The sequence below is a fragment of the Ammodytes marinus genome, assembly GCF_949987685.1.
Source record: "Ammodytes marinus genome assembly, chromosome: 17".
In the NCBI taxonomy this organism is placed as follows: domain Eukaryota; kingdom Metazoa; phylum Chordata; class Actinopteri; order Uranoscopiformes; family Ammodytidae; genus Ammodytes; species Ammodytes marinus.
In genome coordinates, this window is record NC_137221.1 from 20,883,560 (window position 1) to 20,955,648 (window position 72,089).

At 43.4% G+C, this 72,089-nt stretch overlaps 1 protein-coding gene across 1 annotated transcript; it reads left to right on the forward strand.

The window, feature by feature from the left end:
- Positions 1-25,637: 25,637 nt before the first annotated feature.
- trim71 (tripartite motif containing 71, E3 ubiquitin protein ligase) lies at positions 25,638-59,559 on the forward strand. The gene is made up of 7 exons (XM_080045143.1): positions 25,638-26,424; positions 42,215-42,382; positions 50,223-50,357; positions 55,914-56,156; positions 56,575-57,072; positions 57,492-57,632; positions 57,767-59,559. The coding sequence occupies exons 1-7, from the start codon at positions 25,669-25,671 to the stop codon at positions 58,337-58,339; spliced, it is 2,514 nt and encodes an 837-aa protein (XP_079901269.1). The 5' UTR covers positions 25,638-25,668; the 3' UTR covers positions 58,340-59,559.
- Positions 59,560-72,089: the final 12,530 nt, after the last annotated feature.

The window sequence follows — 72,089 nt, forward strand, 5'->3', positions numbered from 1 at the left end:
TCTATCTATCTATCTATCTATCTATCTATCTATCTATCTATCTATCTATCAGAATAGTTTAATGCGCATGCGCAGTGAGGCCAGCACACCTTAGTTCCCATGTCAACTTGTAGTTGATCAATCTCAGCAGCAGGGAAAGATGAGCGCTAAGGTCGAAGCTAACTAATATGTTGGTTTAATTGTAGCAAGTTCACGATTTAGCCGAAGTCAATTTTGATAGCAACCAGGTAACGAATTTAGTAGTTTCTGGTAGTTTTAATTTCCAGCATGTTCCCATCTTCTAGCAGGTTGAAACTCAACCGAGTTGCGTTAAAAGACGTTATTGGTCAGAAACCAGTGCCGCGGCGGAGACGGGTCCTGAAGTCTCCGGATAACTTTACAGCTGACTCCAGTGAACGAGAGGACAACAAGCTAGTTCCTGGGCCAGATTCGGCGAAAGGCCTTGTATGCGACCCTGCCAGCGATGGACCCGTCCAAAGCTTGTTTAAAGACCGAGTGGGCCCGGGAACTGTTACTGATACAGCCGATGAAGGAGAGCCAGAGGAGCAAAAGTACGTTTTTCCGCAGAAAGACGAGATGAGGGGTGATGTTGAGTCACGCAGAGGGATCGAGAGTATGGAATTTAAACGAGAGGGGCCGCCGTGCACTGGAGGCAAGTATAAACCATAGACTGTATAAAGGTAGCCTATATAAACAGAGAAAACCCAAACAGGAGTCGGAGCAGGGTTAGACACTGAAGTTTTACTTGGTGCACCTCCAAAATGTCTTGTCACATTGAGTTAAGCAGCGAGCCCTCTGCTAAAAAGAGCCAAGCATGGTCGGATCTAAAGTTTAGTGTGGGCAGATTGCAAGGAATAAATGCATAGGTGGGCATGTCAACCGTAGAGTTCGTGTGAACCACGTTGCTGAAAGCGGCAGGGGCATAGAGGGCGAGAGCAGGGCTTCACACACAGGACGAGGGCGACCAGGAGCGAGGTCGATATCCGCCGGAGCGTCAAGTAAGCTGCACGTTAGCTTTAATACGCTTCGCCGCCGGTAAGCTTTCTAATTTACGGACATTGCCCTAAAGCTCTTAAACGAACCTTTATTTATTTACATTTTAAAATAAGCGTTTAGCTAACTTTTGGCTAACTAGCATGTGTTTGCTCAGTGTGTCGGAGCGTGTCATAGGCTATGCTAAGCTAACGGCTCAGCTACTGCCCAACTCCACCGACCTAGCTTGTTTTCTTCGTCTACCCTTTTTAAAAGTAATGTTATTTAACCGCTCCCTATCAAATGTATGCTCAATTAAATCACACGCTAACTGGCAGCTAATAGCAATGAGAGGGCCCCCTGCAGGTCAACTGGCATAGCTGCCATCTTTCCTGCACACTACAAGTCTGAACCCTTCTCTTTATTCTATTGCTTTTAGAAAGCCACCGTGTTGTGATAGTTAGACAGAGGTGAATTTACCAGTTGGACTATTTGGTTGATAATGAGGCTTTTACAAAAACAAAACAAAGTTGATGCATTTCCATTTGGGTAGGGGAAATAAATACTGTATACTGTACTCACATGCAGGCCATGGTTACAGTGGATGTTTCCTGCAATGGAGGGGGAAAAAACAGTAATGTAAAGCCACAAAACACAAGGATGAGAAGTTCCTAGTTGGTTTGGAAAATGCATGTCTGGGTTATGTCCCTAACTGATAAAAGCAGCGGACAGTGCTCCCCTTAGCGTTTTGCTGTCATCTACTGTCTCCCACCCAGTTGGTGAGACACTTGACCTTGGTGGGAACCCCTACTGTTAAGTCAACAGAAATCACCTCAGGGCTTATGTGCTTTCTTTGGGAGGTGGTTTTGGCATTTGAAATTATTCAAAAGAAAATTTGACGTCAAGTTGTTTGTTTCCACCATTCTCTTTACCATATGTGATGAAGATAGCTCTGAACAAGTCAAAAGTACTTTTAATTTCCCCGAATAACATGTTTGAGATTTAATGAGACTAGATTTGTGATGTACCTTGACGGACACACAGGAAGAATAAACATGTTCAAATTGTTATTATTTTTGAAAATACAACTACAAAGACATGTACATGAGATGGAGAATTTCCTGATTTATTTCAAATTCAAAAATGGCAGCCCTCTTGTTTTGAACACACTTTTTGAAACCTCGCCCAATCACAAGAGAGGAGCAGCGTCTGGTCATGTCCCATAAGATTAGTCCCAGTTAAATTCATTTGTAGATTAAGGCTGGACAGGTCTTAAGAGTTTCTGGTTGGTGTTTGAACACCTAACACATAACTATTAGGGGTGGGAATCTCTTGGCACCTCACGATTCGATTCCGATTCAGAGGTCAACGATTCGATTCAAAATCGATTTTCAATGAATCTCAATGCAAAACATTTTTTATGTACCCAATTTCAAAAATATATTTATATGCACATCTGAGTTTGCTACTCAGAGTTTGCTAATCACTTCCTACTTTTGTGATGATCATTAAAGACAATCAACAGATGAATTGCCTTCTCTATTATTGTATTAAGAGAAAAGCTTTTCTTGTCACAAATATGACTTTCTATGAACAGTGCAATAATCAATGCAGCTTTCAACACAATATGGAAGTATGTAAAAACTAAACCGATTCAGTTTTATTTTATTTCTAATCTCGTAAATCATGTTTCTATAGGATTTCTATTCTATTATCTATTTTCTATGTCATTTCAACACATTGTACAAAAAGTATGGCTTGGAATTCAGCTCTCACACAAAAACGTAAACAGAGATAAAGCCGGTGCAGGTCATGGGTTTGCTGCTCTCAGCCCTTTTGAAGCCACTTTGGAAACAACTCGCACATGTGTGGTGTGCATGCGCAATGGCGCAGGAAGTATTGGTATTTACAAAAAAAATAAAAAAATAAAAAATAAATTATATAAATAAATAAAAAATCGATTATTAACTTTTCTGAATCGATTCAGAATCGTTCGAGAGAGAATCGATATTAATCGGAAAATCGATTAATTTTTTCCCACCCCTAATAACTATACCTCGGAGACAACTGTTACATTTGCGTTTGCAGTTTCTGACAAGTTTTTGTTTTCCACTTTCAGACATTGATAGAAATACTCCCCCGAGCTCCACTGGACGCACTGCTTCGGAGGCGCCTTTGAGAAGAGCAGTCAGGGCGTCGGGCTGCGGTATCTGCGGTTGCTGTAAATACGTTTCCCCTCTGCGGAAGAGATTGGGTAAGCACGGGCAAAGGAAAAGTAACCCAGAGCCAGAGCGCCCCATGGTTAAGGGCAAACTCAAGGAAGAAAAACGAGTCACAGAGAAGATTATCGTGTGGATAAACCAGTACCCGCAGGTGGAGCTTTGTGACATCAAAAAGTGTCTCCCAAACGGAGACACTTTTACTAAAGAGTGCGGCTATGTGCTAACGGATGTTCTCGAGACCAAGGTCGTGCGTTGCTTCAAACAGGACATGAGAGCTGGATTTCAGTTTGGGCCCGCTTGTTTCGGGCATGACACACAAGAAAGTGAGAAGGATGCTCTGGCTAAAAATACAGAGTTTTGTCCCAAAAATAAGTCTGAGGAAAGCATCTGTCAGTCTCAGAGTTTGACTGATCATCAGCAACACCAAAAAGAATGCACAGACGCACCAAGGTTAAGTCACACCACATGTCGTTCCCTCAAGAGCCGGACAAGCGAGGACGCTGCAACTTGTTCTGCTTCTTTCTTACCAGGTAAACGTACAAAAGCAGTGAGCGAGTGCAGGACTGGCATGTGGGACAGAGATGTTGAGGAGGACCCTGGGCCAGGATCTCCCCTTGTATCATCAAAGATCCACACTGACAAAAGAATAAAGCTTGGGGATAGTGTTGAAGGTGGGATGTTGCCATCCACTCCAGATTTGGACAGCATTGGCTGCAGTGACCAAGCAAAAATGGACTCTAGTTACAGAGAGAAAACATGCTCTCGCATATCTGATGACAGTCAGTCATGTTTGGAGCATGGAGTTGGGGGGCCTAGCACTATTGGCTCAGCTGTGACAGAAAACTGTGTCCACAAGGAACCTTGTGGTGAGGTGGACAATCTCACAGAAACTGATGCAGCACACATGTCATCAGAGCTGTGCAGTCAGAGGGAGGAGGTGGAAACAGACGACCCGTCGGAGGAGTCTTTCACCTGCCAAAGAGTGAGGCCCTATTTCAGAAGAATCCTTTTTTCTTGTGCACGCACATACATGCCCTTCTCTCAGAGGAGCTCCACACGTCCAGCTGAGCCTTTTGATCCGTCAACTGGAGATAACTGTGACTTTCCAATAGAACACAAGCAGCAAGGTTTATCCAGCGAACAAACCAATGGCGTGCTCCCAGGTGCACCCACCGACCCCTCTGCAGACACAACCCACCATCCAAATGAAGCCAAGCAAACCGAGGACGGAGATATAATTTTAGCAGAGAGAAAAATACCTGATAATATGCCTCCACACTCTTCTGACAGCAAAGACATGGAGGCTGAAGAATCACTAGTCAGTCTCCCTTCCCCTTCTAACCTTAGTCTGCGTGGTGGAGAGCTCAATGCTGACACAGTGTCACAGTGTCAGCCTTTGCCAATTAATGAACCTAAAACCGACAGCTCGGCATCCACTCCTTCCCCCACAGCACTTCACCTGACTGACTGGGAAACCACCACTACACTCTCTACCATGTCATCTCCGTTAACACACGGTGGTTTGAGCAGCCTCCCTGCCACACCCTCCTTTGTCCCACCATCACCGTTCCTTGTGAAGACACCTAAAGACGTTCAGTCGGCCGATACCCACTCTGCCGGCGCGTCACCAACCACGTCGTCCCCCAACAACACGCTCAAAGCTCTAGAAAAGGCTTTTTTCTACTGCCAAGAAACCCAAGTGACTCTGTGTCACAACTCTGACTCCTTTCAGTCGTGTGAATCCTCATTCCTCCTCCCCCAAGACGAGCAAGAGAGCGATGAAGAGTGTCTTGCGGCCAGGTGCCCTCCAACACTGGAGCCCTTTTACAATACAAGCCCCGTTAACCACAATCAAGTTGTTGTAAATAAGAGCTCGTGGCACGACGACCTCCCGGCAAAGGGTTTAGAAACTGACCCAATCGAGTTTATGCTTCCTCCAGTGCTCTCCCCTGTCGCTTCGCCACAAGGGTGCTCACAGACAAACTTCCTGCCCCCAAGCCTGGAGGACGGCGAACGCCAGATGTTGCCCCAAGGGGTTAACAGCAGTGATGAAAACTCCAAGGATTATCTGGGAAATAGTAGTGACGATTCAGAAAGCGTCTCAACCAATGTGTCTCCTCTAAGGGAGCTACAGTCTCCTCCCCATAGTGACAGTGATTACCAAGAGGACGTTGAACGGGTCGGCAACAAATCTGATTGTGAACCTGTCCCCTCAGACCCTCATATAAAGGCAGGCCTCCCCTCAGCGGCCCTCACACCCTGCTCTTCTTCCAGCAGTAATGAAGGTGATGGTGGAGCCCTCAGTGATGAAGGGTCACGTCCCGATGAAGAAAAAGAAGAAGAAGACGGGTCAGATCTATCAGACAGTGAAATGGATCAAACTGAAGCGGAGGTTCAGAAGGACATTTTGGACGAGTTCAGCGCTTATGTACAGGACATCTTGCTAGTGGACGTGAACAACGAGGACCCAGAGCTGTTTGAAAGCCTGCCGGGAGAGAGCGCACTGAAACTGGGTCCTACAAGGGTTACCGAGGCCCCTAAAGCCAGACCTAATGCAGTGGTGAAAACACTGTCGCCTATCGCATACGGAGCATCACAGGAGTTTAAACAAAGGTACGGTCTCCTATTTGATAGCATCTCCTTACAGTTGAATAGTGTAGTGCTGTACTACATTATTGTGTTATGTGTGTTGCAGGTTGACCCCGGTTTATATTGATTTCAATGGCGACAGTCCGGATTTCACAGGTATGAGTCTTATTTTATGTCGTATTTAAAAAAAATGTGTGACTAGTTGCTAACTGGTTATAGCATTGACGTGTAGACGTACTGTAAGCTGATGCTACAAATATGCAAACTGTGGATTCTTTAGTCCACCACTGGACTGCTGATGCTAAATTGAGCATGTTAGACCAAGCTAGCATCCGCACACCAATGTCACAGCTGATGTGAGACTACTTATGATAGAAAATATGATCAGTTCCTTTTAGATACATGGTTCAAATGAGTTTTTGTTTTGTTCCAAAGGTTCATCCCGTGGTTAAATTGTTTGGGTGTGTATTTTGCAGACGAGATGAACAGCAGGCCATGGAGACCTCGGTGTAGGAGCCCACGTCCCAAAACGCAAAGCAACGCGTGGCCCGCCACAGAAAAGCAAACCAAACACATGGTAATGTAGTGGACAAGGAGCACCCTATCCCAGGACTGCCTTTCAGCACTTTCAGCAAACGCACGTCTGCCTCGCAATTGTGGAGAAGCACAAACATTACCAGGGTTTTCTCTTGCACAAATGCCCTCTGTGCCTCCCTGAGTAACCTTTCAGGAAAAACACTCAGATAAATTCCACATAGCATTTTGCAGGAATGCATAACGCCACCAAAAATGCACTACTACAACATAATTGAGTCAATTCTATTACGATGAGATATAATGGACACTGCATGCTGCCAGGAGAGGTCAGCTTTATAATGTCAGATGTGCTCTGTGTTTTTGAACAGGGTCAGCCTGACGCCAACAACAATAATGTAAAGGAAGACCTGAAAAGGTAGCTGTTAGCACACATCACACCATCAACAATTTCTTCAGTCCAGTTAATCCTTCATTGTTTTTGATAATCACTGTTTTTATCTCCTGTAATAGGGACCAGCCCATCCAGACAGTGAACTCCCAGAACAATAGCATTCCTCAACTTATGACCATTAAAAATGGTGAGGGACAAATGAGAACCGCATAGTCGATGACTGAATGTTTAACTGGTGTTTAACCACTGTGTATGACTGTTCATCTGCTCTTTACACAGGGCCAAGGGTCATAAACACGGTGAACGTGGCAGAGGTTAGGCACCCTAAATGTACTCCTGTAAGTCTTCCATTAAATACAAAACAGTCCCCGTCTTCCTATAAATTAATTTATATATCATCTTTAATGACTTAAGCGTAGGTTGTATTTTGTAGCTATTCCATAGAATCTGAGGAAAAGTCATTGGCGCCAATAACTCGATGTTGGTGGTTTTGTATGGTATTAACCGTGGGTGCTAATGATCGAAGCCATAAATTGTGTTGAGTTAAAGAAAATGTGAAAGGAAGGCTCTACCTTAACACAAGTGGTAAAAGGCAAATGTAAGAAAAGAATAGGAAAGTAAATGATTACTGTGGAAAAGGTTAGGCCACCAAATGTCATTTTAAAGTACATAAAAACGCAGTTTGACTGCATGTTATTGATATGCATCAATACGATATGAAATAATTCTCTAACGTGAGACTTTTTCAAGTGTAAGAAAAACTCCATAACTACAGGACAAGAATGTATGATGGTTTCCTTCAGCATAAATAATGTAGCACTGCATATAAACTAAAACTGATGAGCTTAGAGTATGAGTGTGGTTTGAGCGCGTAGGAAAGAATGAATAATGGCAATTATTTTACAAAGTAAGTGAACATTTACTAAACTCATTGGATTCACATCTTGTAAATGACAGAAATTAAGTTTTTACCATAATGAATAAAATTACTTCAATAACTTTACTCTAGGCCCAAGATTTTGTATCAAGAGACATTTTTCAAACATTATAATAATGATGTGGGTTTGGTTTCGAGGCATTATTAGTGCGTGGCTATTTATAACAATGATTCTCCGTTTGTTAATGATATTTCATTTGACTTCTCTCCTCTTCTGTACCCTCAGTACTGCAGGCAGTACTTCAGTGAGTCACTGTCCTGTGGCTTCAAGATGTGCTGGTTCCAGCATGTGCCCGTGGAGGGAGACGAGAAGGTACGCATAAAAAGAGAAATTAATGTTTCATGAGCTCGCCGGCATCAAGTAAAGTAGATTAGGGAGACAATAGACTTCTGATTTGATAAGTCAGTCTAACCCTGCGTTCCAAATCGCATACTCTTTCTTTTTACTACACACTAAAGTACAGAAGAGTTGTAGGGCCACAGGAGAGAAAAAAATCAGATAAGGAAGATTTTTTTTTTTCATTATGTTGAGAAATAAAGGCAAATACTCCAAAATGCTATTGGAGTTAGTGGGGCATTAATATATTTTCAGCATACTACAATTGATGTGCATGTATATGGACATCCTAAATCTTTTTTTTGCAAACTAAATAGTAGGGAAGTATGGGAATTGGAACTGCTGATAGTAAAGTGGAGTGGCTTCAAGCTGTAGCTTTCTAATGGGTGCAACATCGCCCTCTGCTGTGCCACGGCTGTTATTCCACACTGCATCTCAGAGTTTGGGAGCCTCTTAACGTTTTATCCTTCCTTTTCAGTTCTGCGTTGAAACTGTGATGCGCTTCACCAAAAATCCAAAGTGCTTTCGAAAAGCAGGTAAGCTTTCAAATTGATCCAATACGTTTTTTTTTTTTTTTTAAGATTATTTTTTGGCATTTTCAAGCTTTATTAGATAGTACAGAGTTGAAATGGGGAGAGAGAGGGGGGATGACCTGCAGTAAAGGTCCACGGGTTGGATTTGAACCCGCGAGCACTGCAACGAAGGCAGGACCCAATATGGTACGTGCTTTACCCACTACACCACCGGAGCGTCCCAGATCCAATCATTTTAACTCCTAAAGGACACAGTTTATACAGAGATTGTGGGCGATTATGGACTGTGATATATGTTACTCCCAGAGCCACTGCCTCTGTCTGACCTGTATTTAACGTCACTGTGCTCATTTCTCATTGGTTATGCTGGTCTCTCGCCCTTCTCCTTTTGTCTTCCAGGAGAGGTGTTCACAGGTTACTACCAGAACAACCCACCGGGAGTCTACTTCTCCATGCACATGCTTCTAACACTCTGCTGGGCTCTGCTCAAGGCCGGCATGGTGTCTGATGTCTTCTCAGTCCTCAATGTCAGCTTGGCCCACGAGATAGTGGTCCGTGTGTTTTTTTTTTCTTCCATCCATATATGAACAATAATGTCATGCAGCAGTAGCCTGGTGCTACCAGACCATCGTACTTCATTTCATTTGTACAGAAGGTCTGGCAGTGCTGTAATTGGCAAACGTTCACTCATGGAGGCGGGTGTCTGTTAAAGTTTAAAACTATTGGATCTGCCCAGTGCCACTCTGGATTAGCCAACCAATCGCATAACGTTTGGTCGTCACGTGTGTCATGAGCCGGCTTCTGGCAACTGAAACTGGAGCGCGACTTCGACGTCATCGTTCTCAGCCACTCGCTCTGTTCGCTGATTGGACCGGCTGTCGAATCTCCGGCAAAACTGGGAAATGGGCTGTACACCCAGACTGACTACTGAAGGGAAAATAAAATTTGGCCGGAAGTAGGCGGGCGGGCGGAGCCAGGCTAATGCAGCAGTACACCATGTTGTAAAAAATAAGCATATAAATCCATGTTAAATGTATTTCCCTTTTTTTTTCCTTCTCTCGCTAGCCCGACCACGAGTTCCTATTGGCCCTCTTTAACTTTGTGAGGGAAAAGGGTCTGATTGGTTGTGTGCCTGAACTCTTACAGCTCACATTCAAGGTAACCTGATGCCTACTTAACTTAACTCACGTATAGCAGTAAGATTGTTGTATGTGTGTATGAGTAAGAAGTCCATTGTGCATGTTGTGTTGACAGATGGCCAGTGCTGGTCTGGTGCTGAGTTTGGACTGCCTTGACTGTGTCAAAAACACCCCAGAGTTCCAGCTGATACTCCATCCAAACTCTCTGGTTTCACTGTCTGGAAACCCCAAGTGAGTGGACACTTCTTGAGCCAAAACATATCAACCACTTTCAATCACAGCATGTATGACTCAGTGGTGAAGTTGTTGTTGTTTTAGTATAAATGCAGGGTTTTTCCTGCATTCAAAAAATGTTGGCGCCCGCCAAAGGAATTTTAGCGCCCGCCAAAGGAAAATCCTCAGCGCCAAAGTGTTTTTTTTTTATATATATATAGATAAATAAATAAAAATCTACTTAAAACGGCTCCAAATGTGTTTCCATTTCCGCGCCATTCCAGTCATATTACTTGCAATCTCAGTTGTAAAAAAATAAATCAGGTCGGGGATAATCGTTATTAAACTATCATTGTTCCGCTCGCCGGGGCATGCAGGCTTTTAAATGCAGCGCACCCTTTCAGCCGTGAGCTCCGCTCGGCCCCTCCCTCACCTGAGTGTAGCTATCGGCTCGTCCAGAGTATGAGGGAGATGTTGCGCATTGCCGGGTGTTTTGAAAAACTTCTAGATGACGAGAATAAAGGTAACTAATTGTGTTGTCTGAAAACACTTCAGACTCACAACAGACTAAAATAATGTGCAAGATTTGTCACACGCGAGTAACGTGACATACGCGACCGAGAGAGAGAGACAGAGAGAGAGAAAGAAAAGTGATATAGCCTACGACCTGATCTGCACCTCTAAACATCCCGACCAATTTGTTTATTCACTTTAAGTCGAATCATAGTGGTCTATGACCAAGCAATCAATGAATACAAACACAGGAAGTTTAAAGCTCCTTGACTCCTGCCACCACAACTGTAAACACTACAATGCAACAGCCTATCCAGCCAGCTCCATGACATAAATAAATCATGCCCTTACATTCAATGCTAGCAAAAGACGTGCCCTATCAACACCATTTACAACTGGTTATTTTTATTTTGACATATTTTTTTTTAAATTATTAAAAATATGTTTCACTTATTTAGCCTATTTCTATTCTCTGTTTTCAGTTCAATTAGGCCTTTGTTTAAAGTCCAAAGTCATGGTGTTATTAGAAAAAAACCTTGTTAAAAGTAAAATAAATGCATAATGTTCTTAAATCAATGATTAACTGTCACAATGTGATTACTCAAAATAATCATGATTATGATTTTTTCATAATCGAGCAGCCCTACCTTCTTCCATGGTTTAGATCAATTAGAAACAATTAAAGTATTAGGCCTAAATAGGTAGGCCTAGTCATTATTAGTATTTTGACTTCATATATAGGTTGTTTATTGTGATTTCATAAGCGTCAGTGAGCTCCATGGTAACACAGTGATTGACAGGCTGACTGAAATGCTCTTGAGCTGGACAGAAACTCCCCTCTCCCAACCCAACACCCCTCTTAAAATACACAAACCGTTTGCCTTTACTGTCGCGACCCCAAAAAAAGTCGGTCGCGTACTGACCCCCCAAAGGCCCATTCTGAGCCAGGAAAAACCCTGTAAATGTCTCTATTACTCTCTGCATATTCATATCAAAGGTTATCCACCGCTGCACCAGAGTTGTACCTGTACCTGAATTTGGCCCATGCCATTGTGGAAATAGAGGTCAGTTCCCCGTCTTCAGTAGATAACTTTTGTCAACTTCTCAAAGGATGAAATGTTCTAGTGTTCAGTGTCTCATTGTTTCTCATGTTCTGTGTCCGTCAGCTTTGCAGCAAACAAGAAGACTGGAGGCGGATGGGTGAGGTATTCAGGTCTATCTGCCAATCCAGCCAGCGTTCCAACCAACTGGAGCGAATCAGCGGTCGCATGGCCATAGCACTGCTGTCTGAGAGCAAAGACAAGCTGTCACTGCCCTTTGCTGCCTTCATGGAGACGGGTAAAAAAAAAAAAAAAAGCTGTTACTTTAGGTTTAAAAAATATCCTGAGCTGCATTTGTTTTCTCTCATTTGTGTCATTACCAATCTCCCATTACTATACATAACAGTTCCTGATCCGTTTGATTGTTCTGATTTTCTTTTTAGTGTGTCCGAATGAAGTGGAGGACAGCCTCATCAGGAGCTTTTTAGGCCGAATTGGAGTCTCTCTCATGTTAAGATACCACAAAACGCATCAATGGGCCAAGGTAAATATTCAAATCATTTACATTTAAATCTGTATCACTGCCTGCCAGCCATGTTTTGTCAGGATAGCTCTGGAAGTGATGCTCACACATAATAGCCATACATTCATTTAGCAATGTCCTGGGCTGTCTTGACTTAAGTGAGCTCATGGAAGCAGCTATAAGCTACACTCAACAAAAATATAAACGCAACACTTTTGTTTTTGCTCCCATTTTTCATGAGATGGACTTAAAGATCTAAAATTCATTCCAGATACACAATTGTACCATTTCTCTCAAACATTGTTCACAAATCTGTCTAAATGTGTGATAGTGAGCACTTCTGCTTTGCTGAGATAATCCATCCCACCTCACAGGTGTGCCACATCAAGATGCTGATCTGACATCATGATTAGTGCACAGGTGTGCCTTAGACTGTCCACAATAAAAGGCCACCCTGAAATGTGCAGTTTTGTCTCACAGCAAAATGCCACAGATGCCACAAGCATTGAGGGAGCGTGCAATTGGCATGCTGACAGCAGGAATGTCAACCAGATCTGTTGCTCGTGCATTGAATGTTCATTTCTCCACCATAAGCCGTCTCCAGCAACTTCGCACAGCCATTGAAGAGGAGTGGACCAACATTCCACAGGCCACAATTGACAATCTGATAAACTCTATGCGAAGAAGATGCGTTGCACTGCATGAGGCAAATGGTGGTCACACCAGATACTGACTGGTTCTGAGTCCCCAGACCCCCAATAAAGCAAAAAAATGCACATTTCAGAGTGGCCTTTTATTGTGGACAGTCTAAGGCACACCTGTGCACTAATCATGATGTCAGATCAGCATCTTGATGTGGCACACCTGTGAGGTGGGATGGATTATCTCAGCAAAGCAGAAGTGCTCACTATCACACATTTAGACAGATTTGTGAACAATGTTTGAGAGAAATGGTACAATTGTGTATCTGGAATGAATTTTAGATCTTTAAGTCCATCTCATGAAAAATGGGAGCAAAAACAAAAGTGTTGCGTTTATATTTTTGTTGAGTGTACTAATTAATTTGTTTGTGTTAAAATAGTATTTCAACTGTCATTTGAACTACCATACTTCCTAGGTGCTAAGACAGACATTTTAATGTATCAAATTGTCTTTAAAATTATTTATTTTTTTACTGTAAATAAACAAAGATAGTATCCATATTTGCTTCACATTTGTGTATAACTTCAGATGCCGGTATATTAGCAAGTTGGTATTGCCTTGTGTTGTCACATAGGGTCGGAGGGTTGTGGAGGTGCTGTCCTTTTCAAAGATCAACTACCCGACTCTCAAGGGTTTGTTTGGGAATGAGGATGGAGCCTCTCGCTGCTACCTGGTCACCGTGGCTACCGAGCTCTTCCTCCTGAGCGGCAGCCTGGAGGGAGCCCTGAACACACTCAGAGGTGACTGCTCTCACCCTGGACCCTCATCTGATCTGATGACTAGAATCCTCTCAAGGCTTTTCTACTGCTTCTGTTGGCAGGCATTTTATATTTGCAAAACACAACGGCATTACACACAACACAACAGCACATAGCCCCAGTTACTTTCCACTTCACTGCCGATGAAGGAACTGAAAGTTAACTTTAGCATTGTAAATGCAGACTGACTCCACAGTAGGGCCGAGATCGTTTATCGGCCTGTGGCATATGCCACAGCGACCACTGACGTACCATGGCATGTGTCGCTCAGTAACGGTAAATGCTGGTTCCAAAAATGGTAAATGCCGGTCCCAACAATGGTATCCTGCCTGTTCCGCTCCCTACATCACCCCAGCACGCCTGCCTCCCCCCTATAATTTCACGACACAAGTATTGCCGTAAATGGATAGCTACAGTGCCTTGCAAAAGTATTCATACCCCCTGAACTTTTCCACATTTTGTTAAATTACAACCACACAGGTTAGTTTATTATATTGGGATTTTATGTGATAGACCAACACAAAGTGACGCACAATTGTGAAGTGGAATGAAAATGAAATATGTTTTACAATATATTTTATAAATGAAAAACTGAAAAGTGTAGCGTGCAAAAGTATTCAGCCCCCCTGAGTCAATACGTTGTAGAACCACATATATCGCTGCAATTACAGCTCCAAGTCTATTGGGGTATGTCCCTACCAGTTTGACACTTCTACAGACTGACATTTTTGCCCATTCTTATTGCAAAATAGCTTGAGCTTCAGATTCAGCATCAGATTGGATGGAAAGCATTTGTGAACAGCAATTTTCAAGTCTTTCCAGATATTCTCGATTGTATTTAGGTCTGGACTTTGACTGGGCCATTCTAACACATGACTATGCTTTGATCTAAACCATTCCATTGTAGATCTGGCTGTATGTTTAGGGTCATTGTCCTGCTGGAAGGTGAACCTCCACCCCACTCTCAAGTCTGTTGCAGACTCTAACAGGTTTTCTGCTCTGTATTCGGCTCCATCCATCTTCCAATCAACTCTGACCAGTTTTCCTGTCCCTGAGACCAACATTTTAGTTTTTGGCTTAATGCAAAATGCAATGTGTGGTGGAAAACTAACACTGCACATCCCCCTGAACGTACCATCCCCACCGTGAAACATGGTGGTGGCAGCGTCATGCTGTGGGGGTCCTTTTCTGCAGCAGGGACAGGGAAGCTGGTCAGAGTTGATGGGAAGATGGATTGAGCCAAATACAGGGCAGAACACCTGTTAGAGTCTGCAAAAAAACTTGAGGCTGGGGCGGAGGTTCACCTTCCAGCAGGACAACTACCCTAAACATACTGTCATATCTATAATGGAATGGTTTAGATCTAAGCATAGTCATGTGTTATAATGGCCCAGTCAATGTTCAGACCTAAATACAATTGAGAATATCTGGAAAGACTTGAAAATTGCTGTTCACAGACGCTTTCCACCAACCTGACGCAGAATCTGAAGCTTGAGCTATTTTGCAAAGAAGAATGGGCAAAAATGTCAGTCTGTAGCTGTACAAAGCTGGTAGAGACATACCCCAATAGATTTGGAGCTGTAATTGCAGAGATAGGTGGTTCTACAACGTAATGACTCAGGGGGGCTGAATACTTATGCACGCCACATTTTTCAGTTTTTTATTTATAAAAAAAATAAAAACCATGTTTCATTTTCATTCCACTTCACAATTATGCACCACTTTATGTTGGTCTATCACATAAAATCCCAATAAAATAAATGTACGTGTGAGGTTGTAATGTAACAAAATGTGGAAAAGTTCAGGGGGTATGAATACTTTTGCAAGGCACTGTATATATATTTGGTCTTTATTGACACTATATCACAACATACTGCTGTAAATAAAGTGATGAATATGTTGTTGGGACCAGCACATGCTACAGGCCGATAAACGATCTCGGCCTCTCTCTCCAATCAGGGCGAGGGTCAGTGCAGTGTTTCCCCTAAAAAATTTTTTAGGCCCGGTGGTAAGAGCTAATAAAGAGTGCGCGCCGCGTGCGTACCAAATTTCTAGAAGAAATTGACCAAAACGAACCCCATTTGGGATGAGCCTCTTTTGACAGCCCGTTAAAAATGAGGGCATAGGGTTATACTTTCACATTCATCAGTACGTTTGTACATGTGGTGTTTCTCGCAGGATTTAGATCAGGATAGATCCTGCTGGGTGAGAATGGACCTTCTAGGGGGGTCTGGGGGCATCCCCCTGCAGAAGAAACCTTATCCTTTTAAAGTTAAATACATCAATCTGGTGCACTTTGAGAGGCGAAATCTGTTTAATTATGTGCTCTGTAAACAAATGTAATATGTCCTGCCTATAACTATTTTCTGTAATAATTTGGAGATACAAGCCACGTAAACTATTGAAGAAAAACACGTGGATTTCAATAAAAAAACAATAAACACTAAGATCTAATATAGACAGGTCCTGTTTAGTACTCATTTCTGGAATAATATGAATCACCTCACCTTGAAGCTAGCCTACTGAAACATTGTTTTTATTTATTTTTTATGCAAATAGCCTTGTTGAAAATTAATTAATTAACATAGGCTACACATCATGATTAGCCTATCAACATGTGTGCTACATAAGGCAACTTCCCTATTCCGACCATTATATTTCATCTAGCCTATTTCTCAATTTAAAACATAAAAATAAAGTAGGCCTAGCATTGAAAATACAAAAAAATAAAGCTTGTAGGCCTACTATGGCCTGCTGTTTTCAAGATAACTTAACAGTTAAAACAATAAATTAATTAATTTGTCCCCTGAAAATAAATGAATGCTTTTCTGAGAAGAATGCCAAAGGCAGTAGCAGTGTGGCACTTCTGTAAACTTACTGAAACGAGAGCATGCCGTTTTTTTCTGCGCTGTCTCTGCTGTTGATACAGATGGGTTGTGTTGCCACGGCGACGTAGCGATTTTAACTTCCTAAGTTTTGCTCAGCACTTTTTCCTGTTCAACGTCCCTGTTACTGAGTCCTTAATATCTCCATAGATCAGGCGCTGGTTTTATTTTCACCACTAGTTCAACGTTTGCTTGCTAGTCATGCTTCTTCTCATTGACTTCCGTGTCTAACAAGTGCGCACCGAATGCACACGCGCATCGCTCGCAAATGATTATTACGGAATCAATGATTTTTTATTTATTTTTATTTTTAAAGTCAGGCTGCTGTTGGCCTGGCGGGGGGTCCCGTTGGCCTGGCGGGCCCGCCAGGACTGTATAATGGTAGGGGAAACACTGGGTCAGTGACAATAATACACACCTACCCTTTCAGTTTCAGTCTGGCCAATCTTTTGTGTTGTGGCAAATGTATTTTTTTTTTGTGTGAATTGCTGCTCTGTGGCAAATTGCTGTTGTGTTGGGTGTATTGCTGTAGTATTTTGCACCTCGGGGCCAGTCCTTGACACAATTATTAATTAACACCTCATTGGACAGAATCTTCTTTTGGCCGTCTTGTAGATAACTCTTTGAAAATCTGTAAAAAATGTGTGCCCTGCAAATAATTAGTTTTATGCGCCTTTTAATTCAGAAAACAAATGGTTCCTGAGTTCGTGCTCGTGGCCGTGTGAGCCTGCAGATATGGAAAGCAGGACTCGTGTGTTGATTCGTCTGGCTGAGAAAACCTCTCACAGAGACACACTGGAAGTCCTCAGTAACCTCCCCGGACTCAAGGAGCCCAACGGTGAGAGAAGAAAACATATATTAATGGCCTGTGTTGTCGATAAGAATCCCACCGGTTCATTGAAGAATATTGTCTCCAAGCACAATTGTATCATGTACGTGGAACTCTTTATGGTTTCTTGATATGCTGTGTGGAATTAAAACTACACAGCCAGTGTCAGTAGAGTAGTTCTGGCTACACAGAGCTCAAACATGACTCCTCAGTTATGTCTGGCTATAACTCTGAACGGGTTTGCGATGTAATTGTTTGCAATTGTTTGTAATTGTATGTTTTCGTTTTCTCTCAGCCTTGGTCAATATATCCAGCTACCGTCCTCTGTTTACCTCTCACCTGAAAGTGTGCGTGGACAGACAGACATTACCCGTAGCTTCAGACACAGTGGACTTCATGCTCTCTAAAAAGCTGTCAGTGGACTACGCTATGCTGCAGGTACTCTTACACAAACTGGGCAAGCAAAACCTCTGGCTCCGGGCACGAGAAGTATTCAAACGTGAGTATCACTTCCTGGTTTATTGGCTGCTCCCAATCATAAAGACAGTTTAAAAGAAAAGCAGAAAGATTAAGACTAAATGAAGCACGTTGTCTTCATCAGACTGCCTGAGCGTGGGCTACTACCCAGGAGTGTCTGCTCCTCCTGGGCTGATGACTCTGCTGGTTCCCTGTCGACTGGGGGAGGTGGAGCTGGCTCTCACCTTTGAGATGTTCCTCACTGTCAACGCAACAGCCATTGTACACCTTTCAGAGGCCACCGCTCTCTCTCTCAGCATCACTCTCAGGAGGTAACGTGTGCGTGCGTGTGTGTGTGTGTGTGTGTGTGTGTGTGTGTGTGTGTGTGTGTGTGTGTGTGTGTGTGTACGCTGGTTGCATTATATGATCTGTGTGTACATGATGGTCTTGCTTCCTCCCCTACAGAACTCAAAGCTGTGAGAGCGAGTACTTGTCAGCTGGTAGCCGCCTCCTCTCTGCAGCTTGTATCCCTCAGCCTAAACTAATCATTCACTACAAAGCTGTTAACTCTGCACAGGAGCAAGTGTTCTCACTTGACATTCCCTCTGCTCGATTCTGGCTCCGCCATAATCATCTGTGGGCCAAGGAGGTGTGGACACACTGAACCAAAACGGTTACTCCCCCTTCCCACGCCCCTGACGTACCTTGGAACTGCTTCTGTTACAGAGACCACGGGAAAAACGACAGATGAAATCAGGAAAACGAACGCATGTGCATTTCTGATGGCTGTACGTTTGTAACACTAATTGTAATTTTTCAATTAAGCCTTCGACTAAGAAGCAGAACATCAGAAAATCTCAAAGACTGACTGCCAGAACTTTATTAATTTCTCATTTTTGTTCCAAATTCTTTTAAAATAAGTTAAAGGAGTTTTTTGTTAATTCCTTGTTGTTTCTTGAGAAGTTATTTTAATCTCTTTGATTTGTGTCACGCAGTCTTTACCATCAGTACAAAAAAAAAGGTCTGTTGGAGACAAGAGTCCAACATCATTTTGTAGCGTTAACCAGATATTGTTTATAACAACAATGTAAAGTGAGTGTGTATAGGTGTGTATTTATAATGGTTTTGAGTCTTTGACAGTATTATGTTACTGTATTATATTACTGATTGTCAAAACCTCGATTGTTGCTCGTTCAGGAGCTGGGATTTACATTTTCTTTGTATGAAGTTTTTATGAGAGAATTTTTCTGCCCCCAAAAAGTTTGACTGTAGTTTTCCATCAAAAAAAGGAAAATGGATATTCTCTGGAATAAAGAGTCGACAAAATTACTGCCATTGCTTTTGTTTTTATCGAGGGAATTACCACTGATGTTGGTTCTCCTTGATGTTTATCCTTTCAAAAAATCAAACTAGCATTAATTAGCTTGGTTGGTTTAGTCACTCGTGGTGAGGGAAGTGAACTACATTTCCCTAACAGTCCAGAAGTGGGAATTGGTTATAAACAATGGTAAGGGTAGTTCACACTGCTTATGGGACGTCAGTCAAAGTTAAAAGGGTCAATCTTTTTTGGCTCAATGTCCTGCTGGTTACAAGTGTTACACTGACTAACCTGATGGTACATTACTTTACATTTAAAAGCATATTTGTGGTTCCTTGCAGCCACTGTTACTTTTGACCATTGATGGAGCTCTATTTAAAGACAACCTTTTGCTTTCCTGTCCAGCTCACAATTTAAGCCCCCTAGCATTTATTCCAAATGATGGTAGCTGTAATTAAACGGAGCCCTTTTTCTTCTTCATAGAATAATTCATCCAAAAGCCAATTAACCCTAATTGGTACCCATGCCTACAGGAATGAATGGATATCTCAAACAGAAAACAGAATCAGTTTGACTTAATGTTAATAGGACTGTCATTGAGATTAAAGGTGGAGTCTGACTCTGGAGAAGGCCTGTCGTCAAATCAACTTTATTTCAAAATCAGTATCTCCTCACGATACTTAAAAAAATCCAGTGTCAATACACAGACTAAGCTCTGTAAACGGGTATTTTGCTAGCTACAGTGGGCCCCCTTTTAATTACATATTTGTTTACATGCCAGTGTTCCATTTTTTTTCTTCCAGTTCACGATCGATACGGACAGGCACCGGATCGTGAGGAGATGTTCACTAATTTTGAGAAAAAGTGATATTGACAAGAATTCTCCAGAATAGCTGACTCCACCTTTAAGGCCTTAATTATTCATTCATACACTCAACGCCAATACAACACAAACGGCCAATGTCATGTGAAAAAAGACCAATTTTTATCTTCAATTAATTTTCCAATTTCAAATAGACATACAGTATCTCACAAAAGTGAGTACACCCCTCACATTTCTTCAAATTTTTCTTTATATCTTTCCATGGGACAACACTGAAGAAATGACACTTTGATACAATGTAAAGTAGTCAGTGTACAGCTTGTATAACAGTGTAAATTTACTGTCCCCTCAAAATAACTCGACACACAGCCATTAATGTCTAAACTGCTGGCAACAAAAGTGAGTACACCCCTTAGAAAAAATGTACAAATTGGGCCCAAAGTGTAAATATTTTGTGTGGCCACCATTATTTTCCAGCACTGCCTTAACCCTCTTGGGCATGTAGTTCACTAGAGCTTCACAGGTTGCAACTGGAACCCTTTTCCACCCATTTATGACAGCATCACAGAGCTGGTGGATATTAAAGACCTTGCGCTCCTCCACCTTCTGTTTGAGGATGCCCCAAAGATGCTCAATAGGGGTTAGGTCTGGAGACATGCTTGGCCAGGCCATAACCTTTACCCTCAGCTTTTTTAGCAAGCCACTGGTCGTCTTGGAGGTGTGTTTGGGGTCGTTATCATGTTGCAATACCACCCTGCGGCCCAGTTTACGAAGGTTGAGTGCACGTGGTCAGCGTCGTACACAGAGGTTGGCTTTGGAAAATAGACGTATGAGTGCTGCCAGCATTGCTGAAGGGCTTGAAGGGGTGGGGGGTCAACCTGTCAGTGCTCAGACCATACGCCGCACTCTGCATCATACTGGTCTGCATGGCTGTCATCCCAGAAGGAAGCCTATTCTAAAGATGATGCACAAGAAACCCCACAAAAAGTTTGCTGAAGACAAACAGACTACGGACATGGATTACTGCAACCATGTCCTGTGGTCTGATGAGACCAAAATACATTTATTTGGTTCAGATGGTGTTAAGAGTGTGGAGCGGCAACCAGGTGAGGAGTACAAAGACAAGTGTGTCTTGCCTAGAGTCAAGCATGGTGGTTAGAGTGTCATGGTCTGGGGCTGCATGAGTGCTGCCAGCACTGGGGATCTACAGTTCATTGAATTCTAACATGTACTGTGACATACTGAAGCAGAGCATGATCCCCTCCCTTCATAAACTGGGCCGCAGGGTAGTACTGCAACATGATAACGACCCCAAACACACCTCCGAACGACCACTGGCTTGCTAAAGAAGCTGAGGGTAAAGGTTATGGACTGGCCAAGCATGTCACCAGTCTTAAACCCTATTGAGCATCTTTGGGGCATCCTCAAACGGGAGATGGAGGAGCGCAAGGACTCTAATATCCACCAGCTCCTTGATGTCGTCATGAATGGGTAGAAGAGGGTTCCAGTTGCAACCTGTGAAGCTCTAGTGAACTACATGCCCAAGAGGGTTAAGGCAGCGCTAGAAAATAATGATGGCAAAACAAAAAATTTACACTTTGGGGCCAATTTGGAAATTTTTTCTTAGGGGTGTACTCACTTTTGTTGCCAACAGTTTAGACATTAATGGCTGAGTGTCGAGTTATTTTGAGGGGACAGTAAATTTACACTGTTATACAAGCTGTACACTGACTACTTGACATTGTATCAAAGTGTCATTTATTCAGTGTTGTCGCATGGAAAGATATAATGAAATATTTGAAGAAATGTTAGGGGTGTACTCACTTTTGTGAGATACTGTATATCAAAGTCAACGAGCTGTATTAGGTTTTCCCTCTGTCTCTGTGCATAAAGTTGTTATGAAGCATCTTAACCACCAGGGGGCGGTACTGCACTGTGGTGAGATGAACAGTAATGTAAAGCATGATTATCCAGAGATTTGCAAGTGATGATAGACAATAAAAACATTAAGGAAAAGAAAAGATGGCTGGCGGAATTGGAATGGAAATATAAAATTGCCTTGCCTTGATAAGAGAGGCTAACCTGGACATCTTATTTCTCATATGTTCCAGTAAGGTCTCCGAGGAGGTTTTCTCCAACTGATTGTGAAATCACTTAACAACACAACAATCTCCCAGAGGCTGCCGTTTGATTTTATGTGGCGGCATCTGAGGTGACCACAGGGAAATGACACTTAACGATGTGTTATTTCAATTTGCCCTTTACCGTATGCGTATGCCCATTCAGACCTGCAGCCAGTCAGAGCCTATAGCAACGGCATGCTGTTGAGCAAAAACACTGCAGAGCCCTATTTCCTATTCCTGAACAGTTGTACCGTAGGTATAGCCTACTTATTACATGCCGTTATTCAGATGACAAGACAGCCCTTTTATCATGCATAATATAGTAGCTGGGACAAACAAAGCCACGTCTTCAAGAGTGAACTAATGATGAAAATAAATAATGCCGGAGACTGTAGCTAAATCTATTGCCATCTATTGTGTGTAACAAAATACTGCTAATGAATGCAAAATAGGATGACTTTAAGTAAAGTGTGACCCCCTACATACACACTTACCGTTCACATTCAGTCAGATGATGGCTGTAAAATGGAAAATGAGCCCTCGGAGCAAACAGGAAACGGAGGATGTGTCATCCAGGGATAACTGAGATGATGGAACACAGAGCTGCTTGTGCTGTCCTAATCATGTTAAGAGCACCACCGCCTCGAGTCCCTCTGTGTGACCCCGACTGCCCTCCGAGGCTGATGTTGCCTGTGTCATATGAAACTCTTCATTTAAACGTAAAGAGAAGCATTCATCACACCGTGGACTCACTACTGGCCTGCAGGGGCCTGTGTCAAGCATACTATATGTCATGGGTTATTCCTGCGGTAACGCTTTCTCACTTTTTGACACATCAGCCTAACCTCTCTCATGTTTTCAGACGATTCCTCCTTTCATCTTGCCCTGGCATGTTTTGATCATCTTTGAGAAGTTGCTGTAAATCAACCAACTAGAGGAGTAGGAGACATTATGTAAAATGAAGTTGGGTAAGTGTCCCATATATACCTTGCTTCATAAATAATAAGCAATGTCCAATCATTTGTGCTCCTCTTTGGACTTCCCTGCCAATCTTTGTTTGTGATCTGGAGTCAGTGATTCTGGAAAAAGCTGGTTGTCAAAATCCCTTTTGGTCTAAATCAGTCAGAATCTCCTCACGATCTGCTACCTGTCCATACTGTGTGTGTGTGTGTGTCTGCGCACGCACACTGGAAAAAAATTCAGATGTTAATTCACAGCCTATGGGTATGTATGTGTAAACTAATAGGTCAACTGACAGAAAATTATGGGAATCAACTCTTTGTTTCAGTCACTTTTCAAGCCAAACACAAATGTTAAAATGAGCCACTCTTCTTTGTCATGAGATGATTGAACATCTTTGGGGTTTCCAGACTTTTCTACCAACAAAGGAAGCCATTTAAAAAAAACACCACCATGGTTTGTGAGAAACTCACTGTATTGTAAAGTAAAAGTGGTATTGGATTGAAAATATTCACTACTGCAAGAAGATACAAGGGAGATATTTTGCCCTACTGCTGCAATGACGCACAGCTCATGAACAGTTGTACCGTGTATTTATTACGAGCTATTGTTCAGATGACAAGACAGCGCCCTTTTATCATGCATAATAGCTGTGACAAACAAAGCCATGTCTTCCAAAGTGAACTAACGATGAAAATAAATAACAGGATGCCATGCTCATGAGATGTGAGAAGGCTGGATGATAAATATGGAGAAGCAACTTGTTAGTGGCCATGTTTTTGTGTCTCCTCCCACCTATACGTATGTTACAGAAGGAGCGAGGGAGGAAAGAGAAGGAACGACTACAGCAGACCAATACTGCTACATATCTCACGGCTCCAACCACTCTGTGCTTAACAGACCACTGCACTCACCATACTGTGTGAGTGGAGAGTCATAGAAATGATTTATATCCTATTTGGCCATATGTACTTCCAACAGCTGAAGAGTGATTTTTGTTGGATTAGAACCCCAAAATTGAGCAAATCAGATATAGCCTACCAAACTTGATGAGTCAAAATGCATACACACGTGTAATACTCTGTTAAACATGTTTTTAAATGCGGAAATGTTGTAGGCTATGTATGTTGTCTGTTTTTATTGGTTATTTTACTTAACTTTTTGCGGTTTTTTTTCAGAGGAAAGGCTAGGCTACTGAAGTGGATAGCCAAAGTTACCGTAACCTCCACTACACCCGTCCAACAGCTGAAAGCCAGTAGACTAAAATCTAAGTTTAATGCAGGCTACAGCATTTGTATAGCCATGTAAAGAACTTCGAATTGCCTTATGTCTGAATTTAATTGTGCTAAGCCTATATAGCCTATAAATAAACTTAGGCTACCTTACCTTTCCTTAATAGGCCTACTGTAGGCCTATCAATAATTAACTAGGCCTACGCGCTATGTAGCCTATCCTGGGGTCAGTACATTGAACTAAACAAATGACCCAAGCTTTTATCCCATTTAATTTCCCCTTACGTCTCCCACTCAAATGGTAAAACAATTATAACTCATTTTAACTGGGGGCAAAACCGTGTGCACACCTTGTCACTCATGCCTGACTGACGCCTGTGAGCATTGCACGATAGCACGCGCACATGACCACACTCCCCTCCGTGTCGGCCTGTCGGGAACGAGCGTTTGGCTCACACCCCTCTCCCTGCTCCTCCCTAGGGCGGAAGTGGGTCCATTTTTTTTTTATCTCTGTAGGCTAAGAGCAGCTCGAGGAGCTGCAGCCCGAGCAACACGCGCCCGCCTCACGTTTATGTTAATGTTTATTCGCCCGGGAGTAAACAACGGCAAAAACATCGAGGCGAGGGACGAAACTGAGGTTCGCACGGTCGTTCGGCCGAGTTTTTTTTCCTCCCAATGGTTGCGGGGCGCCGTTTTTCAACGCTGCTGCGGGAGGAAAACCCCTGCGCATTCCTCCACGCATAGAGCCAGGGAGAGGGAAAGAGCCAACTGGGGAGGAGAGCTGGAAGCGGCCTCTTCATTCCGTGGTGGACCGGTGAATTCACTCACACGGGCTCGTGGTATACGTCCTGTCTGATGGTGGGGCATTTCGTGGACTCACTGTGTTTGTTTTTGATGCCCTGCTGACCCGAGGCACGCTATGAGATCGTTGCTTTGATGAATAATTTACTGTGTCGCGGTCCGAGGCTCGCGCAGCGACCGTTGGCTGCGCCCGACGCCGCCTGAAAGGGCCCCGATGGTGGACTAGAGAGGACCGCCACAACGACAACGAAGGCGAGCCTAATTGAAAGAGCAGAAAATAAAGCAACATTGTTAGTTCTTTGCTACTCGTCTGTGCTGTAAGCGCACAGCCCCGTAGTCATGTTGGCGAGTCGGTGGGGGAGGAGAGAAGGAGCCCCCAGTGTTTCGACGCCGACCCAGTGTCACTCCAGCTTCGGGTTTATTTTATGAGCCTCACCGCGAAGCACCATCGGGAGACTTTCTCTATCACAGAAGCGCCAACATTGTCCATTGGCATCTCGTTGGTCTTACTTGGATGCTTCTTGCAAAACGCCTTACACAACTGAACTGAAATTATATTAACAACATAAGTGTTTTTCTTTTTTGTTACTTCAGAAGCAATCTTTAAACTGTTCTGAAATACTGGCTACCTCTTTGTTTTGGAGTTGTATAATACAGAGCAACATCTGTAACTCCATGAGCACCGTGACTTTAATACCTCATATGAATCTACCTCAAGTACAACTTTATCTTTTACGCAGCTCAACGGCCGATGTGTCCTCCAATGAATACCTCAACCTCCTCATTGTTGCACATCTTGTAAACTTTTAAGCCTGTGTTTTCGGTGAAGCTGCAGATGGCTTCGTTTCAAGACTCAGACCTGCAGACGTGCCCGCTCTGCAAGGAGCTGTGCGGCTCCTCTGCACCCATTTCCTCCAGCTCTTCTACCTCCTCATCTTCCTCGCATACCTCATGCTCCTCCAGCCAGACCACCAGGAGGCTCCACGTCCTGCCCTGCCTCCACGCCTTCTGCAGGCAGTGTCTGGAGGGCCAGCGGAGTCCCGGGGAGCCGCTCAAGCTGCGCTGCCCCACCTGTGACCAGAAGGTGTCCATCTCTGAGGCCGGCGTGGACTCCCTGCCTTCCTCCAACTTCTTCAGCAGCCTGCTTGATGTGGTGGTGAGCTCCGAGGAGCAGATTCAGAACAAGAACGGCCACCACCACCAGCACCACCACCCCCCCCAGCGGACAGGCCTAGGCGGAGGCTCCTTGGGCGGCTTCCATCTCCCTCACGGAGGCCTGCTACACCCCCACCACCTTGGAGAGCCTCAGTGCAGCTCCTGTGATGAGGAGAACCCCTCCACCTCCCACTGCCTGGACTGCCAGGAGTACCTGTGCGACAACTGCGTGCGGGCGCACCACAGGGTGCGGCTGACCAAGGACCACTTCATCGAGCGCCTGGGAGACAGCCTCCACCTGGGCCGGCTCAACACCAACAGCAACGCGGGCCAGCCGGGCGTATCGGTGTCCCTGGCCCAGTCCCTGCAGAACAACTTTGCCCTCCTGTCGCTGTTCCAGGATCGCATGAGCTTCTGCCAACACCATGATAATGAGGTGAGTAGAGCATACAACTACAGCCACTGCACCTGGGAATAACAGACATATAAGGTGGAGTCAGCAATTCTGGAGAGTGCTTGTCAAAAATCACTTTGTCAAAATCAGTGACTATCTCTTCACGATCTGCTTGACCAGATTGCCATTTCTTAAAGCGTCTTTTTTCTAAGTGGCAATTGGAACTGCCTCTTGGACACAGAGACGTATACACATATGCATCCATACCTATGATCCATACCCACATTCCCCCCTTTCAGCTGCTACAACATGAATGCTGAAACATTCCATACTGTGTGTGCGCTGAAAATCTGGTGTTAATACACAGACTAGGCTCTGTAAACTGGTGTTAAATCAAAGGTAATCATAGACTATGCCCGTCTACAGAGCCTAGGCTGTATACTAACACGGTTGTTTTTTTCCAAGACATACATAGTATGGACAGGTAGAGGATCATGAGGAGATATTCACTGATTGTAGAGCTGCAACGATTAATCGACGAATCGATTATTAATCGATTATTAAAATAATCGTAAACTATTTTGATAATCGTTTGGAGCAATTTTTTTATAAAAAATTTCCAAATTCTCTGATTTCAGTTTCTATAATGTGAATATTTTCTGGTTTCTTTAATCCTATAATGACAGTAAACTGAAATATCGGTGTGTTTTGGACATAACAATACATTTGAGGACGTCAACATGGGCTTTGGAAAATGTATCAACATTTCTGACATTTTACGGACAAACACTAATCGATCAATAATCGATTAATCGAGAAAATAATCAACAGATTAATCGATTATCAAAATAATCGTTAGTTTCAGCCCTAACTGATTGTGACACTAAGCATTCTCCACAATAACTCCGCTTTTAATGAACGCATGTCACACACAAATAACTCATCCATTTTTGACAAATCTTGGGAGTGTTTTGGCAAATATACACCCACCCAATTGGTCTTGTGGTGTTGGTAGTGCAATAACATTATACTTCATGCACACACACACAACAACATCCACACAGACACACTCCTAATAGTATTATGAGTATAGTATAGAACCATACTGGGGGCCATATGGCCTTAGGTTCAAAGGGAGCTGAGTGGCTCTTCACCTAGTTCCCTGGAGACGAACAGGCACGTGTGCTGAGCTGGATTTATACACGCACACACTCACACACAGTCCCTGTGTGCACACACACACACTTATAAGCATAGACACATGCAGAGTCTGGTTAATCTGTACCACACCATCCATTCAGGGCAGAGAGAGGCCCCGGCAGTAACTGCACACATGTTTCTATGACTGTTAGAAGTCCTATGCATGGACATTTTATGGAGATTTACCCTTTGTCTGATAACGGGAAAGACAAGTTGGAACCCAGGGCCCAAAGTTGTGTTCAGGGCAAAGTAAACTACAAAGGCCCGTCAAACAGGAAACCAGCTTTTCCATGGTTTAGTCATATGGGTCAGGAAGAATAACAAATAGCACTAGTAGGGGGTCTTGGAATGTCATTTTTGCACTACTTCTGGTTTCTGTTGAGGAGCTCACTCTGGATAATTCACTCTTTGGCCACAGGAGCTTGAATAAAACATATTTAGTCCAAGTAGATCTAAAAGGTCCGGCCGAATGACTTTAAGCGTGGTCAGGTAAGTCAGCAAATATTGAGTGCAGAGATAATGCGGTATGTGTACTGTGCACTCTAATAATTCAGTTAATCCAGTAGCAATTCAGTTGTAAAAGTTGTGTTCTCACCAAAACACATCGTGTGTCGTTTTGTGGCTGAAAATATAGACATATTTATTTAGATATTTGAAATTACAATAGTTATATACAGCGAGCATGCAGACTTCTTCATTGCTTATGCAGATGGATTGCTGTTAAGTTAAACCTGCAGCAGGAATGTGTATTGCGTTGCCCACATGCTATCCTGTGAATCCTATTGTGTTTGAATGATCCGTTCAATAAGGGCATCCACTACTAAATGGTCCAAAATCTCCAGTGGGCTAGCTGGAGGCATGTAAGAGGCAATAGGTGGGCCGCTACTTCCACTTTGTTTGTGTGAATTCTAATAAAAAATAATTCCATGCCCCCCCCCCCCCACACACACACACACACCCCCCTCCGGCCCACTGCCAGTAAATAGGTGGCTTCAGTTTTCCAGTAACAGCTTCCTTTCCCAGTAAGGCCCCACTCACTCACTGTGCTTGAGCCCGGGGGGAGGAAATGACACAGGAGAAGGCTACTCTTTCTGAACCTATGAGCAATGCGCAAGCACAGTCATTGTCCGCTACCCAGCTCCACATCCATCACCTGTTAAAATGGTTCCTCATGTAGCCTGTACCAGCATGTCAGAAAGACCACTTTTGATCTTTTCAGAATTTTCATATTGGGTAAAAATGACGTGCCGAGTGAACATCCACTTGATCTCTTTATTCTTTAGTTTTTTTTATTAATTCCCAGTTTGCTTATCCAATGCACATTTTCCAAATGCTCAAATTGCCATTTCTTAAAGCGTCTTTTTTCTAAGTGGCAATTGGAACTGCCTCTTGGACACAGAGACGTATACACATACATCCATACCCACATCCCCCCTTTCAGCTACTACAACATGAATGCTGAAACATGTTGTTTTAGCCGTTGTGTGAGCGGTAAGAAAGAAACTTGTTGCTATTTTGAACGCTATTGTCCAGCAAAGCTCCTACCAGATATTTCTGTCCTTTGCTTGTGTGGGCTTTGGGAACTGGCTATTGAAGAGGAAGACAAAGAGATTGATTGCGAGGAGATGTTGTGTAGCATGCAGCAACCGATCTGCTCAAAATGATCTGATTACAGTGAAGTTGGGGCGCAATTGGCCATTTTATAATTTTGGTCATCATTTTTGCTATGATGTCATCCTGTTTTAGTCCAGTTTGCAGCAGTGTGTGAAAACAGTTGGCAGGTTTCCTCTTCTCTGTTTTGTTTTTCTGTCTTTGAATATAGACTCCTCCTGACTAATTATTTCCTCTCACGCAAGCCCAGAACATGCATGTATGTTTCAGTCGGCTGGCCATCAGCTGTATGCCTTTGCTGTGTATTGAGGCACAACTCTGAAGAGAACGTAAGACTCTGCATCCGCTTTTTTCTGTCCACTCCTTTTGAGGTGTGCATGGTTGTATCTGGCCTGGCACCGCCCGCCTACCTACTTCTGCTCAATTTTCATTTCATTAGTCAGTCTGTATCAGCGGAATATTTGCGTGTTTTCTCCGGCAGATGTTTACCTGTCCAATCAGCGAACAGAGGGAGTGGCTGAGAACCATGACGTTAAGGGTCGTGCACCATGCTAGGTTGTATCTGGCCCCTCATACCAATAAGAGACCACTGCGTCTGAGTTATGGAGAGTGTTCTCCCCTCAGGAGCTGGAGTGTGTCCCCTCTGCAGTGTTATGTAATCATGCCGAGGTATTTCTTCTCACCCAAGAGATTGTTCCTGACAGTGATTACTACTCACCACTCAAACACCTGTCCTGAACCATGGAAAAATGTCCTTTGTAAGGTTATTGTGAGGGTGTGCAGTCCCTTGTGTCTGAAAGGGGCACTGGAATATTTAAACGTATTTTAAATGGCCAATCACTTAGCCTTTTCCGCTGGATTTTGTTGGCTCACACACAAGCATGGTCTGAGGCAATGGTCGTGAGTTTGAAAAAAGGTGTGACTAAAAGGAGTGTAGCGCAGGTGTAATTAATGACATAACCTATGCTGCATCATGTGTTTCAGTTTAAGGACCCTGCTAAAGCTCTACATTTGATCAGCCTTAGCAAAAGTTAGCTTCACATACAGACATGAGGAGCTGCCTAACAGCTCTGTAAAACTCTTATTTTAAGACCAGAGATTTGGATAAGAAAAAAACCACAAAAATAAAAATAACTGTTATGAAAAACAACAGAAAACGGATCTCTCTTCCGGTCCTATATATGCAAAGTAAACAGATATCAATGATAGTAAGATTTGATTATTTAACGAAGGGACAGTACTGCATCTACTAAAATAAACAGACAGCAATCTGCATTTCAACTGGCAACATTATCTCTTTGTGGCTAGAATTGGGAACCCACTGTACAATTACACTCAACAAAAATATAAACGCAACACTTTTGTTTTTGCTCCCATTTTTCATGAGATGGACTTAAAGATCTAAAATTCATTCCAGATACACAATATTACCATTTCTCTCAAACATTGTTCACAAATCTGTCTAAATGTGTGATAGTGAGCACTTCTGCTTTGCTTAGATAATCCATCCCACCTCACAGGTGTGCCACATCAAGATGCTGATCTGACATCATGATTAGTGCACAGGTGTGCCTTAGACTGTCCACAATAAAAGGCCACCCTGAAATGTGCAGTTTTGTCTCACAGCAAAATGCCACAGATGCCACAAGCATTGAGGGAGCGTGCAATTGGCATGCTGACAGCAGGAATGTCAACCAGATCTGTTGCTCGTGCATTGAATGTTCATTTCTCCACCATAAGCCGTCTCCAAAGGCGTTTCAGAGAATATGGCAGTACATCCAACCGGCCTCACAACCGCAGACCACGTGTAACCACACCAGCCCAGGACCTCCACATCCAGCAGGTTCACCTCCAAGATCGTCTGAGACCAGCCACTGAGACAGCTGCTGAAACAATTGGTTTGCATAACCAAACAATTTCTGCACAAACTGTCAGAAACCGTTCAGGGAAGCTCAACTGCATGCTCGTCGTCCTCATCGGGGTCTTGACCTGACTCCAACTCGTCGCCGTAACAGACTTGAGTGGGCAAATGCTCACATTCGATGGCGTCTGGCACGTTGGAGAGGTGTTCTCTTCACGGATGAATCTCGGTTTACATTGTTCAGGGCAGATGGCAGACAGCGTGTGTGGCGTTGTGTGGGTGAGCGCTTTGCTGATGTCAATGTTGTGGATCGAGTGGCCCATGGTGGTGGTGGTGGGGTTATGGTATGGGCAGGCATCTGTTATGGACGAAGAACACAGGTGCATTTTATTGATGGCATTTTGAATGCACAGAGATACCGTGATGAGATCCTGAGGCCCATTGTTGTGCCATACATCCATGAACATCACCTCACGTTTCAGCAAGATAATGCACGGCCCCATGTTGCAAGGATCTGTACACAATTCTTGGAAGCTGAAAATGTCCCAGTTCTTGCATGGCCATACTCACCGGACATGTCACCCATTGAGCATGTTTGGGATGTGCTTGACCGGCGTATACGACAGCGTGCACCACTTCCCACTAATATCCAGCAACTTCGCACAGCCATTGAAGAGGAGTGGACCAACATTCCACAGGCCACAATTGACAATCTGATAAACTCTATGCGAAGAAGATGTGTTGCACTGCATGAGGCAAATGGTGGTCACACCAGATACTGACTGGTTCTGAGTCCCCAGACCCCCAATAAAGCAAAAAAATGCACATTTCAGAGTGGCCTTTTATTGGGGACAGTCTAAGGCACACCTGTGCACTAATCATGATGTCAGATCAGCATCTTGATGTGGCACACCTGTGAGGTGGGATGGATTATCTCAGCAAAGCAGAAGTACTCACTATCACACATTTAGACAGATTTGTGAACAATGTTTGAGAGAAATGGTAATATTGTGTATCTGGAATGAATTTTAGATCTTTAAGTCCATCTCATGAAAAATGGGAGCAAAAACAAAAGTGTTGCGTTTATATTTTTGTTGAGTGTACATACATAATGCTGGATTCAGTATTTTGACATTTGAAATCTTCAAAACTACGGAAATCTGGTTATGGCGGTGATATTGGAAAAATGGGGATGGTCAGACTATGACAGGGAGAGCTGAGCAAAAATGTAACGCTTCATGTTCAATGTCATAGACTGGAATGGAGAGGGAGGTTTTTTTTTCCTTCCTAATGGAGCCCGGGGACAGAATACGTATAACATTTATTTGCGTTGGCTTGGGCTTTTCTCCCAATACTCCTGCACACACACCGATACATCAGTAACTTTTAGAGTTAACCCCTTTGTTAATGCACCGGCTTCAACTGGCGGTCACAAAAACTGCAGGAGCTCATTGATTCCTAAATGATGGAAAAGCCAAAGCATGGCGCTCAAATGAAGGGGTTTCAGTTGGAAGATGAGGCGCTTTGGCCCGGGGTGAGTGAAGGGAGTCGGCTACTCACTGATAAGAGTGTATAGGGTATGTGTGCGCACACACACACACACACACAAGTCAATACGTTGGCCTAGTTAAACAGCATAAATGTCAGTGGTTAGTCATCTGAAGCACTGGCAGCCGGAGAGGGTCCCACATTGTGACTGTGTGTGTGTTAAGTGGAAATGGAAAATTGGATTACATCAAAGGACTGCCCTCTTCTCGCTGTGTATGTCACCCTCCGACATAGAGACACACACACACACACACACAGCGCGCTTTAAGAAAGACGCCTAATGATCTGATAATCCTGCAAAATGTCATTGTTGTCGACGTGCCTGGCTGTGCTCGTGGCGTCTTCACCCCTCCCCCCCACACACACACTCTCTTTATGTAGTAGGGGTGGGGGGGAGGGGGGTTACTGAAGCAGGCCGAGCGCTAACAGAGAGTGGTTGCCGGGCAATGAGCACATACAATGCATCATGTTTATAAGAATGAGGTGAAGTTGAACTAATCAGTTTGATGGCCTACCAATGCTCTCGTATCTCCTCTGGGGGCCATTTTCTGTCTATTGTTAAAATAAGGAAGACAGTGGGATGTAACGTTGCAGTGGGAGGTCTATGTTACTGTTCTATATTGTAGATCTACGGAGGGAGGCCTATCACTGAAAACATATGCTGGGTTGGCTTGGTGCCCACCAGTTTTGCCCCCCCTCTCTCTCTCTCTCTCTGGAGCTGGCTAGCACAGAATGTTTGTAAGGAAACCTAACCCAACACTGACGCTGATACAAGGCCAGAGGAATTCCTGTAACTTGAGTTTATACCTCCTGGGCTCTCTTTCCCCTTCTCTCTCTCTCACTGGGTATTTCCTCTGCCGACTCCTGCCTTTCTCATCAGCGTTCTCTGTCTGCTCTGTGTCAGAGACAATGGACATTAGAAATGCAGAAAGTCCTCTCAACATGATTTAGCAGCTGTTTCGATTCACATTTCATCACTCCTGGAAGTATCCGTGTGACTGTGCGGCTGCAGCATTTTCCTTTTTTAAGAGCATCTCCCATCTGTAGCTAGTTATCCTCTGAGGAGGATTTTTGTGTGTGTGTGTGTGTGTGTGTGTGTGTGTGTGTGTGTGTGTGTGTGTGTGTGTGTGTGTGTGTGTGTGTGTGTGTGTGTGTGTGTGTGTGTGTGTGTGTGTGTGTGTGTGTGTGTGTGTGTGTGTGTGTGTGTGTGTGTGTGTGTGTGTGTGTGTGTGTGTGTGTGTGTGTGTGTGTGTGTGTGTGTGTGTGTGTGTGTGTGTGTGTGTGTTTCCACATTGCCAGCAGAGTTGGATTATATAAAGTTGGACTTCCAGGGTTTTAATGTGCACCATGTGCCCAGTAATTACAGAGCATTCCCTGTTTCCTGTGTGTTGTGAATGCGTTTCATGTAGGCTAAGCGAGAGTGTGTGTGTATGTGTGTGTGTCCTAGCTTTGATGTCCATTTGAGGACTTTTAGGCCATATAAATTTAATGGACTGAAAGGAAGGCATTTATCACATTCTCTTTGACTACGGGATTTAAAACCCATTCAAATATGGGACCTGCTACTTCCTACTCAGTGGTTGGGCACAAATGGGGTTTTAATTGGCCATTATTTGACCTCACTCAACGGGATTGAGCTGTTAACACATTTGAAGTTAAAGCTCTCAACCCTATTTGGGGGACACTGCACAGCTTCCAGCCACGACATGTCCACCCTAAGTGTTTTCTTAATATTAGGGCCGAGACTATGCTAGTTTGTCAGCATGTGCAATAAAAAGGTTTGCTGCCAAGCTGTGTAATACATTGCAGTAATGCCGTGCTCTGACAGACAGCAGCACTAGTTGGAGAAAATCTAACCAATTGCTTCTTTTTGAACCGATGCATTGACAAAGTACAAACTCAAACAACTCAATAACTGAAAGCCCAATTGATTAAAAAAACAATACTTGGAATTTTGATGAATTTAAATGACCGGTAAATATTGTTTTGTCATTGTTTTCTGTTTTGCGCTTGTTGATTGTGTTTTTTTCCAGTACAGGGTCATGCTACGTGACCTGCATTTAGGTCATGTTGATGTTCCAGCTTACTTGTGTAAACCAGGCCATTTTCTGTAGGTCATGCCCCCTTTAGGCTGCCAAGCTGGTATGCGCTTTGAGTTGTGTGAGACAAACAGGCGATGAATATATGAACGTTTTTTTGGGGGCAGAGACAAACCTGGCATATGTTTATATTTTGTTAAAATATATGAGCAGTCAAGACAACAGAGAGAGCTTGATGTGAGAGTGGAAGAAGGGGGGAAGGAGAGACAAAGGAGCGCTGTTGTTGTCGTCCTCGTGGCCTGAGGGTCATTAAGAATGTATTGTATTTTATGTTATGCTCTGTGACACGGTAGCCATGCATAGCTGGTTTGTGGCTGTACACAGATATGCACATCTGTTACATCTCAGCCGCTCCACAATTCATTCGCACTGCTCCTCCATTTTATCCCTTATTTGCTCAAAGCTGAGTCTCGTGTTTCTCTCTTTTTCTCTTTCCACTCTAATTATTGTTGAAGTCCTTTCTTTTTCCTCCCTCTTTTTTAATTGTTATCTTCCCTCATCTCTCCAACCCTTTCACTTCTTTCTCCCGCCCCCCCCCCCCCCCCCCCCCCCCCCCCCCGGTTGTTTACTGCTCAAGCATGAAGCACACGGCGACAGTCAGTCACATGCTTGCTGGGCAGGGAGACCAGCTGACTACAGTTTGTTTTCCTTCTGCGCTGTGGGGCCGTGGTCCAATCAGACGGCCGGCTTCCAGCCACCGCCCCCCTCCAGCAGCCGCGCCCCTCATGTTGTATCTGGCAGGGTTTCAAAACATCGGCAGGCATGTTGCGTGTGCGTGTTGTGTCCGTGGCAACTAGCCAGCAGGGGTTGCCATTAGGGGGCGGGGCAGCCGCGGAGGAGGAACGAGAGCTTGAAAGCTATGAGGAGTATGAGAGGAGTGAAAAGACGATGGAGGGAACAGAGAAGGGGGGAAATTACGACCAGTACATGGAGGGTGGTGTTGTCTGTGAGTTTCCATAAAAGGAGCTTTGTCTGGCAGATGGTATTCCCGGGATTTGGTGGGAATGTCGGGATTGGGTATTCCCCAGATTATCCAGCTTGGACATACCAGACTGATTTAGGGCTGCAGTAGTAGTCTATTTGGCCTTTCATAAATGAAGTGATGTCACTAATCCTTCTACCCTTCCGTAGTTCTCGACCTTAACTGTAACAGATTCAGAATGCTACAGCCTGTAACACGGAGAGAAAACTGCTTCCAGGTTGGGACTATGAATGAATAGTTTCTCCAGTGCTCCAGTGGGCAGAAATGCAGCCTCCCAGGTGAAAGTGTAGCGAGCATGAAGCAGGGCGTCGTTGAAAATGCATTCTTGCTGAATACACCTACTCTGAACAGAAACAAACTGCCTAGATGTAAAGCAGATGTAGTGTTGATTCTTTTGAGGCGTTTGTCAATAGGAGCCGCCTTTCTTAAATGTGTGTTGCCTCAAGCTGCTAAACACACTGACATCCGCTTCTAGGAGTGGTCCCTTCCTATAGTGCGTGTTGGTTTGTGTCCATACCTTTCTGGCCGTTCTTGTTTCTGTGTGTTGACAGGTAGTTACAGAGAGCAAACAGGCCTTAGGCTCTTAACGTCCACATAGTAAATCCCCATAGTTTAAAAAAACTAGCCTAAAATGTCTATATTTTAAGGAATGACGCATGTTCTCTGAAACTGTTTGCGCTTCTGCTTCTTTTGTTTTGAAAATACAATTTCCTTCCAAGGTGTTTTGAGTTCACACTCCTCATTGTTCGATTATGATGATAAATACACTTGTAATCGGCTGCAAGCATTAAGTTACTAGTCATCACTTAAAGATGAATCGTGATTGAGGGTGATGGTCTAATATAAAATGCATTCTCAATTTTATACGTGGTCTGAAGCTTTATTCTCCATTGCAGTTTTGTTTTTTTACTTCCTACAAAAAAGCATTTTATCCAATTTGTAGAGTTTCAAGTCATAGCGAAACATATTCTGTGAAATACATTTTCTTGTGTCATATTACGGACACACTATAGAGTTAGGATAAGATAGAAACTGTTGAGAAATGGCTTTTGGACACTACCATTGCAGATGTGTGAGCATCTGGCTGTCAGTGAAGAGTGGTTTACTTCATATAAAGAACGTGCCTTCACGGTTCCCAGAGCAGCCCCAGTTCTTCTGGCATGGCAGTGTGACATTACACGGCCCCTGTCCCTTCCCCCCACTGTGCCGAGCATGCAGGCACCGTGTGCTGCACGGAGAGATCTTACTGGCTGCTGGAGCTCGTGCCCTCTCCCCCAGTTCCCAGTACCTACAGAGGGGGGGAGGAAAGAGGGCCGGCCCTTCTGCTGCCTGCCTGGCTCACAGCATTCATGCCTTTATTCTAACGTTGTCTCCTCTTACCATTTCACCATGTTGCTCTTGTCTCGTAAGGGTGTGATGTGATAAAGTCCTACCTATTATAGATCTAACTTGCTGATTAAAATATGAATTCGTATTAATTTACTATTATTAGAAATATCTAAAATAATCTTCCTGCTCTTTTTGGGCCATGTGTGTCTGTGGTACTTTGTGCTAAATTATAGAATTTGAGGAGACTTTCTATCATGTATCGCTATTAACAGTTTTACTGTGGCGTTCCTGAAATGACTAGTCCATGACTAGGACTGTTTGATACTTGACTCACTGGTGCACCACCAATATTAACCTGTATTTTAATGTCTAAGAATTATTTGGACTATTGTTTTATTTTGTGTATAATTTTTGGGATATAGTGATTATATGTAAACTTTATAAAAGGTTTTGACTTCCAACCACAACAAAAATAAAAGATGTTGGCGGTATGAGTTTATGAAGAGACCTTTTGGAATACAAACACTCCAGCATATGTGGGTGTGTCTGCGTGTAAATTCATAATGGAGGAGGGGCAGAGAGAGGAAGAATGAGAAACATCCGGTGCACTAATGAAATACGATAACTCACTTCCCCACAGCGTAGCCGAGCCCTCCTGCTCCCAGCTCTATAGCTGCTGATGGCATGTTTGTTCCAACCCCTTCAGCCCCCAACTGCAAAAACAACCAGCACACGTGATGTTTTGCATTTCACTGTGTGTGTCTGTGTTTTGGTCTTCATTTTACATGGATGTCAACATGTGGTTCTGCTTGTATATTTTGTCAGAGCACGTAACATGGTAATGTGTGATGAATACATTCTGGTAAGTCCCCTCTGCCTGGAAGCTTGCCCTCTAGTCTAGGGCATTCTATGTGGAATTTACAATCTGTATATGCGTGACACCACGCCCATTTCACCTCTTTTTTTAAGTTTAGCGTCACATGCACACTGGAACCTTCTGGGGCCTGTTTCAGGTAGCTGGTTTTACATACTCTGGGTTTAACCCTGCGCTCTGAGTTGGTCAACTCAGAGCGCAGGGTTGATAAGCAACTCTGGGTTTTCGGTTTCAGAACAGTGGATCAGCGTTGGGTTTATCAACTCTGAGCGTGTTCACTCTGGGTGGAGCGTGTGCATAAAAGCCATCGTCAATGGATCGCTGATAACATGATTCACCATGGAAACAGAAGAAACAAATGATTGATCCTCCCACTTCTCCACTTCTCAGAAAAGAAAAAAATAAATCTCCGCTCCTCCCACTAGAGTTAGAAATATTAACGAATGAGCTTATGGTATGGAGAAGAATTAACGGGATATTGTCTCATAACTCTGATCTAATCTCCTCGGCAATTCAGAAAAAAACAGAGCAAACATTTTTTGTCAAGATAATCATTTCTCTTCCGTATGAGAAGCCATAGTCTATTTTAAAAAGTTACGCATATCAGCTGTAAAGTAATAAAGCTGGCGCGGCACAGCATTGCTTACAGTGCCTAAAGCCTACTGTGCAGTAAACAGAACAGACTGTCGCTTCTTTTAAATGGGGAGTGAAATACATTAACGTCAAGACACATTAGGTGACAGTTTCCATTGAAGAGCCTGATTGATTTATTACCAGATCCATTTTCCTCAAGTGATCACAGTTTAAATTATTATATAATTTTTATATTCATATTAGGCTATTTAACGAGGCTTGTCTGTGACTTTAGGATTGCACAAGTGAACTACAAATCGCGTGCAGCCGCAGCGTTACATGAATCCACCTGACATAAATCTGTTCAGTGGCACAGACGTTAAAAAACATACAATAGGCTACAAATAGGTTTATTAATCTGAATGTAGAGCATGTCACGATGTGTAAGGTGGCCGCCTATATGAACAACACGAGGGCTGAGAACAAGGCTACTGATCAGATAAATGATTGGTCAAACGTAAAATCATCAGGAAATGATAAAAACATCCCGATGGAGATTTCTATAGAGTGATTTTGCTTCAAACTGTACAGGAACGCGTGTGACAGTGACACTCTTTCTTCAGTCGGAGCTGCAGCGTAAAGTGAAAACAAACTCGGGTAGGTCTAACCACCTATCCAGCAGGTTAGACCCACGGCGTATGTTGCCGCAGTAACTGACTCTCGGTTGCGCTGAACCTGCTACCTGAAACGGAAAACCCAGAGTTTCCACCAACTCAGAGCGAACAAACTCTGGGTTGCCTCAAAACCAACTACCTGAAACAGGCCCCTGGTGTGTTCCTGCATGTGTGCGGGTATCCGGCGTGTCCATTGCATGGCATGGCTGTGAATTGCCTGCTTTCTTCCAGTGCCATATTTGTAACGGAGCAGCTGTATTCCTGGCTAGCAAAGAATTAGCTTTCTGTGTGTGTGTGTGATGCATTTTTCGTTCTCACAGGTTGAGTAATAAATGGTGAAAAAATGCTTCAAAGCTTGTGAAGGATGGGTTTGAGAGGCAGATAAAGACAGGGGCAAGCAGACGTGGAACGGGATCCTTCCATGAAAACCTCTGGGAAGAACCAGTATCCTGTGTCAGTCAATAATATTGACCGGAGTTCCAAGAGGCCAGTGTGTTATGTAATCTACAAATGACAGAGAGAGAGAGAGAGAGAGAGAGAGTGTGTGTGTGTGTGTGTGTTTCACCCTGAGGACCGTCGAGATATCTGAAGCCTCGTTTAACTTTTTGTCATATGATCTAGTTCTGTGTAATAGGTCTCCAACAGGATTCTGTATTTATTGTTGTTTTTCATTTTGCCATGTGTAAGCAGCATGACATAATACAGTCATAAGATATTGATTTCTAACTGGTCCATAGGAAATCGAATGGATAATATGGACATTAAAATTAATTGAGATTTTCTTATTGTAGTCCTATTTTTTTATGTCATATGGTTTTGACATCGCTTTATTCAATCAGGACTCAAGAGCAATGTTGAAAAATAAGCGCTAGGTACAATGTTATGTTTTTACTTGTTCCCTTGTTTTCAATGTGTGACATGAGGAAACTCAAGTACGCCAACACTAGATGATTGAAGCACTTTGTAGTTTGTTGCATTGATCAGCGAATAACATAATAATTATGGCAACAAAGAACTATAGTGATTTTTGTTTTAGGGCGCACTCACACTAGGCAAGTTTACCTGTTCCGTGCTGCAGGAAGATTTTTTTAGCACAGAGACGCCTGAAAGAACAGAAATAACTAAGGAGAGCGATAGAGATAGATGGGCATTAAGCTTGGATGTTATAAGCTTGGGTGACACAAGAGGTCAGAGAGACGCATTGTTTTTTTTAAAAAGAAGATTTACAAGCTTCTGGTCTGTAGGACAAACATGGATTGTAAGTACTAGGCTTTATGGCTTCATCAAGACTGGGACCGCAGATCTTCTATAGATTCTTTGGTCGCTCAATAGAATCAATCCTGTCCTTAACAGCATCCATCTGTCCATCCCTCTCCCCCACACTACTTCAGATACGTGTTCATCACCATCAATCTACACCTTCATCCTCCACTCCGGCCCAGCTGCATTCCAAGCTTTTGTGTGTCCCGTCTCTTTGGAATTTAGGAGATGTGGTGGGGGGTGGACATGGGACGGAAGAGGGGGGCATTGAGTGACAGGGCAGTGCCACAGACTGTAGCAGAGGACAGGGCTCAGCAGGAAGAGAGACGGCAAGAAAAGGCCAAGATGTAAAGGTTCCAAGAGGGGCTTAAGGAAAAGACCCACGGAGGAGGAAGTCAGATGAAGGGGGAGGTGTGTGTATGTGTGTCTCATAAGATTATGTGGCTCCCCGGGGGGAAATGGCCATTATTGATGGATTGATTGAAGGCCCCTCCCCATCCACTCAGGTCTCCTGCTATTGGAGGACATTGATCCGACGGTCTCTTTGGGATATGATGGGCCAGTGCATATTTAATTAGCCTGCCATTACAAACATTTAGAATTCAGACAAGGGGGCTTACCGCAAAGCTTAAGTTTTAGCAACAAAAGTTAAACGACATATTTCTCCTTCGTAACCCGACGGACGTGGGGACCTTTAAGTCAACACAGTGATTTTATATGGCATCTGTGTTCTAAGTATTTCTGCTAAAATAATAGTGATTACTGTGCTATGGCAGACTTAGGTGTAAACAAATTCAGGTCAAATTAAAACCTTATCTAATGGTGCTAGGTCATTTGCTAATTTAGCAATAAATAGTTTGAAAAATGTGAAGTAGGAGTAATGTCCCTTTTATGGCCCTTCTCCTCAGATGGCAAAAGATGGGCCATAATGAGTATTGATCTAGTTTTGGTGGCCTTTAGTCCTCGTGTGCTTCTTGTGGCTTTGTGTTTGGTAAGAGAGAAAATCCAGAGTGTGGAGCGAGGCCTGTATGATCCTTCCTGGTGGTAACACATGCATATGGATGACTTATTTATCATTCAGGGGCTTTTCTCGTTAATTAACTTTGTGTGAGTGAGAGAGGAAGAGGGTGACCCTTGACTTTTGTGATTAACATATTCACCCTGCCACTGCCAGTCTGATTTCATTGCTTCACGTCAGCCTTTGGTTACTCGCAACAATACAACACCGTAGCTTGAATATAACTGGATCGTCCTCTTATTAAGTCATAGGTGGGATGATGATGGATGTGTCTTTGTATCTGTTTTAAGAAGCATGTGGCATTGTCACATTGCCACAGCTTATATTAGAATATTGCAACATCTCAGATGAGTAATTTGACAATTTTTGAGTTTAAAGGTGGAGTCAGTGATTCTGCGGAACTCTGGCTGTTTTTTTTGTTGTCAAAATCAGTGAAGAGCTCCTCGCGGTCCGCTTCCTTTCTGTCCTGTATGTGCGCTGAAAAGAAATCCATTGTCAATCGACATCCTAAAGGCTCTGTAAACTGGTATGTAAACAAAGGGGGCCCACCTTAGCTGGCAATCTGCACGTTTAGAGAGCAGAATAGGCTGTATATTAACCCTGGATTGTTTTCAACACACGTACGTAGAGGAGATATTCACTGACAATGACAACGCGCAGTCCACTTCCCTCCAGTCCATTTGTTGTCTGCACTCGTCTTTTGGTGGTTGTACGGCCATGACAGCAGCTGCAGTTTCTGTTTTTTTTTTATATTTTGAACACAAATCCTAAATTGTCCATATCTGTCTCTCTGTTTTTCCCAGGTCTTTCTGTTCTTCTGTGAAACCTGCTCGGTGCCTATCTGTAGGGAATGCAGCGTGAGCCGTCATATGGGCCACACCTTCGTTTATCTACAAGACGCCGTACAGGACTGCAGGGCCATCACCATCCAGCTGCTGTCAGACGCACAGCAGGGGCGACAGGCTGTGCAGGTGAGACAGGAACCAACAGACACATACTTTCACACTTTTTGTGGGCGACTGTGGCTCAGGTGGTAGAGCAGGTCGGCTAATAATCGAAGGGTTTGCAGTTCGATTCCCGCCCTGCCACTTGTGTCATGGTTGTTGTGTCCTTGGGCAAGACACTTCACCCAAATTGCCTAGTGTGAATGTGTATGACTGCTGTATGTTTGTGGTGGTGGGAGGGGCCGTAGGCGCAGAATGGCAGCCACGCTTCCGCCACCGCCATGACTGTGTGTGAATGAATGGAACCTGGAACCCTGTGAAGCACTTTGAGGGCCTACAAAAGCACTATATAAATCCAATCCATTATCATTATTGTTCACACTGGCGATTTTCTTCACTTATTTCTTTTCTGGTTTTACCCCTTAAATTTGGAGCCTAGGCACACATAGAATAACACTTATTCTTGTATTTTGACTTCTCGCAAGGGTGGTAGATGTTTTCATTGTAGCATCAAAAGCTAAACGGGGCTGTATCACACTGCACAGGACTCGAATAGGTCAAACTGATTTATGTCTACTATGGACTAAACAAAGCCAAGAGCTCTTCTCTATGGTTCTCTTTGGTCTCACAGAAAGACAATCCTTAGGAAGGTCAAACCTCACAGATCCACCCGCATCCATCTCCTGGATAGGGCGGAGGAGAAGCCCAGATCAGAGCAGCTGTGTCTTTCCATGGTCCCTCAGAACACACACAGTACCCGGCCTCTACTAGAGAGCATCAGCTTGAATGTGTTTGAGAGTGACCAGTGCTGTGCTTCTGTGGAGCCCGGGGGTCAGAGGTGTCCAGCTGGCCCTGGGAGGGGGGCTGGGGTTATATGGGGTGAGGTATGGTGGGGGCAGGGCAGAAGGTCAAAGGGGAGGAGAAGTGGAGAGGGGGATGGGGGAGGGGTAGATGAGGTATTTAAAGGATTTCAGAGAATGGAAAATTCCCCTTTAAAAAAAAAGGGCAAGACTTTGCACCCCCCTTATTCACTCGCTCACCCCCCACCTCTTAGGGTGTACTCACACTAGTGCCAAGGCCCCGTGCCAAAGCTCATTAGCATACTAAAGTCTAGAACGTTTGGCTAGTGTGACCACGGCAACTTGTATTCCAGCACGGAACAGCCCCTTGGCCACGGCACACCTGGGAGAGGTGTGCCGTGGCCAAAGTACAGATGCTAATGAGATGACACGCGCACAAGCAAGCGCACAGGCGGCGTTCCTGACGTGAATTTATTAAGGATGCATTGTCAGTTTACTCCGTTAACGTCCGCTGCCTTACTAGTCGGCACCAGAATTGCCCACCACTTGGACTTGTAGCTATAATGTGTGAGAATTAACGTGTGTGTAAGCCTAGGTGTGGGCTAATAAAAGAGGGAGAGAGCTAAACAGGTCGGCTCAGAAAGCACAGCAAAAAGGTTTTCGTGTTTAGGCTACTCACGTTCGTCAGATGATTTTTTTTCTTTTTCCTCCCGTCAGCTGTCATAACTGCATTTACGCATGGCGGTGGAGACGCACCCAAAACAACACCGCGGCCCGGTGATAAGGAAACTGTAGCCTACTCTAAAGGTTTAACAAGAAACTTTATAAAGACACTTAAAAAAAACGATCTCTGCCCATACAAAAAGTTCTGACTTGGATTTGTTGGAGCGATCGATGTGTACAAAACCATCCGGATACATATGGTCTGATGACGGGCCGTTATATTAATAATAAACAGCGTGCTGCACAAATATGAGACTGTCCACCGCGACCTATTACGTCAAGGCTACATTAAAAAAAAAAACAATAGCTTAAGGATTCTCGTTGCTCTAATGTGGAAGTGGAATATTGATGCAAATTTGGCCGGATGAAAATATTCACAAACAGTCGTATAGCCTACAAGTAGACTAAGCTCCAAATCCTAAACGCGCACGGTGACGGTGGCAAGGTGCAAGTGTGCCCAGGCCACGAGCAGTGTGAGCACGGGCCAGCGAGGGGGAGTGGGGAGGGGGGGGAATCGTGCTGAATCGTGCTGAGCACGGAACAGGCCAACGGCACCAGTGTGAGTACACCCTTACTGTCACTCCCACACAAAAACACACTCTGACTCTCTTCATTTACTTGATTATAGATTAGGTAGCAGCTTCCTAGTTCCCCCCTTAGATTCTAGTACATGCATTGACACATCTAGGGCCAGTGAAGAAAGGAGGAACATTTTCACTCTGTTTGATGACGGTTTTCAGCCTATTATAGTGTTACTCATCAGAAGGGAAAAGTTTGAAATTGTGCTGACAAAAATAAAAATAGCTAACAATCTTGAAAGCATTTCATTAATTAATTTGTCCACAAACTAAATTAAGATCCACAGCCATGCCACTAACTTGCCTCGGCGAGGCACAAATATGCTTTGAGACAGATGTGAATGTCTGCATCTTTACAGTGAAAGAGCTAACATGCTTACATTTAGGGACACATGTTTACCATGCTTGATTGATTGATCTTATTTGACCATTTTGATATAAAATATGAACAGCACTCTGTGTCATACATTAAAATACATAAATAGTCAGGGATGACACAAAAAAGCCCAAAGGCTTATTTCCATTGTGGTCCCTGCTCATACTCCTAGTGAAGCGCAAATTAAAATAAATAAATAAAAATCACTAATTGGATCAAAATACATGCCCTCAGTGTTGCAGGTATTTGGTGCTGGAAAAATTCAATTGTTGAAATGATAATTTGGCTGGATGAAAACTTAGGAGATGGCAAATTACATGAATACTAAGGTAGAACAATTTTCATGTCAAACCATCCGATATTTGTCTAAATATTTTACTCAAATGTTTCCTGCAAACCTGATTGTAGCTTCAACAAAGTGGTTATGACCATGGTCTGGGAACCATGTGTCTCTAGACATTTCATGTCAATTCCTCTTAAAGTTGTTGATGTTTCTGTTCATACCAAAGTGCAACCAACAGACTGACAAGTAAGAGTACAAATGCCCATTCAAGCCTCTGAAATGTAAAGTTGTCCATGCAATATGTCTGTCAAGTCATATCTGTTTCTGTGCTACTGCTAGTGTGTTTAGACTGCTTGGATACAACAAGCAGTTTGAAGATGTCACTTTGGGCAAATGGCCCTTTGTTATTATTATTGCATAACATTTTATTAACTAGACAATTCCTCTCCTAAGGCAAAGAAAAACAAAATGAAAGTAGTCTTATTACAGATAGTCCAGCTTGCTGGTGAGTTATGTGTTGAAAGCTTAAACATGGACAGGTCACTCACACTGGTGTTTCTTAATGTACCTGTAAGTTGGGGTAGTGTTATGACCTTGGTAAAGACTCCCAACACATTTAAAAACTATCTGTTTGGTCATGTGACATGTTATTAATGTACTTGATCTTCTTGTGACTGCTTCACACTTTGTAACTTTAATGGATGGACACTGCTCTGGGTGTTCTTCCAATTCCAAGAAATCACACGGTTCTGCTCAGTTAAATGACTGACCCCAGGCAACATGTAACACAGGTTAAAACTAAAACCAGGTTACCACAGCACACTCCCTTTGTTGTTGTCCAAGGAGGCTCAAATCAACAACCCCAATCATTTATTTAATTATAGGCACCACGATCCCTTCTGCTGAGTCATAAACACCGCCTACCATCTGGTATTACGTTGCAGTGTTGTGTGAGTGTGTGTTTGTCCATTTGCTCCCAGGTCACCATGGGACTAAATGCTGACGCCAGATAATATACAAACACTTACACACACACACCACACACATACACATACACACACACACACACACACGCACACACACACTCACACTCCTGTCCCCTGAGGTTGGAAATTTCCGCCCACTCCACACCCATTATCTGCCCTGACCTCTGAGCCTGGACGCGTGACCTCCTGGTTGGCCGGACCTCTTTGGCTCTGCCGTTTGATTGGTCAGTTTGACGACCTTTGTGTTCCAGGCTGCTCTTATGGGAATGTTGAGGGAAATACGTGACTGAGAGAAGATAGGCACACACGGATGGAAAGAGAGATTATGAGCGCAGAAGAAAGAAGCAATATGAAGAAAAAAAATCATTTTTGTATTTTTCCTTTACCCCTTTCCAGCTCAGAGAAGAACATAAAAAAAATCATTCATACAACAAATACAATGACAATTGAAAAGTAAAATTAGCATTTAAAGAATCCACAGAAAACTGGAGAAAGGTGTTGTCAATCCTGCTTCCTTCCTCAGTCCGTATTGATAACAGTCCCTCCCCCACCGATTCTCTCACCGAGGGAGCCTGCTGCTGCTCTCGCGGTGGGGGCCTGATTTAGTTGACCCTTAAGCTGCCCACCTCAAAATGGCCAGGGCCAGAGAGAAAAGGACCCTGCTGCCAGGCTTTGTTCCTGCGGGGATGCAGAGAGGGTGGGCGGTATGTGTCTTAAGACAGGGGTCGCAGGTTACGACCTGTAGAGGTTTAGGTGACCTTTGATCCCTGCGCTCCATACCACAAAGGAGGGCCTTATCCCCACCTCCCCGTTGGTGCATGTGAGGTCCGGTTCACCCTCTAACCTCCCAGAAAAACGCCAGAAAAAAAAAAAAAAATAAGCCAGATAAAGGAAGAGGAAAATATGCAATTAGCCCATAACTGTGGGTTGTAAAATCTGAAACCTTCCAAGGTGGATTTTTTTTCTCCAATATACTTAGTTCAATATAGTGGCAGTGTCTTTATTGATCAGGGCACTGAAGAAAACCCCTGTGTCCTCTTTGTACTCAGCTCCTCTGATTATCTCATTACATTCAGCTACAAGGAAAGATACAGGGCAAGAGAGACTGTGGTTTAGTCAACTGTAAACTGTCTTTAACTGTAAATACCATACCATCTTTGCATGTTGTTCTATACGTCTGGGGATTGTTTGAATTTTTTTTAAATAACATGACTTCAATACCTTAATTAAGGGACTATAAATATTTTCACCCTTTTTTTCCACAAAAGAAAACATGCCAAACTGCTTTGACTATGACGGAAGGAAATATGGCCTAAAGTTGCAATAGATTTTAGATTTAAATGAGTAAATTAAATAAAGATTTAAATATCATATGTCATATCTAAAAGAATTACCGATCCTAAGAATGTAACGGGTTGAAATGTGAGCCTGGACGCGTGACCTCCTGGTTGGCCAGACCTCTTTGGCTCTGCCGTTTGATTGGTCAGTTTGACGACCTTTGTGTTCCAGGCTGCTCTTATGGGAATGTTGAGGGAAATACGTGACTGAGAGAAGATAGGCACACACGGATGGAAAGAGAGATTATGAGCGCAGAAGAAAGAAGCAATATGAAGAAAAAAAATAATTTTTGTATTTTTCCTTTACCCCTTTCCAGCTCAGAGAAGAACATAAAAAAATCATTCATACAACAAATACAATGACAATTGAAAAGTAAAATTAGCATTTAAAGAATCCACAGAAAACTGGAGAAAGGTGTTGTCAATCCTGCTTCCTTCCTTAGTCCGTATTGATAACAGTCCCTCCCCTCCGATTCTCTCACCGAGGGAGCCTGCTGCTGCTCTCGCGGTGGGGGCCTGATTTAGTTGACCCTTAAGCTGCCCACCTCAAAATGGCCAGGGCCAGAGAGAAAAGGACCCTGCTGCCAGGCTTTGTTCCTGCGGGGATGCAGAGGGGGTGGGCGGTATGTGTCTTAAGACAGGGGTCGCAGGTGACCTGTAGAGGTTTAGGTAGGCTGAACCGTTTCCGCCAGCGTCTATTGGCGCTGGCGTCGGCTAACAACGCTTCGCCTCCATTTCCTGTTGCTGGCGTTCCCATATTGAGCTCCCCCTCAAACTAGGGAACGATTCGCTCACAGTCAACCTGTGTGCTTCTGTGCAGCGCTCTCCCTCCCTCTCTCTCTCACACACACACACACACACACACACACACAGGGTGTGAGAAGTCACATTACTGTAGACAGAAATAAAGTGTGGCGATACTTTGGGATAATAATATCGGCGGCGGCGGTCCGGGTCGCTGCGCAGCCTAGCTTAGCCTAGCTTAGCCTAGCCTAGCTGTCCAACTTCATTGTACAACTTCCCCCGGGCAGAAATACCCTCATAAACTCTGGAAAATGAAGCGTGGTGGTTTGGATTGAGCACCGGACCTTATAACCAGCTAGATTATTTCTTTGGTGATTTACAGGACATCGGGCCGCCGATGATAATGTTACCAGAGATAACACTGCGTGACTACGTGGCTAGTTAATTCCGGTTAAGTTATCCCGTGAGCTCCTCGGGGGCTAAAGTGTATGGTGTCTTGACATGCTGGTTAGAAAGCAACACACTATGTGTATTCCTTTTGTCTCTAATAGTTTTTTTGTGGCGTTTGCGGGTTAGATTTAGCCATGTCTCTGACAGCCTCTGGACGTGAAGATGTTCCATCAGAATAAGCTCCCCCCCGGCACTATTTTGCATCGACACCGCTGCTGTTTCCCGGGGTTAGCCCCGCCCTAGATGATTGTGATTGGTTTAAATAAATAAAAACAGGCCAGCCCAGTTTCCCCCCCGAATAGACGGCTCTAATCGGTGTGCTTCCAGACCATACTACTTGCTGTAGTTTGGTCTGGCTTCGCGAGACTAAGGTTTAGGTGACCTTTGATCCCCGCGCTCCATACCACAAAGGAGGGCCTTATCCCCACCTCCCCGTTGGTGCATGTGAGGTCCGGTTCACCCTCTAACCTCCCAGAAAAACAAAAAAAAAAAATAAGTCAGATAAAGGAAGAGGAAAATATGCAATTAGCCCCTAACTGTGGGTTGTAAAATCTGAAACCTTCCAAGGTGGATTTTTTTTCTCCAATATACTTAGTTCAATATAGTGGCAGTGTCTTTATTGATCAGGGCACTGAAGAAAACCCCTGTGTCCTCATTGTACTCAGCTCCTCTGATTATCTCATTACATTCAGCTACAAGGAAAGATACAGGGCAAGAGAGACTGTGGTTTAGTCAACTGTAAACTGTCTTTAACTGTAAATAAATACCATCTTTGCATGTTGTTCTATACGTCTGGGGATTGTTTGAATTTTTTTTAAATAATATGACTTCAATACCTTAATTAAGGGACTATAAATATTTTCACCCCTTTTTTTCCACAAAAGAAAACATGCCAAACTGCTTTGACTATGACGGAAGGAAATATGGCCTAAAGTTGCAATAGATTTTAGATTTAAATGAGTAAATTAAATAAAGATTTAAATATCATATTATGTCATATCTAAAAGAATTACCGATCCTAAGAATGTAACGGGGTGAAATGTTTCAAAGTGTTGAAACTCTTTGCAGGAGGTTTGATGATGAACTATGACATCTCTTTCATGAGGTGTATATTTATATCTGTTCAGTGGGGGTTCTGCCATGTAGGAAGTTGCATCGCTTTGTGCAGTGTGAAGTGACTTCCTATTCCTGACCCATGCCCCCCTCCCCCCCCTCAAAGAGCCACCAAAACGTGAGAAAGGAATAGATCACTAAAACTGAGCAGGTGTTGGTACATTGACTTTCCAGGACACACAGACCCTTTACTTTTATAGTTTCCGGATCTTCTGCATCCTGTCTCTTTTGTGTCATCTGTATCCCATCTCAGTAATAAAACAGAGCAGGCGCTGGTGTGTGTGTGTGTGTGTTTTTTTTTTTAGACGTCCCTCTCCGGTTCCTTTGTCACACAGGCCGAGTGAGAGATAATCATGTGTCTTTGCTTATCCCCACATGTAGTGCCTTTCTGTTTCCATCCATTGTTATTGGGAGAAGTGGTCCTAGTTCAGCTGAATGTGGTCAGTAACATGACATCATTGTGTTGTATGTCCCCAGCTGAGCATGGAGAAGGTCCAGGCCATGGCAGAGCAGGTGGAGATCAAAGCCAAGGTGGTGCAGACTGAAGTCAAGGCCCTCGTCCTCCGACACAAGAAAGCGCTGGAGGAGAGGGAGTGTGAACTACTCTGGAAGGTGAGCAGCCAGAAGAATTACACCATTTAATGTTGTTTTTTAAAATATTTTGTGAAGATTTAGTCAAAAGAGGAGCCTACATCCTTTTCCATATACCTTACCCATTGTGTGAGGTCAACCTGAAATGCTGACTTGATGAGTCGCTCCTCCATCTTGCCGATGCTAAATGCTTCTTCTTTATTACCCTTCCTTTGCTTCCTCTATATGAAGACCATAGGCCTGCACATAAAAGAACACATCCTACGCAGGGATCGGCTCCCCGAGCGGATTTAGGGCTTACTTTCTACAAAAGTTGACAAGTTTTCCTCTTTTTTTGCGTGGACTGCGTCAGCCAAAACAGACGTGCCTCATCCAAATGAATGAGAAAACCTGCTTTATAGTTGCACCGCCTGATTTGGTGTGAATGCAGCCGTAGGATGTGTGCTTTACGCAGAGCACAGTGTCTTGTCAGGATTGGTTAATTAAAGTTGTTTAACAATGCAGAGGGGCCATCTGTTAATCCTGCACTTTGGCTTTAGGCCTGCACTTCAAAAAGCCTGTGGAAGGGCCTCCCGGGTTTACAGTTACCCAGAGAAGCAGTGGGGTTTTGGGTGAAAGAAAGAGCCTCCTCCCAGAGGCCCCTCATTCCCCGCTAAACTGCACTTCCAAATCCATAACCCCTGAATGAATAATCCACATAAAAAGGAGACTGCATACATGCACAGCATTGTCTCCAACACACACTCGTGCAAACACACAATCTGCTTCAGAATAAATTAGCACTGAAAGAGATGTGTGTATGTGTATTTGTGCATTTACGTCCATGTGCAAATTTGTTGCTTTAGACCTGACAGAGCATAAAGTATCATTTAGCCTAACACTGACCACTCTATCAAACTCTTATTCCACCCCACCTCCTGAGAGCAGGCTCTGTGACATCGTAAAACCGGAGCTTGTCTTACTCTGTCAGATCGTGTGTGTGTGTGTGTGTGTGTGTGTGCGCGTGCGTGCGTGCGTGCGTGTGTGCAGGTCAAAGTGTCACAAAGAAGGTTTTCACTTACTCATGTTCCCCCTTTAATCCGTTTTACACCACCGCAGGACCTGCTCTTCATCCCTGACCTGATTAAGCCGTTACAGGCAACCACAGCGCGTACTCACACACATACACACACACATACACACACACACACACAGATCCTGTCTTTCCTTTTTCTTTTCCATCTTGTGAACTGACCAACTGACTGACTTACACACCCTGTAGCTGCTTTGCCTCTCAAATGCGATTATGCAACGCTGTGGTGAGTTGTGTGCGAGTTTTGCAGCGGTCTGTTTTCTGTCTGCACAGAGCACTGAGGAATGGTGTCAAGAATGTCAAGAATAACAGAGGAGGCAGAACAAAGTTACGCATGAAGTAGGAAGGTGCTGGTGAATTGTGCGTGAGTGTCATTACAGAGGTGGTAGGAGGCGGTCCTGCTGTGTGTTCACATGTGTTTTTGAACTCGTGTGATGGAGTAGTGCGTGCCTGGTCAAATTGGGCTGAAACAATTAGTGGGAAAATGAATTGTCAGCATTTGAGAAGTTGTTTTTAAGTCATTTATCAAGTTATAATTCCAAACAGATGTTTCCATCCTCTGAAATGGTCGGTACTTTTTCAGTTTTATATTGCTGTAAATTGAATATACTTGGGTTGTTAGACTGTTGTTTTGACAACCCAACAAAAAAAGTGCTGCTCTCCACCACTTTCTTTCTTTCCCAACACCTTTTGCACGGCGCTCTTCCCCTCTGCTTCCTTAGCTCAGGTGAGGAAAGCTCCCCCTGGCGCCTCCTGTAGTGTGAGCCAGCTTCCACGGCCCACCCGCGCTGACAGAGGTGTCGGTAAAATGAAACTGAATCCGGGAAGGCGCTCTTCGGTGACTCTCGGCACCGTGTCACTGAAGTAGAGAGATTCATGTCCATGAGAGACGTGACCGCACAAGAGCTAAATGTGACACGCGGGTTTACACATGCGACATGTAAGGAGGAGTGTGAGTCTGGGTGTGTCTTGTATATGTTGCGCTGACGGGTGGTTGTAACTCAGAAGTAGTTGTTACATTAGTGAAAATCAAGTTCTGTCTCCCTCTATGAGGCCTTTTGTTCTGGAACTCTGTGAAATGCATACCGACTCTGCCGAACTCAAATGAGTAGTCTGTCTAACTTGAGTCTTTGTCCTTGGTGACTATAAAGTGTAACTCTAGTCTTACAGATGCAAATTGCACTTCCACGTATGCCAAGGATTAACAAAGGGACCCTCTCTTTTTAGACCCTTTGTTTCTTTCACAGTCTTTTTCTTGGCGATCAAAAGTCCCTCTGACCATAGAGGTAGCTAGGCTATTGTGTTCTACTCTTTTTGTTAGGTGGTGGTAAGTAAGAGCCCAGTCCCTGCTTCTCAGGTGGTCCCCACCCTTTGTAAGGCTTTCTCCTCACTGCTTGTACGGTAACTGTATCTGGCTGCTCACAGTAAAGGCCAGGACACACCAGTCCGACTACCTGAAAATGGAGACTGCCGATTCAGGGAGCTCCAGTCTTCCCGTCGCGGCCGAAAAAGTGCAAAGAACACACCAAACCGACTGCTGACTTTCCGTACGCTCTGCGCTTGCGCGGGACGTAATGTCTCCATAACAGCAGGCGGCGCTAATCTGTATTGTGGCCCGAAAAAATACGGAAGCCGGAAATGATGGGACGGCTCTCTAGACTATAAACATAGATAGAAATACGTATTTATATTTATGGACCATAAAGAGCACCATTTTTAGCAGAGAGTGTCGAGCATGGTGTCGAGCAGTCAACAAGGGTTGATGCATGTGAGTACTCGCTGAACGAAACAAACAAACACATTAAAACGATGGCTAACTGTTGTTAGCTGTTTGTGCTACCCGCCTCACTTCCGGGCTTCACTGATTCACTAGCCCTCCACAAATCAAATTGCTCCAACTGAAAGACTGCCCGCCGCCGATTGAGCAATCGGCTCAAAAGAAGCCTGACGACATCTACGACGACCGATTTCACGGCACACACCAAACAGATTCGTGTCCCCGCCCCCTTCCGACTTTACGACAGCGATTATCGGGCCGGTGTGTCCTGGCCTTAACACTAATGTGATTTTTTAGAATTATTATTTTTTTCCTTAGAAAGGGTCTCATATATGTCCATATTTCTCCATACCATGGACCAAGGCCTGGGCGCCGCCATGTTGGAAGCGTCATGGTTGGAATGTCATCAGGTGCATTGTTTAGAATTTAGAATTGTTCTTGTCCTTGAAGGCCACTGTAGCTTCTGTTATTATTCAAAAGGGGTGGGGTTACCCAGGGAGCGTTGCATTCTAGAACTTTCTAGAATTTTCTAGAACTTTCTTGATGATGTCATATTACACACTGCACCTTTTAAACCTGCAGTGTGTAGAATTTTGGGATTTTTTTTCATAGCAGACTTGGTAGAAAATAATTATAATATCCTTAAGTAAATTTAATTTAGTGTATAATAGCTTAAAACATTTTTTAGAATATTTTTTTCCCCCTTAGAAATAGTCATTTATATCTCCATACCTTGGACCAAGGCCTGGGCGCCGCCATGTTGGAAGTGTCATAGTTGGAATTTCATCAGGTGCATTGTTTAGAATTGTTCTTGTCCTTGAAGGCCACTGTAGCTTCTGTCATTATTCAAAAGGGGTGGGGTGACCCAGTGAGCGTTGCATTCTAGAACTTTCTAAAACGTTCTAGAACTTTCTTGATGATGTCATATTACACACTGTAGGGCTGCACGATATGGACAAATCAACATATCCCGATATTTTTAGGCTGACTGGCGATATAAGATATATCTCGATATATAGCTATTGAGGAAAAACATATAGATTTTCAATAGATATTTTCATATAAAATAGTTTAAAGGTGCAGTGTGTAATATGACATCATCAAGAAAGTTCTAGAATGCAACGCTCCCTGTTCTTTTAAATCCGAGCCGGTTCCAAGTAAACGAGCCGTTGTTTTATTCCCGTTTGGTTTAATTCTACCGAGGCTGTGTCACTTTGCCTAGTTTCCCTCCATGCTTGTTGTGTTGTGAACGGAGCGAAGTGAGGAGTCTCTGCACGTGATTAAATCAGAGAGGGGAGGGGGAGGGCTCACTCCTCGGGAAGTCTCACACACACATACTCTTCATGCGATGCGAGGAAAACACAGACGCTCGAGGCAGAAACTGATTATTTTAGCGCAGAATGACGTGCATCGATATAAACGATATTGTCTAATCTTGTATCCCCTTTTGAAATGATATCGATATATCCTGCAGCCCTAACACACTGCACCTTTAAGCAAATGGAAAGAAACCTACAGCCGTTACTTATACTATTAATAAATGTTCTGTCAGATTGCATTTCACGTAAATCAGATTTTCAAGCAAATCTCATCAGTGTGTTTTACAGTTGTAAAAACTAAATCTGCATTAATATTTTATCTATTTTCTTTGACATGCATCTTGTTCCTAATAATTGTTACACACAAATAAATGTGGTTTGAAGGAATACAAGTTAAATATTTAATTGAAAATATTTTGATTTGGATTGTCACTAGAATCAGTAATGTACTTTTTCCCTTCCATGCCCATCAAATCCATTATAATATCAATGAATGTGTCCTGTTAATACCTCTGCTACACCACTTAACCCTACTTTCTTCTATTGACACACTGAAGCCCAATCAAAATTTGTATGGCAACTAAGGATTTTCAAAGTTTGAAACTTTCCATGGGAATTAACGAGAATTTTGGGAATAAACGGGAATTTTAGTTTATTTATTGAATGGCTGGGGTCAGACAGATGAGTACAATTTTACTCAACATTCATATTTTTGTTGTTCAGTGAAATTATTGATTGTTCATAAAATAATCAAAACTTGATAAAAGTTCTACTTAGAAATGAATCTGTTCAAATGTAATGTTTTTTTAATTGTATTATTTTGCATGGATGTCTGCCTATGACAAAACATAATGTGTATATGTTTAGATGAATGTTTGGATATGAAACTGATCATTTAAAATGACAGACATTTAGTTCATTCCTATAATTCCCAATTTTGAATATTCACAAAATTCCCAAGCAAAAGTTCCTGTGGAAAGTGTCCGGAATTTACTGGAAACTTTCCACCCCTTTGCAACCCTAATGGCAACCAGCTGCATGTCACCCAAATCTTCTTCTTCTTCTTGGCTTTGGCACATTGCTGCCTCCTTGTGGGCAGACATGCTCGTAATAGTCTCACAGTTAACAGGGTTGTAACTGGAGACGCGCTGTTTATCAATTATACTTGTAAAATAAATGAAAAAAAAAATGGAAATGAGTGTAACAACTGCTCAACCATATTTTATTATTGGCAACCAGTAGTGCTGAAACCAATGTATTAAACAAGGTGTTCCATCCAGCACAGAGTGATCTTTTTGAAATGTTATTTTATTGTATGCGTTGAATGGGATAGTATACTGTTGTAGTTTACCACTGGAAGATGAAGCCATTCCTAACCCTCCTTTTTGTCTGCTTGTGTGTGCTTTCAGGTGGAGAAGATCCGCCAGGTGAAGGCCAAGTCTCTGTACCTGCAGGTGGAGAAGCTGCACCTTAGTCTGACCAAGCTGGACAGCACCATCGCTGCCGTCAGCCAGGTGCTGGACGAGGGCCGCCACCTGGACGTGCTGCTGGCCAGGGAGAGGATGCTCACCCAGATCCACGAACTGAAGGCTCTGAGGGGCCTGCTGCAGCCGCAAGAGGACGACCGCTTCATGTTCACTCCTCCAGATCAGGTAGGCACAGGGACCCTGTCAATCAGCACCTAAAGTTATGGTGGGGCATTATGAAATTATTGGTATGAAATTATTATAACCAACCTGAATATTTAGAATAATTCATTATTTCATTATTTACCATATTATGTTATCATACAAGTTTATTAACGTTCAGAATATGTTTAAAAATAAAAAGTTTGTGTTCAGCCAGAATAGAAATTTCTGTTTGTTATCCTTTGACATTTCAAAATAACACATTTGAGAGCTGTAATTGTAATACCATGAAACTGTGCTATTTTTGATTAAGGTTGTCGTCATACCATCAGAATATCATACCGACCCATGCCTAGTTTGAACATTATTAAAGTTATTGCTATGTTTACTGAGCATGAAACACGCACACCAATTGAATGCATTCCATCCATGGTTCCCACAGACTCTGTACAACGCCACCAAGTCCATGGGCCTGATCAGCAGTGGAGCCTTTGCCCCCGTCACCAAAGCCCACGGCGAGGGTCTGAAGACCGCGCTCCGTGGCAAGCCCGCCTCCTTCACCGTGATGGGATATGACCACGACGGGGAGCCGCGTCTCTCCGGCGGGGACACGGTGTCTGCCATACTCATGTCGGGCACGGACGGTAACCTGTCCTCAGCAGAGGTGACAGACCACCTCAACGGCTCCTACACCGTGGGCTACCTGCCTAAGAGCGAGGGCGAGCACCTTGTGTCTGTGTTGGTGTGTAACCAGCACATCCAGGGCAGCCCCTTCAAGGTGCTGGTCAAGTCGGGGCGCAGCTACGGCTCTCTGGGCTCCCAGGTGGCGGCCTTCGGGAACGAGGGGGAGGGGGACGGTCAGCTGTGTCGGCCCTGGGGCATCAGCGTGGACAAGGAGGGATACGTGGTGGTGGCCGACCGCAGCAACAACCGCATACAGGTAAAGTGCCAGTCACACACTGGCTACAATGTACTCTAAAATGAAGTCGCTTGCCTCATTTTTCCACATATTCTATGATCAATTTCAGTAATTTATTTATAATTTATCATTCACTCATTAGTTAAAGCTGACACTGTTGATTTATGTGCTAAAATGTTTATGTAGCAAAGAGTCTGTTTAGCAAACTGAAAATTGCACAAAGCTCATTTTGAGTGAAGACATTAGCTGTGTGTTCATTATAGAGAGACAAACGGAGCGTCCATTGTCTGTGAAAATGATACGTCAATACAACTGGGTTTGACCATCGCATTTAGCTTGCAGGTGTACATGATCGCTTTACAGGAGAGTTGGTACCTTGTGAGGGCTCCAATGCTGAAACATTCAAGTGGACTGAATGTTTTCATTCCTTCCCTCTACAGATATTCAAGCCATGCGGTGCCTTCCACCATAAGTTCGGCACTCTGGGTTCTCGGCCTGGTCAGTTTGATCGTCCGGCGGGCGTGGCGTGTGACATTCAGAGACGAATCATTGTGGCTGATAAGGACAATCACCGTGTGCAGGTCTGAAAACCAACTCAGATACATTTCTAAGATTCCGACACATTTTGCACAGTTGATGTAATGCTACTGTGCACACTCTCTGTACCGCAGATGTAAACGCGTTGGGGCTCTAAGACATTTGCTCTGTCCGACAGGTGTTTACGTTTGAGGGCCAGTTCCTGCTGAAGTTTGGGGAAAAGGGCACCAAGAACGGGCAGTTCAACTATCCCTGGGACATGGCTGTCAACTCTGAGGGTAAGATCCTGGTGTCGGACACCAGGAACCACCGCGTGCAGCTGTTCGGCCCGGACGGCTCTTTCCTCAACAAGTACGGCTTCGAGGGCGCCCTGTGGAAACACTTTGACTCTCCCCGAGGAGTGGCCTTCAACCACGACGACCATCTGGTGGTGACCGACTTCAACAACCACCGTCTGCTGGTCATACGGCCTGACTGCCAGTCGGCCCGCTTCCTGGGCTCGGAGGGCACCGGGAACGGGCAGTTCCTGAGGCCGCAGGGCGTGGCCGTGGACCAGGAGAACCGCATCATCGTGGCCGACTCCCGCAACCACCGAGTCCAAGTGTTCGAGCCCAACGGAAACTTCTTATGCAAATTTGGCACACAGGGCAGCAGCTTCGGACAGATGGACCGGCCCTCCGGAGTGGCTGTCACGCCCGACGGAGTCATTGTGATCGTCGACTTCGGAAATAATCGCATCCTCAAGTTCTAAAAAAGAGAAAAGTGTATTCTCTCCCTCTGTTTGCCCTTTAAGCATTTTTTTTGGGAGGAAGGAAACGGAGGAGAGAGAATGAATCAACAGACACATCAGGAGGAGAACTCGGAGAGGATTGAGAGCATGTTAAAGTGAGGGGAAATTAACACTGTGGATGATCATTTCTTTTCATTCACATTGATATTTTCCCAATCAGATAGCTGTGGGTTTGTATGACAAAAAGGGGACCTCTACAAATTGATAATCAGTAGAAAAAGAGCCATATTTCCCTCCCTCAGTCTTGGCTGCTCTGAATCCTCTCTGCAAGCTCTCCTTAAAGTATCCATCTCAGGGAATTTCTCACTTTTCTTGAAATATTGTACCCTCTGCTCCATACCTACCTCATTTAGCTCTTTATGAATGTACTCATAGTCACTGAGCAGAGGTTTTAGTCCGTGAAGTTTTACAAAGAAGAAAAAGTCTACCTCTACACTTTGCTATTTAAGAGAGACAACAAAAGAATAGACTGATCATTTGCACAGGATCAATGGAATTCTTGCTGTGCATTTTGAAATATGAGTTCAACTGAACCTCCTGAATGTTGTTGCTGAGACAATACTCAGACCGCTGTAGAGGCTGCATCAATGAATTATCATTGGAGGGCCTCGCTCAGAGAGGAAACTAGCGTACAGTAGTGTCCTGTTCATGTTTTTAGGCTACTTCGTTTTTGCATCAACCCTTGTCTCTTTGTGGAGTTTGTAGCGTCTCGCCATAAAAGAGTGTGTGAAGTGATGCCAAACATGATAGAATCAAAATTAGCTCAAGTCACAGTAGCACTGATTTAAAACGATCAGTTCTTGTTCAGGCTTTCCCCTTAGCTTTACTGGCTAATGATGATTTAATTAATTTACTAGTAAAAGTAAAAAATATTAATTTGAACAAAAATAAGCCCTGTAATTAAATGTACAAAGTGATCATCCATACACCCCTGCCCCCAACTGTCTCGTAAGACTGGATGAATTAATGTTTTTGATAAAATAAGACAACCTGTGTTGTTACTAATCCTGTCAGTGGCATGAACAATTAAGATGCAAAGAGTAGTATGCAAGGAGAGCAGCGTCTCCTTCAAAAGGGAGGACCCACCAAAGGATTTTGGAGATGAAATTTCGAAGATCTGAATATATTTGTGATCTTACCATAGAAAGTTAATCATATAGTTCAATGAGACCTTAGGTGAGGCCTGCCGTTTGACAAAAGCCTCACAAGTAGACACCCAATTTGGCTGTTCGGAGGACATTAATGCCATCAAATAACTCCAATGGACATTACAGTCCATTGGAGTTAGATTGTGGTTGAAAGCCACTCCCTGTGGCTCCTGGGTCCTTAGTGCAGTCCAATGACGGGGTGTGATCACAAAGCCCGGCCCTATTTATCCATCCTCAGGAGTTGAAGAGAACGCTCCAGATTGAGCGCCAGTAGATCCATTCCTCTTAAGGATGGAGGTCTACAGGCCCACTACTGGAGGCAACCAAAGTAAACCTTTCTGAACAATGGCCAACCGTAGATTTGGCCGTTAAAGAAAACAAAAAAAAATCCCCTTTAAAACAATTTCTTAAATAATCATAGTTGCTGGGAAAGTTTAAAAAAGAAGAAAATACCTCCATGGAGTTGAGTTCATGGCACTGTCCACGTTAGGCTTAGAAGAATAGAGTGTGCTTGGGTCACAGTTTATAGTACCTTAACATCACGCTTAGACCCTTGTCATGCAAGGCAGGTTTTTAGAGGAGCTCCTCTCCGTCTGTCTCCAGAGATGTTCCTGTAGAGAACAGAAGACGCCCACACCAAAGAAAACCCCATTTCTCCCCTTTCGCATTTATCGCCTCAGCCCATCAAAACGTTCCCCATTTTTTTCTCATTATTAGACCGCCCTTAGGCTCCAAGTAGCATCTCACATTAGCCTTTGCATCTCAATAGAATGACCATAGAAACTAATAGATACTAACTCTTCGTAATGAAAGCATTGTGTGGTTTTGAAAATTGTCCTTCCTTAAATCTGTGTCCCGCAGGAAGCACTAGACAATTAAGGTTCTGTTGGCCTCTTCCGTAGCCTAGCAAAGAATCTTGGGACCTAATGAAAAGATTGACTGAGCGGCTCCCTCCTCTGAGGAGAAGGACCGTCTGCACATGATCAGGATCTCCATCTTCATATCTCAGACATCTTGTACCTCTACGCTCGTTTTTACCTCCTTTTTTTTCTTCGTTTACCTCGATTCCGCAATACCTCATAGCTACTGTGCATTTAAAATGTTCAAATACCTCAACTTGTTACTCGCTCTGAATACCTCATTTGTGCTCCGTTTTATTTGAGCATACCTCGTCAGATATTTATGCATTACTAGTATACCTCATTATTTGAATCTTCTTGTGTTACAGTGCAGTGCATGTCCAATAGCTCTAGGACCAAAGATCATGGTACTGTTTTGAGTTGAAATTTAAATTTGTATTATGGTCATCATCCATCTCGCAAACCATGAAACAGCCCCTGGGTTGTTCAGTCAGAAAAACTTTGCCTTTTTATCATCAAGAAACCAAATATTTCAGTTGAAAGCATTGTGCCAAAACGATCTGTGAGAGTTTGGTGCCAAACAGGGCTGGCATTTTGGACCACGCCAGTGTAGACGATAAATGTCACGGGACCATTACATCATAGATACAAATGTTGAATCGGGGCACCTGAGAATAAATCCTTGCTCTCTGATTGGATGCACTTGAAGAGGGCTGGACCCATTACTCTTTACCTCATGATGTAGTAATATGATGATGATGATGATGATGATGATAATGAACATGCAGGTTCCACTTATATTTTGTTACTGTGCCCAAGAGGTAAGGGGAAGAGAGTGTGGCCTCTTTTAAAGAGTTATCAACTTCACAAATCCGCCTTTTGAACGCACACGACACCACTGTTATTTCAGCACAGTCGCATGTCGGTGTGGATTGGTTTTGGAGGAGCTTGAGATGAGTCTAAACTCCATTCATACTGTGGTTCAAACACACGCATTAGAGAATCTCGCCAGTAGGCGCGACAACAGGCTTGTTTATTATTTATGCAGAGCTTTTAGCACATTGATGGCCAGCCAGTTTTGATTCAACAGACCCTGCTGCTTTGAACCCAACACCTACTTTACACCAATACCATTATTCTTTTCTTTTTCAGTATTACTCTGTGAAATGTTCATTCATGTTGAATCAGTTTTTTTTTTTAAATTAAGTTTGCAGAATTCTATCTTTAAGATCCTTAAGGTATTCACTCTTAAAGAGGAAACATTTATTTTAAATCTTTAGTTGTTTTTCGTTGTTGCATGCTTTAAAATGTCCTTGTATTATACCAACATCTCTCACAGGTGTTGCAAAACTCAGATGGGGTGGAAAGCTGACTATTGGGATGGTTTTTTACCAAAATATATACCCAAAGATGTGTATGTGCGTGTTAGGATTTGCGTTGGGTGGGATTAACCTTTGACCTTTGCGATTGTATTTCCTATTCTCAAGAGGCCTGGCGGATACAAGCTGTTGGGCCAGCCACGCCTCGGTTCCTGACAAACGGAGGCAGATAAATGCAGAAGGCTGCTGCGCCCCCGGACCATTAGTGCTTCATTTACTTTAACTCCCTCTAATATGCAGAATATGGGTAGATATATTTACGTGTTGTCCTTTAAAACTCAAGCCCTGTAACTTGAGGAAGCTGTAAAAAGCTTCCTGCTGAGCGTAGATTTACCTCACCAACAATGATGTATCCATAAGGCGGGCGTTTTGTGAGCTAGTAACGGGAACTCTCACTGTGAGGAGAAGCTAGGTTTCTCCAGCACAAACCAGCAATCGGCTCAATTCCTCGTCTTTATAAGAAACCCGGAAGTGTGGTGATGGCTGCTGAGCATGTGATTGGTTGATTGCACTCCTGCTCAGCGTTTTCTATTGTTTTGTTTTATAGGGCCCCTGTGGTTTCTGTCCACCATTTTATTTCTGGTCTCTCACAGCTTTAAGAGATAAAGAGCAAAGCTGCACCAGGTGACATGTGCAAGGTCGTAGAGCTCCTTTTAATGATTGTATACTCTAAAGAAAAAAAGAAGAAAAAAAAAAGATTAGAAAATGTAGAAAGAAAAAAAAAATAAACCTCAGGTAGTTCTCAGTAGCCCTGCCCTGCAGGTGTCTCATTGAAACGTGTCCCGTAGTGATGTAGTGTCTCTTTTCCCTGTTATGACCTCTCAGTAATAGACTGATTCTTTTGTGTGCCCATTTACATATTATAAAACTAATTATTTCTAAATCTGAAACAATAAGGCTTTCGATTAGTTTACCCTGAATAATCTGTTATGAGTTTTTTTTTTGTTTTTTTGCCAATTCTTGTTTTACAAAAAAAGTACAAATACTTCTCACCACTTGATTCTCGTTTGCCCTTTTAGAATGTATTTTGTGAAGAAAGGGGTTGAATGGGATCATGCTGATGCCCACTCGCTACAATCAGCCGCTGGTTACATTACAAGACACGGCGGACCATAGAAAATGCTAAATTTTAATCCCAACATTTGGTGCAAAATGTTCCACAGCAGCAATACCTAAAGTATTAGGTGGAATCATGTGGGTGTGGTGGAACGCGCAGCACCGAGATCATTTGTAAATCAGTTTAAACACTAGCTCTCCACCAGGTGGGAGGTGTTTGGCCCTGAGGGCAGAACTGCCTGGTCCAAACGCGTTGTGTTCCTCCTGTTCTCCCAGCAGCTGGCTGTGTGTGGAGTGGGTATTGTGTTTGTGCGCTGCATCAGTGTTGTCTGAGCAGGAAATCCACTGAATGTATCCTCCTAACAGTCCAAGAGGCAGGGCGAGCCAGTGTGGCCGGCTGAGTTTAGATGGGTTCTGCTGGCGCTTCCTCAGCAGTGCCGCTGTGTGCATGTGTGTTTATCATTCAAACCTTCTCTGTGCCTACCAGCACAACTTCCCTCCCTCTTAACACACACTCACACATCGTGCTGAGGTAAAGTGCAGATGTCAGCTCTAGAAGTCTAAATAATGCAAAGGAGACTATAATATATTGGCCACCTGCTGCTCTCTCTGTACTCTGTGGACTTTAAACATTTCTTATGCAGTTCTATGTTTGCTTCTTTTCTTTTTTTGTTTACACTTAAATAAAATTGTATTTCTTTGACTTCAAATCTCTGCCTCATTCTTTGCTCCTAATATTAGAATCAATATTGTCGTTACTAAGTGGAGCTATTGTGTGTTTGCTCTCTCTCCCATTTGTGAGTATACAGTATTCACAAATGCCAGAAGATCTTGTCTTTTAACTTTGTTGTTACATCTGTATTTATTCCACAACTTCTTCACACTAACAAGTATAATGACCACTACTATTACCGCTATATTATTATTTCAGCTTTGTTAGCACTGCTAATGTGCTTACATTGTGGTTTAAATAATACAGTTAATGATGACCGAAGTCTGTTGAGTATAGCTTCGGTTTATGGTCCGGTGGTCGTGCATGCTGACTCACGTACCACTTTGAATAAAAGAGAGCTATTGTTAATGCTATTAGCTACACCTGGTTATCTCCCAACTACAACATGTCAAAATTCATACTGTGGAAAGGCTCTGTATTTGTAATAATAATCTAACATTCAGGATACAGCAGATTCTGCCTTGTCTGCTATCTCAGTTTTCTAATTTACGACCTGTCCCGGAAAACTTCAACCTCAACACCTCCAATAGGTTTATGTACTGTATGCATTTAGTTTAGTAAGTGGTTAGCATTAGTGTTGTGTTAAAGTTACGGAAATATCTTGGCGTGTATTTAGTCTATATCTGGCTATATTCACATTGAGGATACACACATACACACACAAATGTACAGAAAGCAATGATTTCTTAGAACATCTACATTAAAATTGCGGTAACACTTTATATTAATGGTACACACACTTAAAAGTGCTGGGTTATTTTACTAAACCAACTGCTGGGTTAAAGCTGTTGGGTCAAAGGTTGGGTAGTTTGGGTTATAAATCGTGACCCAGCACATTGGGTTGACATGCCCCGCGAAAAATAAGGCTCAACATTCTTTGCGGTCAGCCATTCCTATAGTAGTTCCTGAATAGTCACACAAATACACAAGTGTTGGAATCATGATGAACGTAACAGCATTAATTAACTAAGCCCCTCAAATAAAGTGGTGACCTGGTTTGTCTTATGCTAACCATTTAATTCAATTTAAGGTCACCGCTTTATTTGAAGGGCTACAAACATAATGAAGCCATGAAAAAACGATGCTAAGTTATCATGATTTTAAAGGTCACATATTATGCTAAATGCACTTTTTAAATGTGTTCTAACATTTGCATGGGTCCACGGTGTGCCTAGAGACTGCCAAAATATTTATAAAAATAACAATCTCTCCTTTTCTCACTCTCCCCCTTTCTGAAACCCCCACCCCTCCCCCCAATATACTCCAGTCAGAATTCTCCTCGTTTCTGACCTCAAAAACTGGAAAGCCAGAAGCTTCCACTGTGCAGCCCACACCCCTATTTCTTATTGGTCCACGGCCCTGACAGACAGAGGGCGAGGCGTATCTGGCTTCGCTTCCGGACAGGGGGCGGGGGGAGCACTAAGACCATATAATATGGTGTATAATAGAACCGAAAAGTGTAATATGGGAGCTTTAACACTTGGTATTTCACAAAGCGCATGTGTATTGGTGTGACTAGTCACACATGATCATCAGTCATAACTCAAATATCATGATGATGATTTACATACCCCCAGCTGACACGTTTATCTTGTCTCCTAAACAGTTTGGAGACAAGATAAACTTTTGTATACAATTAAACACATTTGGCTTTGCTAGATGGGTGATCGTTTAAAGCTGGGGTATGTGATTTCTGATTGGTCAAAATTAACATGAGCTATACACGTTGACCAATCAGAGCGAGGCTCCGATTCTCTGTTCTTATTGGCTGTTGGGACTGTCCATTCACTTTGGCACGACTTTGTTGTAGAGCGTGTCATTCAGACATAAATGTATGATGACTCATGTAGCTAAAGATAAAGTCAGGATGTTTACACCAAATGTTGTAAGTAAGCCGATATGTTTCATCATCAATGACACAACTCAACAAGAACAGGGAGAGACCATAAAGAATATGGTAACAGTAAAAAATAAGAAATTAAAAAGAAATCCATAAGTAAATGCAGAGATGTAACAATGGCTTCTTTTTTTAATTTTTAATTTATACACAGGTATATCCCATTGAGACCAGAGACTCTTTTGCGAGGGAGAACTGTTCCCATTTACACGTTACCATTCTACACACAAATTCATGAACCAATAGCAGGCTAACTATCGACATTCACATGAGGCAAGGTGGGTGAAGTGAAGTGGATGATGGGTTTGTTTCATTTTTAAGTGCAGCAGTAAACCACGCCAGCAAAACCTTACAGTTTTTCTCTATTGCTTAAACACATTTCACGATACTGCCCTCACTTTTCACAAAACTCTAAACACAAAACACTTTTCTAAAGCTACATACACACAGCCTCACAGTCTCTTTTCAAAACCAACCCATCACACCAAAACAGTTGCTCATATGCTCAAAAGCAAACTCTGACACCACAATACCGCTCAAGGCCTGCAAAAATGGAAACACAATAGAGCATCATCAACAACATTACCAAAAAAAATTAAGACACAATTTTCAGAGTGTGAGACTGTTCTTTTTACATGCCTGGATGCATTTGAGCAACCCTTTATTTATTCTCAAATATGTATTTGGCATTGACTATAGATTTGTGCGTTTCATGGGAACAGTTACATAATGCAGAAAATGCAGTTATATCACAACTCAATGCAAAAATGAGTACTGTAAACTCAATGGAGGATCCATTACACACAATGTAGATACTACAGTACAGTAACAATTGAAAACACAATGTTCAGGGTGTGATTTATCTTATTACAGTATGTTGTACATGTAAATTGACACAGTATGTTGTACAGTATGTTGACACTGAAATCATTGGGCGGCATCACGTCGTCGGGCTGGGTCGGGCCACAGGACCTCATCAACATCACAGGCAATATTGTTCATAGCCAAACAACGTGGGACGAATGACCTGGCATGCCGCACCCAGCCTTGGAACGCCTCCAAAGCCACATCATCACAGGCCAGGTCCATAGCCCTGAGAAGGTTCTCTCTGGTGTAAGGTTGGCGCTCATAAACCTTCCACCGCCATGATGAGAAGAACTCTTCTATTGGGTTTAGGAATGGAGAGTAGAGTGGCACACATTAATAAATTGCTGGTTGATGTTAAACCACTCTCTGACCTGGATGCTGCGATGGAAACTAACATTGTCCCAGAGGATGACATATATGGGAAGATCAGCTGGCCCAGGATTCTGCTGGTCGTGGTGATCAGCTGGCCCAGCATTCAGGTGGTCATGGTCATGCAAAACACCTCTGAGCTCTCCTAGGAAGGTGAGGAGACGCTCAGTGTTGTAGGCACCGAGTTCAGCATGCCGGTGGAGAAGCCCTCTAGAATTCATGGCAGTGCAGAGAGTGTTGTTTCCTCCACGTTGGCCGGGCACATCAACCATAGCTCTCCGTCCTATGATGTTACGGCCTCTCCTCCTCCTTCTTGTGAGGTCGAAGCCAGCCTCATCCACAAGGTCAGAAATGGTCCTTGCAGTACACACTTTTACTGTAACCATGATTGCACTTGTCTGTCTGTAGGTGCACTCCACTATACTACTGTATACTGTAAACATCTAGTGTAGTGACTAATGCATCTTTAGCTGCTGTGACATATCAAAACACCAGCCAGTTGGATTAGTTTTGACAAGTAACTCAAGACAAGTTCCCCCAGAGGAGGGAACAATGAAGTGCATCAGAGTCCCACTCAGTTGTAGTTCACTGCCTCCACAACTTGATGTCAGCAGTGCTACATTTCACATTCAACCCGAGAGCAACACCATGGGCTTAGTATGTATGGAAGTATTTAATGGACATTAATAGTTGTATTGAAACAGCAGATTGTTTGTTAGGTGTATTATTGAATGATCTTAAGCAGATAAGGAGGGGGACTGGCCCTGCGTTCCAAATCGCACACTCTTCTTTTTTTCTTTTCTACATACTACATCCAATGATAAAAATAATCTAGTTAGGATGCAGTAGGCATACTATTGGGACATACTTTTACTCATTTATTTCATCATAACATTGCGCCTTGATCTTGCCTCTTGCTTTTATATCCGTCGCATCCCGCTTTGTTTTCATACGGAGGCTCCATCGATGTGACGTCACTTGAGGTGCGCACTGGATTGTGGGTTAGAATTGCCCAAATAGGATGCTGTTTTCAACACTAAAAATCTCGGCCAGATGTAGTAGACATCCGGGTACTTCTAACCATCCTAAATCTGGCCACAAGAATTGGGACATCCTTAATCTTTGTTCTACCATACTAAATAGTATATAGTATGAATATTGGAACGCAGGGCACGTTAAGAACCTAGATGTGTGAAATGGAGCGGGGAACATCTGTGTGGTTGAGATCTCTTGTTTTAAAGTGTATCACAGACATGCCTTGGGTAGAGAGCTGTAGATGTGACAGAGTGGTTTGGAGGCAATGAAGGCAGTGGCATTTTGGACAGAGATGAGTCGTGGACTGCAGCTTTGCAAAATGATCGATTGAGCAATGATGAGACACAACAAGGTGTCCCTGATCAAACACAACAGCAGGCTGCTGGGACCTCAAGCATCCCCTGAGCACTGACTTGTAAGGAGAATCAGAGGAGCACCTGTGTGTGTGTGTGTGTGTGTGTGTGTGTGTGTGTGTGTGTGTGTGTGTGTGTGTGTGTGTGTGGCCCGAACAGATGGCTATTTGGTACACGGTGGTGGTGTTTTTTTTTGCGTGGACGTCTGTATCTGCCGTGTGTGTGTGTGTGTGTGTGTGTGTGTGTGTGTGTGTTTGTGGCTGTGTGTGTTGGTTCTCGGAGAAGCCAATTAGCTGCGGCAGACTGGAAAGGTGCCGCAGTGCCCAGATTGTTTCACGTTGGTGGCTGCACAACCTCGACCTGCTCTACCAGAAACATATGTCACCTTGAGTCACTACAGATCAAGATTGCATGTTCATAGTTTTACCCAATCTGTTTGCACTGCGCCTTGACAAGAGGCTTAAAAGACCCATAATCTGTGGCGTCCCAATGGGTTCACTATGAGACATATGCTAAAATAACATGTCAAAAATTCAAGGAATCACAATAAATTATTCAATAAACGATATAATTTCATCATTCCTTTTCAAGTCGTAACTTTTCTATTAAATTATGTTTTTTTAATGTATTTCAAATGCCCCTTCAGTTTTCATTTTCATTTGATTACTCGACTTTAGGCTACTTGACCTGCCAGATGTCTAGCTCTTGTTTGCTAAAGCGAACAAAAATACCCCTTTTCCGCAGAGGCAGTTTGGGGGTCGGTCCAGGGCCGGTGCCCATTCGAGAACCAGTTCTTTGCTTTCCCACAAGGAAAGAACCAGAGTCCAGTACTGGTTGAGCCGGTCACGACGTAAGACAGAGAGGACCTTACTGATTGTCTTGATGTGAACCTGAGATAGTGAGGTGTGGGTGTATTTGTCCGATCCCAGACATGTTGCGGTGACGGAGGCTGTGACGTGGTCCAGACTCCAGAAGAAGGTGATACCCCCTGAGGCTGAATTGCCTTCATATATCCACTTCCCCCCTTATAACCAGAGGAGTCCTTCCTCCGAATAGGAAGGAAGTGTGGCAGCCGCAGAGGCAGGGAAACAGAGAGAGAAACCGACATTGATTTTGTCTTGTATTTCACACTCTTCAAAGACTTTCTTAAGTGGATTGACTCCAACTCACAGCCAAGGGAGGTTTGTGCATGGAAATGCCCGGAAAACAACTCTGCACATGAGATAATGAGGCTTTTCATCCACATAGATACACAAAGTGAAAAGATGGAAAAACAGTACATGCAGTATTTCTCAATTTCACCTGACATATCAAACTGCCTCTCTTCTAACATAGCCTAACAGCTGTGGCCCTCTGTCGTTGTTGTTGAGTTCTTTAGCGTGTGCAGTGTCGGCTTTACTGTGGCCTCCTTCATGCCTGTTGTCACACCATTAACAGAGCCGTGGACAGACACGTACAGACAAATTCACAGATTCGACTCTGCTGAAGATAAGGTGTTAAACTCATCCTTATGTCTTGTGGCGCCTGTTGTTTAGTCATTGTTGGTGCTGCTGGGCTGATATGCCAAGAAATGACCTCATCTGACTACACTTTACATTTACCACACTATCCACTTTGTCTTACTCAAGTAGGTTGCTTCTATCTTATCATGATGAGGTCTTCATCTTCAGTTTTATGTCTTTTTTGTATCACAATGGTAAAAATAAGTCTTTGCGGATGGATGTATGTGATTGAACGCCTCTTCTCTCATAATGCCAAACAAACCAACAAAAAAATGGCTAATTAGCAATAGCTGACTAACGTTTATTTCCGTTACCTTGTCGCTAATATGCTTTAGTGACTGTTACAAGAGCGTCAAGCAGTTATCATGCACTGGCTGTTGTAGTTTTATGAAGATAGACAAATGATTAACATTTTGTCCCATTCGGAGCTCCGTACATTTGAAGTGGCAGCGAGATAAGAGAAAAAAGTGTAAAAAAAACACTACAAAAACACACTTTGTCCAAATGAAAACCTCCAGCATCTTGTTTTTTCCCTTTAAATAATTGTTCTTTTATCAGTGTAACAGTGTAAACAATAACTTGGTTTTAATGTTAAATTCCTATCAAACTTGGGACTGCAACAAAAGGTTTTTTGTGTATTTTATTTTGAAAGTCCACAGCGGAAGTTGGTTTCACACTTAATGCTGGGCACTTTGTTTTGCGCTCAGAAGTAAAATGTTGTTACGCTGTGAGTAAGTTGCTGTTCTGTTCGCTCGGACATAAAGTCAGTAATGAATGAAAACTACGGTTCATATGATGTGTAAACTATCAGCATTTGTTGTATAACATGCTTGACTAATGAGTCATCTGTAAAACCAGTAGTTTCGTTGTTTTGTGACGAATTGTTGCCGTAGTGTTTGAAGAGTCTTTGGGCTAGCAGCCAACATGTGAGGAATGTTTTAGCTAGTTACTTTCAGCACGAAGTGTACGTGACCTTTATATGCTAATGCCAAGCTCCTCTTTCGTAGTGCGAGAGAGAACAGACTGCAAGGCTTTTCCATTAATTGCACACTGGTTGTGTTTACTGTCCCATGTTGCAGGTATGTTTATTTGTACTGTTTTATATGCAATGTTGTTATGTGTAATTAATATGTGAGTGCTCTTTTAAACCGGATTTTTCAATATGTTTTAATGCAACAAGATAGCAGTATAGGCTTTATTTTGGACTTGTGATTGCAAAACTGAGTGATGCTCATAAATGTGAATGCTCTGTTTTGATGTTAAACTAATGTTATGAAAGTTGAGCTAATTCTGAATGCTGTCAATACAAATAATAGCATTTATTTATTGACTGTTACTCACTATTACAGATCATTAGGATATTTTATGTTTTTAAATTTTATTTACAAGTATGTTTTTCAAACCAAATGTTACCACTATACGATCACTGTTAGAAGTAAACTGCTCTTACGCTGTGGTGCGAGCGAGAGCAGACTGCAAAGCTTTTCCATTAATTGCACACTGGTTGTGTTTACTGTCCCATGTTGCAGATATAAGAAATAAAACAAGTCCAGTGCTCCATCCAACCTGTCCTCCTGAGGTTGATTCAAATAGCAGCAGAAGCAGTATTACAAAGGACACATCAGCATTCAAACGCATCAAAGACACCAAAATTTATAATGCAACCTCTTTTGTATTTGGTAGAAAAGTGCACCCACTTTAAGGTCACTCCATTAGTATCAACCTAATGCAGAGACATTCACACGCTCTTACACACACCCACTTCAACAGGCGTCCAGATGCACCTATACATATGCATGAACATCATCTTCCACACCAGCTGCAATTACGTTCAATGAAGGAAATTGCTTAAGTTCAAAAAGATGATGGCCACTTTAGTGCAGAGGAAGATCGAGGTGACATCTGAGTCATGCTTTGGCGTTGTTTTCCCCCTAGAGACAGGTGCTCTGCAAGATATATTTTTGGGGAGAACCCCTTTAAAGAAGATGAGGCAGATGGCTGTACAACACCGCGTTGACGTAGCAACCGTGGAACATGTGGTTTCGTCAAGTCCCCTGATTAATGTCTTCCACGGCCAAATTGGATCTTGACATCTTTCTTTTCCTCCTTAACCTGTCAGTGAGTCATGGCAACCCCATTATAGCAGGGTCGTCAGCTAGAGTGTGATAGAATTGTGTGTATGTGTGTGTGTTGTGGGGGGGTTGGAGGGGGGGCGTAAACCAATAATAGAATTAAAGACTCAATTTGGCCTTGTAAACTCGCTCTCCCTAGTCATCATGCATCAGATACGTTTATTGGACACACACACACACACACACACACACACACACACACACACACACACACACTCACACACACACACACACACACACACACACACACACACACACACACACACACCTGGCCAATCCATTACAGCAGGCAGTGGACTGATAACCACACAAAGCGACAGATGCAAGATGGAGCCATGTAGGAGCTCATCGACCTTTGCTCCGTTCTGGGCACTGTGTTC

Bases quoted from the DNA above. Each gene is read 5' to 3' on its own strand.
- trim71 (XM_080045143.1), top strand. From the start codon at position 25,669: ATGGCTTCGTTTCAAGACTCAGACCTGCAGACGTGCCCGCTCTGCAAG. The intron at 57,073-57,491 runs GTAAAGTGCCAG...TTCCCTCTACAG, and splicing joins GCAGCAACAACCGCATACAG to ATATTCAAGCCATGCGGTGC. The intron at 57,633-57,766 runs GTCTGAAAACCA...TCTGTCCGACAG, and splicing joins AGGACAATCACCGTGTGCAG to GTGTTTACGTTTGAGGGCCA.